This window comes from Lygodium microphyllum, chromosome 6 (assembly GCF_053477565.2).
Source record: "Lygodium microphyllum isolate KBCC chromosome 6, Lygodium_microphyllum_v1.1.10, whole genome shotgun sequence".
Taxonomy (NCBI): Eukaryota; Viridiplantae; Streptophyta; class Polypodiopsida; order Schizaeales; family Lygodiaceae; genus Lygodium; species Lygodium microphyllum.
Genome location: NC_141140.1, coordinates 28658368 through 28730456, shown reverse-complemented (window position 1 = coordinate 28730456; position 72089 = coordinate 28658368). Strand labels below are relative to the sequence as shown.

General features: G+C 41.8%; 1 protein-coding gene across 1 annotated transcript; it reads right to left on the bottom strand.

Moving 5' to 3' along the window:
* Nucleotides 1-26392: 26392 nt before the first annotated feature.
* LOC148034416 (1-deoxy-D-xylulose-5-phosphate synthase 1, chloroplastic-like) lies at nucleotides 26393-32427 on the bottom strand. Its single transcript, XM_087679359.1, has 10 exons — nucleotides 32189-32427; nucleotides 31825-32034; nucleotides 31470-31634; nucleotides 31039-31189; nucleotides 30358-30629; nucleotides 29731-30004; nucleotides 28723-29045; nucleotides 27767-28048; nucleotides 27029-27313; nucleotides 26393-26815 (listed from the first exon to the last, which is right to left on the bottom strand). Exons 1-10 carry the CDS (start codon nucleotides 32312-32314, stop codon nucleotides 26666-26668), a joined length of 2238 nt encoding a protein of 745 aa, XP_087535485.1. The 5' UTR covers nucleotides 32315-32427; the 3' UTR covers nucleotides 26393-26665.
* Nucleotides 32428-72089: the final 39662 nt, after the last annotated feature.

Here is a 72089-nt window from a genome sequence, read left to right as displayed (position 1 = left end):
CTGGCTGTCTATCAGCATTTCAAACTCTATGATTGTGCATATTCAAGATGCAAGTACGCCAAAGGAGGCATGGGACACTTTGTCAAAAATGTATAGCACAAATACGCAAGCCAGGAAAATGCAGCTCAAGCAAGAGTTGCATAATGTGCAAAGAGAAAGTATGAGCATCAATGACTACCACATGAAGGTGAAGAAGATTGCAGATGCACTTGCTTCCATTGGGTCGCCAATGAAAGATGATGATTTAGTTTTTGTGACCTTGAATGGTCTAGGAAAGGATTATGCACAATTTCGGACATCCATTTCAGTTCGTGAAAGATTTCCTGATTTTGAGGAGTTGATTGCTCTTCTAATTTCTAAGGAACAGAGAAATGGTGGTGCATCTTCTTCGGGAGGAACTTCAAAAGAAGTTGTTTTCTACTCAAATGCTGGAAGAGGTAGAGGCAGAGGTAGAGGAGGCCGATTTGGAGGCCATGGCAGAAATCAGAATATGCAGCAAACTCAAGAAAACCAATCCTATGGAGGAGGACGTGGTAACTCTAGAGGCATAGGGAGCCAAAGAGGTCGTGGTGGATGGCAAAGAGGCCAAAATGCAAACAGTAATGTTGAATGCTACTACTGTGGTAAAATGGGTCATATGGCTAAAGACTGCTATAAAAAGCAGAATAACATGATGAATGGAAAACTGCAACAAGGGAATTATGCATCTTCTAGTAGACAGGGTGATGACAGAAATGAGCACTTGTTTATGGTGCAGCACATGAACAATTCTGTGACAAGTGCAGAAGAAAGCAACGATGTATGGTATGTTGACTCAGGTGCATCAAACCACATGACAGGTCATGGAGAATGGATGGAGGATGCAAGAAAAATGGAAAAACCAGGATTTGTGGAGACTGGTGATGATACTGCACATCCTATTGTGCAGATTGGAAAAATTCCTTTGTCTATGCAGGATGGGAAAAAGAAATACCTGTCTGATGTATTTCATGTCCCGAATATCACCAAGAATCTGGATTCTGTTGGTCAAATGGTTGAGCAGGGCTTGCAGGTCAGATTTAATCCTCATGGATGCTTTGTTGAGGATATGAAAAATAAAGGTCGCTTGATAGCAAAAGGAAAGAAGAAGGGCAGAATGTTTACATTGGATGTAGACATGTCTGAATTGAGTGCATCAATGTTTGCACATGGGACCAGTGTAGTTGCAGATATTGATATCTGGCATTAATGCATTGGTCATGTTAATGTACAACGACTTAAATCAATGCAGACCCAAAATATTGTTGCAGGATTGCCCAAATTCAAGGTTGCAAAAATGCATAAGGTATGTGAAGCCTGTCAGTTTGGAAAACAGGCAAGGAAACCATTTCCTAGACATGTTCAAGAGAGTAAGAAGCCATTGGAATTAATCCACTCTGATGTGTGGACTACTAAAGCTGCATCTCTTGGAGGCTGTCATTATTTTGTCACTTTTATTGATGACTATAGCAGGAAAGTTTGGGTGTATTTTATGAAAAAGAAAAGTGAAGTTTTTGGGCATTTCAAAACTCTTAAAGCAATGGTTGAAAAAGAAACAGGCCTGCAGATAAAATGCCTAAGGTCAGATGGAGGGGGAGAGTACCTCTCAAATGAGTTTGCAAGGTTCCTGCAGGAGCATGGCATAAAGAAACAATATTCATGCAGTCATACCCCACAACAAAATGGAATTGTAGAAAGGAAAAACAGGCATATTGGAGAGGTATCTCGTGCCATGCTCAATGAAAAAGACTTGCCAGATTTTTATTGGGCTGAAACAGTTGCTACAGCAATCTACATAATGAACATGACTCCCACTGCAGCAATACATGGAATGACTCCAGAGGAGAGGTATACTGGTAGGAAACTAGATATTTCTCATTTGAAAATTTTTTGTTGCATTGCCTATGTACATGTGCCAGATGAGTTGAGATCCAAGTTGGATCCAAAAGCTAAGAAGTGCACCTTTATTGGTTACTCTCTGCAGCAAAAAGGGTATAGATGCTATAACCCTTCTACTCGTAAGTTTACAGTTTTGTTTTTTATGAGATGAGTAGCTGGTATAAACCAGTAAATGTGATTGATGATGTAGATGCACAAAATGGTAATGCTACACAGAATTCACAGCAGCAGTCACAAAATATTAGTGGACCTGGAGCGTCCTCTAGTAGTGGTTTACATTCTTCGCCATGGACAGGCAGATTGAGATCAGGAGAATCTTCTCAAAGCAATGCAGATAGTGGTATGCAGGTATCACGAAAAGGAAAAGAGAAGGTTGATTAGCCCATGTTTGATGTGAATGCAGGTCACTCTTATGTGGATGGTGAATCCAGTGGCTCAGAACAGAGCATTGATGATGAGTTGGGTATTCCTTCTATTGTTACACCTGGAGTAAGGAAGACCAGGGATGTTTTGAGAGCACCTGGGAGTGAACCTACTTTGTGCAGGTCTACGAGAGCTAGGTATCCTGTGGATAGGCTGAAATATGATGGATTTACAGCCATTCACTATGCATATATGGTCAAAATGATACAGGAACCAGAACCCACTTCTTTTGAGCAAGCCATGGGAAAAGAAAAATGGGAGAAAGCCATGGATGAAGAAATGGATGCCTTGGAAGCAAATGCTACATGGAAATTGGTACCTTTGCCTCAAGGTAAAAATGCAATTGGCTGTAAGTGGGTTTATAAGGTGAAGCACAATGCAGATGGTTCTGTGAACAGATACAAGGAAAGATTAGTAGTCAAGGGGTATGCACAAACATATGGCATTGACTATGAAGAAACATTCAGTTCGGTTGCAAGGATGGCAACCGTAAGAGCAGTCATTGCTATGGCTGCATCAAAGGGATGGTCTTTACATCAGATGGATGTAAAGAATGCCTTCTTGCATGGTGATTTGCAAGAAGAGGTCTATATGGAGCAGCCACCAGGTTATGTGCATGCTGTTCATCCTGAGTTTGTTTGCAGGTTGAAGAAAGCCTTGTATGGCTTGAAGCAAGCACCTAGAGCATGGTCTGACAAGATAGGACAGTATCTTGTCACTATTGGCTTTCAGATTTCCAAGGCAGATTTCTCACTTTATGTGAGAAAAACAGAGAAAGGTATTATGCTACTTGTCATTTATGTTGACGATTTGATTATGACAGATGACAGTGATGAAGATATCCTTCATGTGAAAATGCTATTGAAGCAGAAGTTTGAGATGAAGGATTTGGGAGAGCTGCGTTATTTCTTGGGCATTGAGGTGATTAGATCACCAAGTGGGATATAGCTCTTGCAGAGGTAGTATAGATTGGACATGCTATCCAAATATGGGATGACAGGCTGTAAGCCTATTTCAGTTCCTTTGGAGCAGAATGTGAAGCTGAGCACAGATGCAGGTGAGCTTCTAGAAGACCCTACTATGTGCAGACGCATAGTAGGAAGTTTGATTTATATGACTATTACCAGGCCAGATTTGAGCTATGCTGTTGGATTGGTAAGTCAGTTTATGCAGGCTCCAAGGAAACCACATTTGGATGCGGCTAGACGCATACTCAGGTATGTGAAGTCCACATTGCAGTATGGACTATTTTATGAGACTGGGGTTCAGATACAGTTGAATGGATACACTGATGCTAATTGGGCTGGTAGTATTTCTGATAGACGATCTACTAGTGGATATGTGTTCTCTTTTGGGAGTACTGCAGTTACTTGGAGCAGCAAGAAACAGCCTACAGTTGCCTTGTCGAGCATAGAGACTGAGTACAGGGGTGCAGCAATGGCTGCATGTGAGGTAGCTTGGTTGCATAAGCTACTTTATGATATGCATCAGTCTACAGATGGGCCAGTTGTCATTTATTGTGACAACATGAGTAGTATACACTTGGCAAATAACCCAGTCTATCATGCTAGAACAAAGCACATTGAGGTGCATTACCACTATGTGTGAGAAAGGGTTTTACTAGGTCTTATTGATCTAGTTTATGTCAGCACAGAGGATCAGGTAGCTGACATATTCACGAAGGCATTGGGCGCAGAGAAGCTGCGCAAGTTCAGAGACCTGCTTGGTGTGCAGGAATTGGGATTGAGCTCGAGGGGGAGTGTTGAGATATCGAGCTCCACTCATGATACGCTAGGGTGACCGTTGTGTATTTATGTCACCGACTTGTCAGTTGCAGACGCGGTTGGTACACCACCCATGAATAATAGCTACATGATAGCTATCCTTATCTACTCTAGTTCGTGGCTCAGTTAGTATGCCACCTTAGTTAGTTGAGTTTGGTTTGAGATCCATATATAGGATTCTTCTATTTCTTTGTACTAGAGTTCTTTTGGCTTACACAACTAAGAAGAGGAAAACTGTTTTCAGCCTCCACCCTTGTGTGTATTTCCCCATTGTGCAAGCAAGAAAGCTTCAAGCGAGACTCCTTCCTTCTCTCCCACAATCTTGACATCTCCCTAGGTTAGGTCCTAGGTAGCTCTATCGGTGGCATGGCATGCTTGGGTGGAGCCTTGCTGCCCTTGTTGAAAGCTATCACGATTTGAACATTACCAATGGCAAGGTGAATACATTGTAGATCATAATCTACATTGCATTGTGCCTACTTCTTGAAAGTGCATCCTAATAATGATTCTTGATCTGCATCCTTTGCATTTGGCAATACATAGAAGATGACTGATAGGCTCTTCGACTCGATAGAGACTATGATCTTGCATTTTTCCAAAAGTGTACAAGGTTGACTTCCATAAGGGGTGAGCTTAGCATTAGTTGGCTGCAATTGCAATTTTCCAATTTGGGTCCAATGGTCATGGGTTAAGACATTAAAATCAGCTCCTTCATCGATAAATGCATTGATGGTGCATGTGTGCTTAGCAGCGAGACTGTCACAAACCGTCAATAATACCCTGTATGTTGTAAGAAGCACTGAACGCCCTTATAATCAATTGGGGGTGGAAGATTGACAATGACCTTGATCTTCAAGAATTCTGTCACAATGCCATTCTTCGACACCATGTGTCCTAGGATACATCCATGCTTCACCTAGAACTGGCACTTCAAGGGTTTTAATGAGAGACTGTATAGTTGACATTGTTCAAAGACTACTCGACCGGTGGAGTCTATGTAAGTACTCTCACCAACTAGAGTGAACACACAAGTCATCAACAAAGACCTCTAACTCCTTCCTCAACATGTCTTTGAATATTGTACACATCAGTCATTGGAAAGTGGTTGGCGCGTTAGTCAATCCAAAAGGCATGACTATGTAGGCAAAGACTCCCCATTCAGTGGGCGAATGCAATTTTATAGCTATCGTTAGGATGTATGCACCTGATTGTATCCATAGAATCCATCCAGAAAACTATAGGCCTTTTTTCCAACTACTCTCTCAAGAATGTGATCGATGTATGGCAGCGGGTATTTATTTCTCTTTGTAGTTGCATTTTCCTTCTTGTAACTGACACACACTCTAATCTTTCCATTCTTCTTTAATACATTGACTATGCAGAAGACCCAATCCATGTGTTCAATTTAGTAGATGAATCCTACTCTCATTAGCTTGTTGATTTCTTCCTTGACAATGTGGGCGGGCTTTGGATTCATGGGATATAGTCATTGCTTGACCAGTGTTGCATCAAGTGTCATGGGTATATTGTGAGTCACCATACTTGGGTGTTCCCCTTTGAGCTCTTCCAGGGACCAAGCAAAGACTTCTACATGCAAGAGAGTAATGAGACTTGCTTCATCTTGATCAACCAAGTTATTGGCTATAAAGACAGGTCATGGGGTCTCCCCGTCCCTAGCTAAATTGACCTCCTTGACCTTGACGGGTCCCTCAATTGGTTTGCTTGTTGTCCTTATCGTTTGGCTCCTAGCAAGATCACCACCCTATCTCCCTTTTTGAACTTTGTGACTAATTTTGGTAGGTCTTGCGGTTTTTTCTATTCTTTTGTCCATGTTTCTTTGCTCAACGTTCATCGTTCCTCCCTTAAGTATCAGCATCGTAGGTGGATGGGTAGGTCCCCTTTAATGTGTCTAGTCTTGGGAGACTGAGGTATTTCAGGGTCACTATCTAAGCTAACTTACAATTCAGAATCAAACCCTCTATCTTTGCTAGAAGAGGGTCTCTCTTCTGGTGGTCATAGCTCAAAAGGTGATTCCGTTCGCAGTAGTGATGCATCACTCGGTCGGGATAGGCCTACCTACTCGTAGTTGATTGCACTCATGTGCTCCAACCAAGTTCGATTGTAGTCCTTGTGTCTGACTCCTTTCTCTACTCTAAGTGCACTCTCTTTGTGTGGTCTAGGGTCTACTCATATTTGTTCTATTATATGTCCCCCATTGTTGTACTCTAGGGTATCAATTTCCCTTTTGCTCTCATTAGTGAAGGAACAAGAGTCCTCATATTTGTCATCACAGAGCTATCTTTGTCCAGTTGCTCATCATTTTCTAGGTTTTGACATATGTCTTCTTACTGGTCGAGGATTAAAGCCCAATTATATCTCAAGTTTAAATCATGCACTCTCGACCATCGCCATTCAGGCTTGTTGTCCAAGAGGTCTTAGAGTGGCTTAAGACTTGTTGCTAGATTTCTAGCCAACTTGTTGGTCAAGTACCCTAGGATATCTAGAAGCTCTCGTCTATTGTTCGAGATTTGGAATGCAGTAGGGTTGGGTCTTCCATGTAGGTTCCCAATCATCATGCACACCGGCACTGAAAGTGTGTTCTTGAGCTTGCCAGTTGCCTTGATGGCTTGTTCGTACTCCTTAGTGTCTGAGAACGGTATGTCAATGGTAGCAGGAACATGCATCTAGTTTTGATCGTCCTCAAGGTACGAGATATACTTGGTGAGGGCCCCATAGGATCCCCTAGTTTGCTATTTTTCGCCCTTCAACATGGTGGAGATGGCATCTAGGTCAATTGGCGTAGTCTTCCAAGTGTTCATCTCTACTCTTACAGTCTCTGTTTGATTTCCTGAGAAGACAAGACCGTTGTCCCAGCATTCTATGACTCTCACATTGTGCATCCAGGGTTGGGGGCCTAGCATGATGTCGTAGTCCACTCCCTTCATGACTATGAAGTTAATCGAGAATTGGATTCCTACAATCTTCACTAGCCAATTTTTCAACACTCCGAATGGTTTCACCTTCATTCTGTTAACCAACGTGACATTGAACCTAGCAGTCTCGACTAGTGGGTTACCCTAGGTCTGGAGTACTGCATAGCTTATCACACTCACTCTTGCCTCTATGTCTACAATCCCCTTTCTTATGACATCCCCTAGAGGACTGCATGCATTTCCATTCCTTCCCATGACGTGCAAGGATTTAGGCACGGAGTGCAACGTCAGACTTGGTATTTGAGTTTTCGCATTGTGCTTAGGCAAGTCTATGGTAATTGGCTTGTTTTAGCTCTAGCCATAGCATTGGATGCTACTTAAGTAGGTCACCCAAGCTTAGAGTTACAGGGGTGGTCATCAATGTATTGAGCAGGTTGCTAGTCACTTGTCTCTCTCATAAATTTGTGGTTCTTTGCCAATGGCCATTACTGTTTTTCTAGTTCAAAGCATTTAGCCTTTGTCTAGGTGGTTCTGGTTGTGGTGTCATCGCCTCCCTTGATTTTGGTCGTGGTAGAGAGATTGGCACACTCATGCTTGAGAGATCATCAATCTCATCATCTAGTATGGGCTCATTGTCTTTTAGGTGCTCTTGGGCCTCCTTCACCAATTCTTTCTCCTTCTTGATGGCTTCAAGTTAGCACTTCCGGTTGGGTACTCCCTGACCTTAGCACTTCCCTTTTCAGTCGTCCGTGGAGCCGACGTTTCTTCCTCAGCGTCAATGACTTTCCTCCCCATAGGTAGTGTTGTGGCACTTTCCTTCATCTCTGACTCTTCTTTCCAATTGAGGTTGCATCAAGGTTGTTAGTCCCTAACAATGATATGCCAGCCTACTTCGTTTACGCACGGGTCATGACATGCAACGGGATCGGCGTGGCCTCCCCATCAAGTGTTTCAATGCCAAACAACCCCAATGGAACCAATGGCTTGTTTGCCAAATTAGCGAATGGCATTTTCCTAGGGCAATTGACAAAGAAATGAGTGAGTCCATACTCAGCGCATCTCAGGTCTGCCTTATCTCTATTTGCTTGCTCCCTCTTGGGGTAGCGCGAAGAAATGTGTCCTGGGGGTGACTGCAAGTCCACATGATTGGCTCTTGGGTTGGTGCTCCTAGTCCTCTGCCTGTCCCCCTACCTAATGCCATTACAAGCACTGATCAGTAGTCCATAAGGATTTAGTTACCTTCCTCATCATACACTACAACATATAGACCCAATAGCGACGTTTAAAGCGACCGAATTATTCATGGAAAAAATTATCCCCGTCATCGCTATTCGCGTCGCTATTAGCGACGCGATCGATGCGTCGCTATTAGCGTCACTATTTGCGTCGCTATATGTGTCGCTATTAGCGTCGCTAACCCAATTAGCGACGCAAATAGCGATGCTAATAGCGACACATATAGTGACGGTTGCAGAGTAAATTTGCGACGCAAATAGCGACGGTTACAGAGGGGGGAAAAAATAGGTGGCAGGGCATACAGCCCTGCCACCCTTCTAGCTATATGCACTAAATATTCTTGCATAATGCATTTGCCAATGTCAGCTACATCTAATGTCTAAAAATTGTGTATCAGATTATTTAAAAAAAACTGAATCCTTTGATTGCAAAAGCAAGATATAATTAATTCGAAAAGGTATTTCGCAAGGAGCTTTTTCATCACTTACTTAGGCCCAAGAAAAAAAAGAGATTGTGATTACAAAAGCTAGATATAATCAATTCAAAAAAGTATTAATCAAGGAGCTTTTTTATCACTTGTTAGGCCCAAGAAGAAAAGCTTCACTTCAAGCTTTCATTATAGTCCCATTGATCTTCTGCTTACTCCAGCTTATTCCAACATTGTTCAAGTCTTTTTGGGGGAGCATGGATATCTGTAAGAGTTATACCATGGTGTTGGAGCTAGAAACCCTTATATAGGGAGTGGTAGTGTCTCTAAGCTCTACTTCTTCCTTTTTGTTTTTACCTACGTCTAAGTCATCTTCTATCACTTCTTTCTTGTCTTCACCCTCAATCTCAATGGATGGAGGTGTTTTAAGATCAAAAGAATCAAGCTCATCCTCCCCCTTCTCAAACTCCATTTTTTGAGCTCAGATTAGTTACTGTACTCCAAGTAGATCCATGAAATAAACAAATTTCTCTTTACCAAAGTGATTTGGTAAAGATATCGGCTACCTGGTCTTGTGTCTTCACATGAAGTAGATCAATCTGTCCTACAAGTACCATTTCTCTAGTGAAATCGTAATGAATCTGCATGTGTTTGGATCTAGCATGATAGACGGGGTTGCTAGCTAATATCCATATACACCTCAGGTTGTATACATAACCCTCATGCTACTCCATATATACCTCTTCAAGCAAGTCACCATTCACGAATGCATTTTTGACATCCACTTTTCATAATTTTCAGCCCTTAGAAGCCACTAATGCAATGACTATTCTCACCATTTCCATCTTAGCAACCGAGCTGAAAGTCTCCTCATAATCTAGGCTGTATTGATGTACATATCCCTTTGTAATGAGCCGGGCTTTATACCTTTCCAACAAACCATCTGACTTGCATTTCTCTTTATAAACCCATTTGCTTAAAGACATTGAGTACCTCATCCTTGTACTTCCGAATGTACAGCCATGTGTATCAATTGAAATCATCTATCCAACCGACACTAGATTCTTGCAAAATCGTTCTGCCATCTGTTCAATCGACAATATATTTTTGGTAATAGAAGGTACATGTAGTACATCATGTAGGCTCTTCTTTCTATCGTCATAGCTGTAGCAGTCTACCTTCCTATTGGTGGGCTGTCTCACACTCATGCATGGTTTCCATCTCCTCTTCTTCTCTAGTGGTTGTTGTGCTCTATGGGGAGTAGCTGTTGCTGCACTAGAGGAGGCTCCACCTTGTACTCCAGGTGGCAGACTTTGGCATGAGGCCTCTCCATGGCCGAGAAATGAGGAGATGCTTGCTTGGTGCCTGTCATGCAAGCTCGAGGAGGCAAAGATGGAGAAGAGATAGAGGTTGGCTTCTCCTTTGTAGTTGTCCCCTCTCTTTTAGTGGATGTGGTGGCAATGGTAGTGGCAATGGCAGCTTCTCTCTCTCTCTCTCTCTCCCTCTCTCTCAATCTCCCTTGTGTTGATCTATCTCCCTTCTTCTCTCTATACATCTCTTCATCAACAAAAATAAAAAGAGAAGTAAATAAAAGAGAAAAACAAAGAGAGAAGATATAATACATTTACCTCAAAGCTTGAAGAAGAATCCTTTCGCGCTTCTCTCCTTCTTTTTCTTCTCCTTCACAAGTTCCCTCATTCTTCTTTGCATTTGTCCCCTCTATTTTTGTGGTGGATTGGCGGTGGTAGTGACCTCTCTCTCTCTCTCTCTCTCTCTCTCTCTCTCTCTCTCTCTCTCTCTCTCTCTCTCTCTCTCTCTCTCTCTCTCTCTCTCTCTCTCTCTCTCTCTCTCTCTCTCTCTCAATCTCCCTTGCGCACGTTGATCTCTCTCACTTTTTCTCTCTATACACTCTTCATCAACAAAAAGAAAGAGAGAAAAAAAGAAAAGAGAAAAACAAAGAGAGAATAGATAATGCACTTACCTCAAAGCTTGAAGAAGAATCCCTTCGCGCTACTCTCCTTCTTCTTCTTCTCCGTCACGGGTTCCCTCCTTCTTCTTTGCAGTTGTCCCCTCTCTTTTTGTGGTGGATTGGTGGTGGCAGCGACCTCTCTCTCTCTCTCTCTCTCTCTCTCTCTCTCTCTCTCTCAATCTCCCTTGTGCACGTTAATCTCTCTCACTTCTTCTCTCTATACACTCTTTATCAACATAAAGAAAGAGAGAATTAAAGAAAAGAGAAAAAAAAAGAGAGAATAGATCATGTACTTACCTCAAAGCTTGAAGAAGAATCTCTTCGCGCTACTCTCATTCTTCTTCTTCTCCTTCACGGGTTCCCTCCTTCTTTGTAATTGTCCCCTCTCTTTTTGTGGTGGATTGGCGGTGGCAGTGACCTCTCTCTCTCTCTCTCTCAATCTTCCTTGCGCACATTGATCTCTCTCACTTCTTCTCTCTATACACTCTTCATCAACAAAAAGAAAGAGAGAAGTAAAGAAAAGAGAAAAACAAAGAGAGAAGAGATAATGCACTTACCTCAAAGCTTGAAGAACAAAGAGAAAAACAAAGAGAAAATAGATAATGCACTTACCTCAAAGAGAAAAACAAAGAGAGAATAGATAGTACACTTACCTCAAAGCTTGAAGAAGAATCCCTTCACGCTTCTCTCCTTCTTCTTCTTCTTCTTCACGGGCTCCCTCCTTCTTCTTTGCAGTTGTCCCCTCTCTTTTTGTGGTGGATTAGTGGTGGCAACGACCTCTCTCTCTCTCTCTCTCTCTCTCTCTCTCTCTCTCTCTCAATATCCCTTGTACATGTTGATCTCTCTCACTTCTTCTCTCAATACACTCTTCATCAACAAAAAGAAAGAGAGAAGTAAACAAAAGAGAAAAACAAAGAGAGAATAGATAATGCACTTACCTCAAAGCTTGAAGAAGAATCCCTTCGTACTTTTCTCATTTTTTTCTCATTTGGGAGTTCATTCCTTCTCCTTTACACTCATCTCCTCCCTCTTCATGGATAGTGGCAGTGGCAACGGCCTCTCTCTCTCTCTCTCTTGCTTGTTTACAAACCTGTAAAATGCCATGCTCGGGTTTTGACAAATTTTTATGAAGCCCCTCTCTCTCCTATTTTTTATTTCTCTCCATCTCTCTCTTCCTTCGCCCTTCTTCTCTCTATTTCTCTCCCTCCTTCCCTCCCCACTCTCACTCAACTCATCTCATTGCAAAGGCAATCAAAGATAGAAAATAAAAAGCTTAAGAAACAAAGATATTGAAAGAAATGTCACCCCACCTCTCTTTATCTCTCTCTCCCCCTCTCCCTTTACTTTTCTTTATTAACCTTCTCTCTCATTCTCTCATTGTTTTCCTATTTCTTTCTCCCTCTCTCACGCTCTCTATTTTTTCTCTCTATCTCTCTTTCTCCCTCTCTCTCTCTCTTCTTTTCACTCTCCTTCCTCTCTTTACCTCACCCTTCTTTTCTACGTCCTCCTCCTCTCTTCCTTCCCTCTCCCTCTCTCTATTTCTCCTCCCCTCCCCTCCCGTCTCCCTCTCTCTATTTCTCTCCCCCTCTCTTTATCTCTCTATTTTCCTTTCTTTGTTTCCTCTCTCTTTGTTTTTTCCCCCTCTCTCTCTCGTTGTTTCTCTCACTCATCCTTTCCCCCTCCCTTCATCTCTCATTTCTCTCTTCCTCTTTCTCTTTATTTCCTTTCTCTACCTTTTTCTCTCTTTCTCTCCCTTCATTCTTCTCCCTTCTTTCCTCCCTCCCTCTCTTTCCATGTATCTCTTTGCAAAGAAAAACAAAAATAGAAAACAAGATAACACAAAAATAAAGCAAGAAGAGGCAATGTACCTACCTCAAAGGCCTGAAGATGAAACCCTTGTACCTTCTCTTTGCACCTTCCCTCCCTTCTCCGTTGCACACTTCTCTTTCTTCTTTATATATAGCGGCGGCGGCATGGTGATGAGCTCTCTCTCTCTCTCTCTCTCTCTCTCTCTCTCTCTCTCTCTCTCTCTCTCTCTCTCTCTCTCTCTCTCTCTCTCTCTCTCTCTCTCTCTCTCTCGCAAAGCTTTAAGCTCTCTCGCTCTCTCTTTCATTCTTTCTCGCAAATGTTTTCTCGGCGAATGTTACGCTCGAGTTTTCAAAACTGTTTCCCCAAATCGGCGTCGCTATTTGCGTCGCTATTTACATCGCTATTTGCATCGCTATATGCGTCGCTATTTGAGTCGCTATTTGCGTCGCTATTTACGTCGCTATTTGCGTCGCTATTTGCGTCGCTATTTGCATCGCTAATATTAGCGACACATATAGCGACGCATATAGCAACGTAAATAGCGACGCATATAGCGACGTAAATAGCGACGCAAATAGTGACGCTTTTAGCGACACCGCTTTTTTGCGTCGCAAATGGCCGTCGCTATTGCCCCATTCCCTTGTAGTGATACGACACATATGGGTATACATAAGGCTCATCACTGCTACGCTCGTCCACATAGTGGATTGGAGTATCACTCGGTGGGTGGCTCACATAGGGTTCAGGTGGTCTAGGGATACCTGTAGGATTTATTTCTATCCTAGGGATGGGAGGCCTAGTATCATTAGGTGCCAGGAGAGCCAATGGGGCTCCACTTCCAAGGAAGTTCGGTGGGCTGTTCTCAAGGTAGGGTTGACCGTAAGGCTATGAGTATGAGAGTCTCTGAGGTAGTCTACAATGCATGGTGTCATGGCTAAACCTACCAAAATTAGTGCAAGGTCATGACCTAGGGTCCTGACACTCAACTGCTAAGTGGTTCCTGCCACAATGCATGCATTGGACATGTGGACGTGTTGGTTATCTCATCATGTCTTGGAGTTTGGTTATGTCCATCCTACTCTTTACTAGCTCCTGTGTTGAGTCAATGCCCTTCCCTTTGTCTTGCGCACTTGGGCCTGCTCTCTCACTCAGCATTGAGGCCCTCTTGAAACTCTTGGTACTAGACTCTTCTTGATTTGAGCCTTTGGAGCTTCTTTCCTTGAGCTGGTCATCCAATCTAATAGCTTCCTCAAAGACCCTTGCTAGTGCATCTCACTGCAAGCTCAAGTTGCTTGCCAAGGCTTTGTAGAGCTCTTCACTTTGTAATCCACTAATGAATACCGTGGATACCGCTCTTTCGGTTGGTCTCTCACCCATTGGGATTCTCTTGAAGAGGCTCCTCACCTGGGTCACGTAATCTTGAATATCCTCTTTCTCTCTCTGCTTGACATTCATGAGTCGCACTAGCAAGTTGCTAGAGTACCCAGGTTCCGAGAATCTCTTAATGAAGAGATTTTTCAAGCTATTGACATTGGCATGCTCTGCAGTATCCAAACTCGTGTACCAAGTCCGTCCTTTGTCACCTAAGCATAGTCCAAAATCTTGGGAGCATTGAGCAAGATTGGTAAGGCTGTTGGCCTCGTAGACCTTCTCGAACTATTTCACAAAGCTGTATGGGTCGTCATTTGCTTGGTACTTGTCTAGTTGCTTTGCCATCACATGGATTTTTTATTGGCTCTTAGAGCCTTGGTTAACCCCTAGCCCAGCTAGCAGTGATGTTGCTAACGATATCACATTTTTCTCTGTTGCCATGTTATTTAGCAATCACTTTGTCAGAGACTCACTTTTAGTGTGAGGTCTCCCACTAGTGCTCTCTTGCCATCCGATCAATTTCTGCCTGCTAGGGCTAGCACTCTTTGGATCTCTTGCATTTCCAAACTCTGGCGCAAGCTCCTACTTTGTTGATCTTGGTTGTACACAGCTATTAGGCCTTACATAGCCCTGCGAGCCAGCTTCCTCTCTTCCTCAAGGTTTGCTATGACGTCCTCTATGGGTCTACCGTAGTGTTCTAGCCAGGTTTGAACATCGTATTTGTACACTAACTATTGGATAGCCTCCAAGAAATTACCTAGGTTTACCTCTTCATTGCTTCTACGGCATGAGCTGCCCTCTTCAATGTCCCAAGCTTCTTGCTCTGCCAAGTTGTCGATCAAGTTGATAATATCGAGTAGATCCACTTCCACGATAGTGCCTATCCTTGTTACACCTAACTTTTGGCTATGTTCTTTGCTTGGGTGTACCTTTGGGGATTCGGTCACCCCTCTATGTCTTTGGGTCTTCTCTTACTAGTGGGTTCCTTCAAATTTTTATGTCTGAGTGAGTTCCTTGTTAATTGCAACCAATTCTCAACTTACCCTCACTCTATTAGTATGTGTGGCCTATTGGGGCAGGCGTCTATCTCTGTCATAGGTTTGTAAGTTTTGTATGCATCTTGGATGGTTATGCATTGAGCTTCTTGGTTTATCAGTTGTGCTTGTGCTTGGTCTCTTCTCTTACTCTAAGACCCATTACATGGATGACTTCTAGACCTATGAGATGTATCTTTTCTGATAGGTTATTGGTTTGACACTTATTGGTACCTTCTTGCCCCTTGACACTCACTCTTGGATGTATCTTGCTACCTGGCAGTTGCAGTGACATATGTATCAGTGATTGCTTCACTTTGGGATAGTTTTTACATACTGCTGTAATTTATTCCAGCAAGCTGAAATCTATAGATTTCGAGCACTTGTATGAGGGTAATGCTTATTATTTGATGTTATCTTGGTCATATTTGGTGGACAGGTGGTTCTCTTGGTGATATCCACTCTTTTAGCTAGTTTTAGCAGTGGTTTGTGCATTTTCTGCTAATTACAGCAACCTGCAATTTTGCATTTTTGCTTTCATTTGGGATAGTATGGCTGGTCATCTAAAAAACACAGCTCTCTTTAACATTGCCAAGTTGGATGGTACAAAGTATGGGTATTGGAAGTCTTAGATATTGCAAGTTTTGGTGCAGAAGTTGTAGATTAAACCCCTGTGTTTCAAGGGTGTTAAACCTGAGGATATGGATGATGATGTTTGGATGGAAGTTAATGAGCTTTGCAGAAGAGGTCCATCATAATGTTGTTGAAGATGAGAATTAGAGTGCATGGGACTTATGGGAGAAGATTTAGGAGCTTAATGTGCAGCAGAGTCCTGTGTCATAGATGTATTGGGTGAAGCAATTAATGGACCTTCGCATGAAGGAGGGGACATCCCTATCATCTCATTTCAGCCAATTTCATGCTATCATGAAGAATCTGTTGTCACAGGGTATTGAGTTCAAACACAACTTACACCCGATGTTTCTGCTTGGCACCTTTCCTGAATCATGGGATGTCTTCCGTATTGCCATATGCACGAACAAGCTTGATGGGCTGAAACTCAACAGTAGAAACAATGATGCTTCCCGCTCTTCACATGCATTGACCGTTAGAGGTGGCAAACATGGCATGCATGATAATGATCATAAGGGCAAGGACTCTCAGAAGTCCAAGTCAAAGTCATGTGGCCATAGTAAGTCCTGTGGACGAAAGTCTGATCTCACCTGTCATTATTATGGGAAAGAAAGACACATTAGGCCGCAATGCCATAAGATGCACGATGATAAGTGCAAGGAAAAGGGCAAAGAGAAAGTGAAGGAAAAGTCTTCTGACCTCAGTATTGTGCCTGCAAAGTCCAGTGTGAAGATAGAAGAGGTTAATGTCATGCAGGCCACTAATTCAGATGAGGATTACATACTTGCAGCTTCTTCATGTGATGCCTTACAGGCCTTTGAGACAAATTCTATTTATGCGCAGTGCTTGCTCTTAGATTCGGGTGTGTCATTTCATGTGACACCCTGTAGAGATTGGTTTCATACCTTTCGTACCATCTTTGGTTCTGTGCATCTTGGTGATGACAGGTCTCTTGACATTATGGGCATTGGAGATGTTAGGCTGTAGTTTCCTTCTGGCAATTCTTTTGTTTTACATGATGTACGCCATGTACCTACGTTGACTCGTAGCCTGATGTCAACTGGATAGCTTGATGATGCCGGGTATTTTGTGTCTTTTGGAGACTCTACATGGAAGATTACTCATGGCAAGCTTGTGCTTGCCAGGGGTACCCAGTTTGGCAGCCTCTATCCCTTACTTGTATCTGGAGCTACCTTGAATCGTATTTTGTCTGTGGGTTCTATCCCCCATGTATCCCTTTGTCATGCTCGTTTGGGGCATATGTCCCTTAAAGGAATGAAAATGCTCAGTGCTTTGCAGTATCTTCCACCTTTTGACTCTTCGCATTTTGATTCTTATGATCATTGTTTGTATGGCAGGAAGACTAGGAGTACACATAAAAAGTCTGTTAAGAAATGCATGGGTGAGCCCTTGGATTTTGTGCATGCAAATGTATGTGGACCCATGCCCTGTCAGTCAGTAGGTGGGGCAAAGTATTTTGTTACTTTCATAGATGATTACTCACATAAGGTTTGGGCTTATCCCATAAAGAGAAAAACAGATGTCTTAGACACATTTCAATGTTGGCTTGCATTAGCAGAGAACTAGTTTGGGAATAGGCTGAAATGCCTAAGGTCAGATAATGGGGGTGAGTATGTATCACGTGCTTTTGAGAAGTTTTGTGATGAGCAGGGTATTAAGCGTCAGTTGACCACCCCTTACACCCCTCCCCAGAATGGTATGGCTAAATGCATGAATAGGACCATTCAGGAAAGGGTCCATAGCATGCTTAGCCACGCTGGCTTACCACAGCACTTTTGGGCTAAGGCAGTTACTACTGCAGTGCATCTCATTAACAAGTCACCTAGAAGTGGCATTGACTTTCAGGTTACAGAGGAGGTATGGGCAGGCAAGCCTCCCTCTTATGATCATTTGTGTGTCTTTGGATGTGAGGCATTCTACCATGTGCCCAAGGACAAACGCAATAAGCTAGATCCTAAAGTGTCAAATGCATTTTCATTGGCTATGGAGATGCAGGAGAGATGGGTTACCATCTATGGGATCTACATGCATGAAAAGTGATCTGCAGCCATGATGTCATCTTTCATGAGGAAAAAATGCATATGCAGCTTGAGAAAGTGGTTGAGGTATGCAGAGTCATCTTTCAGGAGGAGCCACCTGCTCCCATACAGCCCACTCCACGGCCAACTAGACAACATGGAGCATCACCTGATGCTCATTGCCCAGATGTTAGACATGCTGATGTTAGACAAGATGTTGATCAGGCAGCAGAGCCTGGGTTGAGGTGTTTTACTAGAGGTAGATGACCTCCTGACCATTTTGCGTCCTCTATAGATTATGTACTGGTTACAGATGTAGGAGAGCCTCTCACTTATGATGAGGCTATGCACATGGGTGATTGTCACTCTTGGGAGAGGGCTATGCAGTCTGAGCTTGACTCATTGCATAAGAATCAAACTTGGGATTTGGTTTCCTTGCCTCAGGGTTGTTGAGATATTTTCAATCACACCTACTTCAATCCCTTTGTGAGGAGCAGTGAGGGCTCAGGACCAGAATCCCATATGCACAGTAGGAGAAAGTACCACCACTCAATTCGTATAAAGCATTGTACTTACACTCTTTTTCTAATGGCAATGATAGTACTCTTTTCTTTCTAGCAAAGTGTCAATGTCACCGTCCATACACAAGATTGTGTTTATGAGTCCAAGACTTAATATTGGAACCTAATTCACTTGTGTGACAATTTGTCTTTGTCAAGGTCAATGTATTCATGAGTTTCTTCTTCCTCTTTCAACCTCCATAGCTTCTACATCTGCAATGCTCTAGATCCCGCACATCTTTACATAGTATCAGAGCCCGATCGGGCATGACATAACTCCCTTTTCAATCCCTCTTAACCTTAGGTCAGCTCAAGTCTAGCTCATGGTTCCATTTCTCACCTCCATCTCTACTTGACCTTCCTTGGCAGCCATAGCTAGCAACACCGTGTCAACTTGAAGCTCCTGGATCTCTCTCCACAGGTCATATTTGAACCTACTCTCTTCTGGACATTTGCTCCTTGACTCCCAAGGTTTCTCGATATCACTTAAGATCTTGACATTGGCCACTCCATAGCTCAACATTGCTCAAATTGTCAGTCTCACTGCCATAGCCTAAATCTGTGACCTACATGACATACCTTGATTGGAGTCCCTGGATCTCCCAACACAAAGCATATCTCCTCTTTCTTCCTTCTAAGGAATCATTCCTTACATCAGGGCACTTCATCCCAGCACCAACATTGATGACATTGATCACCCTCTGCTTCGGCATTGATGAAATCGCAAAAATCTAACTAAACTGCACCTGCTAACATTTGAACTGCTGCCACCATCGCTACGGACTGTGATCTGGACGAGGATCATAGAGCTTTGATAGGCCTTGAAAAGAGCTACATTTTCATTAAAAAAGTTTTGAAAATGATCCACCATAGCTCCTGCAATGTCAGAAAAACCAGGCCCATGTCATGAAACCCTAAAATTCACCATAGCCCATTTTTCACTCAAGCTCAAAAATCTCATTATTTTCTCTCTCCTACCACCTGGAGCAACACACTGCCACTTTGATCTATTGTCCCAGCATCAAATCAAGGAGGGGAAGGACCTAGAAAGATTGAAGAAGGATGGACGATCCCGAACAAGAAGATTCAAGCTCAACATCAACACAGACATAGTCTCCGCATAGTGTGTTTTCACACTGTCATTACTTGTGTCTCTTGACACATTGTAATCTGCTCTTCCACTGATAAATCTCAAATTGATTTGCTACTGTTCCCATAAGTGTAACATGGGAAAAGACTCTCCAACTGCTCGCTTCAAAGGAGTTGGGTTTCACACCTGGCAGACCCACATCAAACTCATCCTAATGAAGAAGGGCCTCTAGGCCATTACCACTGGAAAAGAAAAGAAGCCTTGTGATGCGAATCTTGCTGTAACTTGGCAAAAGAACAATGATAAGACCTAGGCCATTATCAAACTGGAGCTAGACGATAGCTATATCCACCATGTGAATAACTGTGAGACCTCAAAGGATACATGGAAGAGACTTGACACCTTGTTTGGTGCACAGTCTAAATCATCAAAGTATGGTCTCCTGATTGAGTTTTTCAGGCTTGAAATGAAGTCCAGCACATCACTTGCCACACATCTAAATTACATGGAAGGACTTCTAACCCAACTTGCAGGAATCAACATTAAAATGGAAGAAGATGTTTGCATCGGTGTTCTACTTAAGAGTCTGCCTCCTGAATATAATAATGTATCAACAACTTTAATCAACATGCCAAATCCTGAACTTGTTGATATCCAGGCATCACTGTTAGAGGAGGAAAAGAAGCTAAAAACTAAGGAAAGCATGCATTATATGTTGGCCAACAAGTACAAATGCAAGAAGGATCAGCTCTTCTGTGACTTCTGCAAAAGGTTCGGACACATCGAGAAGTTCTGCCACACAAGAAAGAGGTCCCAAAAATCCTATCTAGTTGTAGTCAAAGAAGAAGAAGAAAATGGAGCAAAGGAAGAAGAAGAAGAAGAAGACCACTAGGATAAGGACAAACCTTATCACTCCTTCTATTCAGATAGACTTTTTTAGTTTTGTATTTCCTAGCCCTAATGCCTCAGACATAAACTTGTAAACTCCTCGGTTATCCTTGTACTACAGCCTCTATACACTTTGTGAGGCACCTGCTACAGTCTCTGGATGTCCATCATGTTTGTGGTACCCACACTTAGCCTTTTCTGCGATAGTCTCTGGTGTTTTTGTCATGTACATGGTGTGCCCACACTTTGCAGGTGTTGCTTTCACTAAAGCCTCTACACACTTTGTACTTTTGGTTGTGATTGAGGAGGGGTGTTGAGATACTTGCAATCACACCTACTTCAGTCCCTTTGTGAGGAGCAGTGAGGGCTCAGGATCAGAATCCCATATGCACAGTAGGAGAAAGTATCACCACGTAATTCCTATAAAGCATTGTACTTACACTCTTTTTCTAATGGCAATGATAGTACTCTTTTCTTTCTAGCAAAGTGTCAATGTCACTGTCCATACACAAGATTGTGTTTATAAGTCCAAGTCTCAATCTTGGAACCTAATTCACTTGTGTGAAAATTTGTCTTTGTCAAGGTCAATGTATTCATGAGTTTCTTCTTCCTCTTTCAACCTCCATAGCTTCCACATCTACCATGCTCTAGATCCTGCACATCTTTACAAGGGTAAGAAGGCTTTTCTATGCAAGTGAGTGTACAAGCTGAAAAGTACCCCTGGATATCCCAAGCTTCCATACAAGGCTCGATTGGTTGCTATTGGTTGCACAACTTGACCTAGACTTTTACCAGATGGATGTCAAGACAACATTTTTGCATTGGGACTTGAATGATGAGATTTACATGGAGCAGCCTAAGGGCTTTCCAGACTCTGGCAGGGAACCCCTAGTGTGAAAGCTAAAGAAGAGTCTATATGGCTTGAAGCAGGCACCTAGGGAATGGTACCATAAGTTTGATGCATTCATGCAGTCATCACAGGGCTACAGCCACAGTGCTCTAGGTCCATGCTTGTACACAAAGAAAGCTTGTGACGGTTCTTTACTAATTTTGATACTCTATGTGGATGACATGCTTTTAGCAGCATGGACATCTCATGAGGAGCTAGATGCTCTTAAGGCTCAGCTAAAGAAGAGCTTTGAGATGAAAGATCTAGGATAGGCTTCTCATATACTTGGTATGTGCATTACGCGCAATAAATCTCAGCGACCACTCTATCTGTCATAGAGGGAGTACATTCATAAAGTCCTTGAGCACTTCCGTATGTAGGATGTTAGGCCTATTGGCTGTCCATTACCTTCTCATGTGAAGGTTTCACAGGCCGATTGTCTCCACAGAAAAATGAGCAGAGGGTCGAGATGGCCAAGATTCCCTATGCATCAGCTGTGGGCAGCCTTATGTATGCCATGATAGCCACCCATCTAGATATTGCTTTTACAGTTGGGGTTGTGGCACGTTATATGGCTATACCTACCAAGAAACGTTGGGATGCCGTGAAGGGTATCATGAGGTACCTCAAGGGCATATCAGATATGTGTATTTGCTATGGTAGCTAGGATATAGGAGTCCTGGGGTACACTAATTCTGATTATGCAGGACATGTAGATAGTAGAAAGTCCACTTCTGGCTATGTGTTCACTTATGGTAGAGGGGCTATATCTTGGATGTCCAGGGCACAGAAATGTACGGCTCTTTCTACTACTACAGAGGCTTGCAAGGAGGCTATTTGGTTAGGCCATTTGATTGCATACCTTGGTATAACAGATGCATGCCTACATTGCATTCGGATTCTATGAGTGCCATTTAGTTGGCCAAGAATCCGGTCTTCCATGTGAAGACAAAACATATTGAGCTGAGGTATCACTTCATTCGCAAGGTCGTTGAGGACAGGTCTATTGACCTTGTCAAGATTTCGACTGAGTAGAATCTTGTAGACATGCTCACAAAGAGCCTCACTACAGAGCACTTTGCCTTTCTCAGGAGATTGATGGGCATTGGGATGAGATGACATCTTTTTCCTCATTCTATTGTACATGTGTACATGTTGTACTGTCTTTTTTTTTCTTTTCTCTCTCACTTGGGCAGATTCGCCTTTAAGTGGGAGGTTGTTGGGGGTAAAGGCGCCTCTGCCTAGCTGCCTGTGTATTACTACACTTTACTACACTAATAGTACCCGCCACTGCATACTGCAGGTAGCAAGCGCCCGTCACAGTCACTTATTCTTTATTCTTTTAGTGACAGTTTGAATAAAGGAAGGCTCGGCCACACATTGTGGTTGTTGGAAATCCCGCTTTGAGTTTCTCTCTCTCTCTTGCTCTTGCTCTTGCTCTCCATCCGCCATAGCTCTCATCGCCAAGCTTCTTCCTCTTGGGTTCTACTTCCCTTTCAAGATATTAAAAGCATTTGGCATGACCGAGTGTAAGGAAACAGTTACATGTATAGAGATCAATGTGAAGTTATTCATTAAGGATGCATCAACACTAGTAGACATTGGGAGGTATAGGAGATTGGTTGGTAGTCTCATCTACTTGTGTAACACCAAGCTAGATATCAATTTTGTTGTTGGTATTTTGAGTAGATTCTCAAACAAACCACGAGAAAGTGATTGGAAATCTAGGATGCAAGTGCTCATATACTTGAAGGGAACTCTTGACTATGGTATCACATACAATTCAGGAAGTACTCTTATGGGGAACTGTGACTCAAATTGGGCAAATGTCAAGGATTCTAGAAAATTAGTTTTTGGATACTGTTTCTCTTTAGGTTCAGGAATTTTCTCTTAGATCAGTAAGAAGCAACCAACTATGGCATTATCTTCTACCGAAGCAAAGTATAAGGCAGCTTGCTTTGCTACATGTGAAGCAGTATGGTTAAGGATGATCCTATGGCATATGGGAGTACATGATAAAGATACAAGAGTGCTAAGATGTGATTATTAGAGTTGCATCACCATTGCCAAAAATCCAATTTTTCATACATGCACCAAACATATTGAGATTCAGTATCAATATTTGTGTGATTTGATCAAGGATCAGATAGTAGACTCGTCTATTGTTTGGTCTACTTTCCAACAGAGAAGAATGGAGCAGATATCTTTACCAAAGCTCTTACAAAGGATATCCTTCAAATTCATCTTTTGAAACTTGGCATTGGGTTGAGAATGTAGTTCACATGTGGGTGGACCTTGAGGGGGGGTGTTAGGTATGCTCAATGCCCCACCCTTGTAAGATGCCACCAATGATCCATCATGATTCATTGATAGCCCTTTATTGGTGGAATTATACTAAACATATGTAAATAATGGCTTCTTGAATGAAATTCTGATAAAGAAATGTACATGAAGCAACAATAGGGTTGTGCACATCCAAACTAGCCACATTATTTATGCAAGTTGAAGAAACTTTTATATGGAGTAAAGCAAACGCCAAGAGCATAGTGAAAAAGGATTAATAGGTATTAAATAAACATGGAATTTATGTAGAGTAAAGTTGATTACTCAATCTATGTTGAGCACACATTTTAAAAAAAACCGAATGGTTATGGTGGTAGTATATGTGGATGTTCTCATAATAACAAGAAGTACTGATGATAAGATATTAGAGTCATGAAGGATAGATTATATGAAGATTTTGACTTTAAACATTGGGGACAACTAAGATATTTCTTTTGTGTTGAAGTAATTGATGCTCTCAGATAGTATATTGCTTTTGTAACAACAATATGCACTAGAGATGCTTGAAAACTATAAAACGATAGGTTACAAACTAGTTGATACTCCATTGAATCAAAATATTGAGTTCATAGATGATGGAAAGCACCTTAAACATGGAATCATGTATTAGAATATGGTTGGAAGTTTGGTCTATTTGATAATACTAAAAACTTGAGCTATGATATTGGAATAGCAAGAAACAATCTACAGTAACTAATACCATATTAGAGAATTTGGGAATATCCCAAGTTTCACTTTCAAATAAGGAGTAAAGATTTGACCAAGTGGCTAGATATTAACCCCATATGTGAGAGTGGGACTTGGGGGGATTGCTTATATAGTATCTAGGGAAATTTTCACCTTCAAGTAAGGAGATAAGATTTGACCATGGGTCCAAATATTAATCACATTAGGAATTTTCAAACTTTATGAAAATTTCTAAATTCATGAATATCTGGTGTGACTAGAGTATTTTTAAGAATAGAGATGCACTATTGTGGGATAGCAATAGTAGCATGTGAGTAAACATGGTTGTGATAACAAGGCGTATTTATAAATATCCTTATCTATGAATTTTTCCTAAATAAAACGTAACCCTTTTCTATTTAATCTATAAATAATACATTTATATTACATCCTTTTGTATGTAAAAATTATATTTTTTAAAATACCTTATTTTGAATCCACATGATGCACACATATTCATGAGTAACTTACTCGAGAGAAATAGACTTGGTCCACATCAAAACAATAGCCAAGTCGTAGACATATTTACCAAGGCATTGGATAAAGATATTACTTCAGAAGTTCTTTGTGAATTCTTTATGTGGAAGGTCATACTCCACTTGAGAAAGAGTATTGACATATTTGCATAAGTATATTAGACTGCTACCATATGTATGCGGAGTAATAAAAGAGAAGAAGGTAGCATGATGTTATTTGGAAAAAGTCAACAAAAAGATACCTATCTACTACTTCTCAACAGTGTGTGTATATATGAGGAAGAGAATGAAGAATGAAGAAGAAGACAAAGATTATTGAGCCCTCAATCTTGCGCATCTAAGGTCTTTCCATTCCTCTTCCAATCTTTCATGAGGGTGATAACAATGATGTATATATGCATGGAAAAAGCACAAATAGGCTTGAGAGCACATATAATATTTTTACTACATCCATTACACATGGTAGAGGTATGAACTATACTTTACCTAAGAAATGATAAATTTGTATCATGATTGTGGATATGCATATGCAATCCATCATGCTAAGTAATAATGATCCAATTTCCTTCTTCATCCTTTCTATTGTTAACTTTCATTGATATATATTTGTTTTTCTCTCTAGTATTATGACTACTACAAAGTAAGAGACCAAAAAGTAGAAAATTATGAAACATTATATTTTCTCTTCTATCTAATATTATAATGTACATCACTATAAAGCTAAATAGTACATGAGATCGTTTGTAATAGGTAGGTGGGGAGTTGTGAGAGTGTGAAAATAAATTAATCCCTATTTTAGTGTGTATTTATAGTAACATAATTGATAAATTATGACGAAAGTACTTTTCAAGGAGGTAGAAGCTTCAATATGTGCTTATCTTCTACTTTCATTTAACAATAATAAAAAATTTCAATACAAACTTAACAAGAAACTTAAACCCTAAACCCAAAATGATTATGGAGAGCTAATAAGGAGACTACAATATGATTCGGAGTGGGGAAGCAAGGAACTATGAGAGTGTAGAAATCAAAACCCTAATTTCTTTACACACCCATGACCATAGAAAGATGAAAATTTACCATAGCAAAGTAACTCTCTAAGAGAGAGATATGCTCCAATATAGCTTATATCATACCTAAACATCATATAAATCAAGAAACTTAATACAAATCAAGAAAGCAAGGATTAATCTCAACCCCTTAAGCATAACATAATAAAGACGACTTATATGTGAGAAGTGAGAAGATAAGATGGGGTTTAGGTTTTGCACATGATGTGCTACTACAAGTAGAATAGATTATATACATAATTTTAACACCCAAATTGCTCATTGCTTTGAGAATAGAGGTCGAAACTTGATGAAATTTTAGCAATAAAGAGAGAGAAGGGGAAGATTGTATTGCTAAATTGTTATATCAATATAAGTTTGGATGAGAGAGAAAACTTAAAATTGAAGATCTAAAAAATTCAGGGGTGGGGACAATGGAGGATGGAGTCTAAAAAATCCTTGCAAGATCTCATTCACCCAAATTTTTAATCAAAATCTTCTCCTTGATCTCTTTATTGATAAGAACCCAAGCCTTGGAGAGAGAATATCTACTTGACAAAGATGTCAATATCTAAGCCTTCTTATTCAACAATCCAAAGGGCCCACCTCTTAAATTGTACTATTTACAAGGACCCAAAAGGGAGTTCTTTTTTCCTAATGACACATTTAACCTTTACAGCATTTAACCCCTAAATATATTATACTCTCTAAACCTAAGGTATGTCATATGAAAACAACATGAAAAGTCCAAATGCCTCCAAAATCTATTAAAAAGAGTCAAATATCATATTTGAACAACACCAATTTAGAAATGTTGTGATTGTTGAAAATATATGTTGGGAAACAAATTAGAAAAAGAGATTATTTGTGCCCATAGGCCTAATTTCTCATTTTGAAATGATTTGTCCAAATAAGAAAGATATCTCTTCTCATTTTGACCATTTCTTTCAAATTTAGAATTGATCATATGAGATTAGTGACTTAGAATACATCTTGCACTATACTTTCCATTGTGTTGACTAGAATTGTGTATTATGTACAAACATGAATGAGAGCCTTTTGCCTCATACTAGGTTTTGAGTTCTAGAGCTTCTCTGGATTTTCCAAGAAGGGACATTACAGTCGCAGCAATGTGGGATGCAGACAAACCAGCCTCTTCAATTTGGTCTTTGGGTGCACCATGGTCAATGTATCTATCTGGAAGAACCATGGGCCTCCACTGAAATATGAAGGAATAAAAGTAAACAAAGGTTAGAATGAAGGACCTAGATATGGGCAAGAAGATAATCCTTCATTTTGTTGAAGAATGCATTTTTTATTTTATTTTTATAATTCATTCATTCAACTTTTCGCCATAAAATGTCAATACTTATTTACACTTTTTAGGATCTAGTGAACCATGCATGCTCCTTTTATATGTGCAACAACTCACCTTAAGGTTTCCATCTAAAAGTCCATCAATTGCAAGAAAGTGGCAAACATGTGATGCAAATCCACCAATGGATCCCTCTTCAACTGTTATTAGATACTCATGGTTCTTTGCTAAAGATCTTAGCATGCCTTTATCCAAGGGTTTGCAAAAACGAGCATCCGCTATAGTCACAGGGACACCATGGTTAAGTAGGATATTGTGTGCACTCAAACAATTTTGCACAACTGTTCCATAACCTACTATTGCCACTCTTGTTCCCTCGACCAAAATTCTCCCTTTCCCAATCTGTAAAACAAGCATTTAGAATTGAAAATCATGATTATGTACAATAATGCTAGTGAAAATGATTTTAATTACTCATTGTGTGATCTAAGCAGCAAAAAGAGATTAAGTTTTTATTTTCATTCTTTACATACATGACAACTTTGACTTATTCCCTACAATAGAGCCTCTTTTCAAATATATCCTTCCTCTATTGCATGGGCAACCTTACGTCAGTTTATCAAGAAAAGGGAATGTTTGCAACATTGAAAGTCACATGCTGTAAAAATAATAGATTAATCATGTGCTTATAAGTAAAGTCTTTATGATGCATGCACTTTTTTGTGAATATGGAATACACCTAATTAGTTGTCTTGTCTTGTAATGTAGTTTTGTGTGTGCATATATTCCTCAATATATCAATGCATATGTAGGTGTACACCCATGGAAATCTATTCATACTCTTTATACACATACCTCTAAAGGAATTCCCTTATTATTAGGTGGTAGGGGAACACCCACGCCATTTCCTCGCGGATAGCGAATGCAACTTGGCCGATCATCTATTTGATTAGAAGTGGCAACCATGTGAATGAGCTCAGCCTCATTTGAGGGTGCCATGACAACCATATTTGGGAGGCAAGCCATGTAGGTGACATCAAAAGCACCACAATGGGTGGCGCCATCAGCACCCACTAATCCAGCACGGTCCATGGCAAAGCGAACTGGTAGCTTTTGGAGGTCAACATCATGGACAACCTGGGGACATGTTAAAGACATATAATAATGTTATAAAACAAATTTGAGAGAAACTTGAAAAAGAAAGTTACAGGTGTTAAAGACTTGGATCTAGCTTGTCTTTCCTCATTGCTATAGTCTCTCTAAATAGTAGAGCACATTACGATATGTCAATTGGAGCCCTAGGAGTAAGACATAAAAGGTAATTGGGTGTTCCTATGGAAAGTTGGCAAGTGGACGGATGTATGTGTACCACCTCTGTAATTTGATACTGAGCAGTTTAGCCTCAAAATGATTTGCCAATTTTACTCTCGATGTGGGTTGCCATCATAATCTATATAAATAGTTGAAGAGTTTTATAACAAAGTGGTACCAAGAGCATCTTTGAAATTTTAGAATTATTTATTTGTGTATTTCACTCGAACACTGTAGTCGTATATTGCAAGAAGTGTTGTATTTTGCACTATGGGAAACTCTATGGTATGTCCATTAAACAATGTTAGGGGTGGTCTTGGTCCCCCTGTTGGAGCAAGACGCTAGGTATGGGGTGGGTTCCTCAATGGGATCTCACGATACGGTAAATGTTTGAGAAATGGGAGAATGTCTAGGAGTTCGTGTGCATGCATACATACACATAGACAGACGTAGATATATACATATATATAATCCCATGCAGCGAAGTATATTGGTACAACCTGGTCGTAGCCACGCTGGAGGAAGGAGGAGTAGATGGCGCAGAAGGGGCGGAGGCCTTCGGTGGCGAGGCCGGCGGCGAAGGTGACGGCGTGCTGCTCGGCGATGCCCACGTCGAAGCAGCGCTCGGGGAAGCGCTTGTGGAAGAGGTTGAGGCCCGTGCCCCCGCCCATCGCCGCGTGGATTGCCACCACCTTAGCGTCCGCCTCCGCCTCCGCGATCAGCGCCTCCGCGAAGTACTGCGTGTACGACAGCGTCCGCGGGCCCGCCCCCTTCGCCTCTTCCTTCAGCTGCTTCCCCGTCGACGGCTCAAACTTCACCACCCCTGCACGGCCGCATTTTAGTATAACATTCAGCATAACCATTGCACGCGCTTATACATACATACATTATATATACATATATGTGTATATAACCATCAAGAGGATGTGTTGTGTTTGTACACATGCATATCTACACATTTATGTATATATATGTATGTGTGTCTGGGTGCAAAGTTATGTACATATATATATCATATATGCACATGCAAGTGATGCTTCCAACCGACATGTGTGCATCCCTCTAGGTGTACCTACACCATGAGCTCCTTCAAGGGAGTTACCACATAGCTAGCTCAAAATGATGAAGCATCAAAACTAGTATGAGGGACTGCTTAGAGACCCCTATCCCAATTGCACACTAGGCCTAGGGTCCCCTATCCTAATTGAAGAAGGGATCCTAGGCATAAGGTAACCATCATAGCCTTCCATAAATACCCAAATACAATTCAATATGTGAGCATATGTGATTGTGTGGATTTTTGTGTGTGTCTATGTGCATATATGTGTTTGTGTGTGTGTGCACGTGCACACGTGTGTGCGTGTGTGTGTGTGCACGACATCTTATTCTCACTTCATCAACCTCATCTTTGCCACATGTGAATAGTCCCCTTCCATACCCCCATCCCTCTCATAACCATAATATTCAAGTTCATCTCGCCACGTAATTAATATTTTGTATGCTCTTACCATGGTACTTGTCTGCTGCCCTTTCTGCAAATGGGTATCCTTTCCCTTTCTCTGTTACCACATGAATTAGTACTGGTCCTGATGCAGGTGTAGACTTTACTTTTGTAAGGATTGTCACAAGGTCATCTATGTTGTGGCCATCTACAGGTCCAATGTAATAGAGCTTTAACTCTTCAAACAAAGTGGATCCTGAACCACTAATCATCCCTCTTGCATACTCATCAACCTTGGAGGCAATCTCATGAGTGGTACCTCCAATTTGCTTTGTGAGACCCTGTAGAAGGAAATGTTTTTTGGGTGAGTGAATGCAATTGCATTCTCATGCCAAAGAATCTAGATATTAAGTTAGTAAATGAGATGGATATCTATCCATAACAATCCCATTTAAATGTGTGTCCATTCCAAGTAACTATGCATGTTTCTTCTTACTATATCAATACATGATGTATACTTCATGCATGTGACATCCATCTTTAGGAAGATTGGTAATTAGACATAGACCCCATCACATGTAAGCATAGAAATGTACTTTCTAAATAGGGATACTTAGCCCATATGAGTATCTAGTTTTGCAAGGTGTTCTCAAGTTTTCATTAGGATATGATAATCAAGTAATAGTAGGTATACCTTGGCAGCCTCTCTAAGCATGCGAAATTTACGACTAGATTGGAGCTTAGCAAGGGCACTACTAAGGGCCCCAACAGGGGGAGCAGGGCCATCTACAGTGGCAGTGGGGAGTGAGACTTGCTTATTGTCATTGAGAATGATGATGAGGTTAGAGTCGAGGTAGCCTGCATTGTTCATAGCTTCATAGGCTTGGCCTGCTGTCATGGCACCATCCCCAATCACTGCCACCACATGGTTTGCTTTGCCTAGCAAATCTCGCCCAACTGCCATGCCTGTTGACAAAAAAAAGCCTTATTTTAATATGCTAGTGATTCACATTTACTCTCATCTTGCATAGACCTACCACTATTTTACACATCCTTGTGCATACATACAAGTTTTTAGCTACCTAAACTAAATGTGAGTAATTGAGCTTAATAGTGTTGTTATAGTTTTTGAAACCACCATATTCAAATGTGGCCTCTTAAAGTTTTGGCTTACAATACGATTCCAGAGGACTTGAGTCTCCAAAATAAAAAAGATTGAGTTTGTGTTTTGAACTTGTTACTTAAGTGAAGGCTTTAAGTTTCTAGCTTTTCCCAATGATTGTATTTACTTAGGAACTATCATCAAGCTACCTCACAATACATTGAGTGCTGACAACTTCTTCATTTTACTAAATTAGAATAAAACCTTAATTACCAAGGCCTGCCGATATACTAGTGGAGCTATGCCCTGCACCAAAAGGATCGTACTCGCTCTCACTCCGTTTCGTAAAACCGGATAGACCAGAGGTTTGCCTCATGGTGTGCATCCTATTTCGTCTACCAGTAAGGATCTTGTGGGGATAAGTCTGCAATGTCAAAGCACACATATATTGAATGTACTTGACTAAACTATTGTATCTCAAAATATAGGACTTAGACATGCAAGTTAACCCAACAATATTATCTGTACTTTCCATAAGGGCTACTTGTCCAAACAAGTAGTGATGGGCTTACCCAATCTCCATGTTTCAAAGGAACTACTTGTGCAAGTTACTAAGCGTGATGTTTAGTGTTTTGATCAACACTTAAAGTAGGCTCTCCTAGCATCTCGATTAATTCCTAGATAGAAGTAGAATCTAGTGTGACCTGATGGCCAACGTCCCAAAGAATCCTGTCGTGGGGAGCGTCGAACACATGATGAAGGGCAACTGTGAGCTCCACCACTCCCAGCCCCGCCCCCAAATGCCCTCCTGTCTTTGCCACTGAAAATATCATCTCGGTCCGGACCTCCTCCGCCAGCTCCTTCAATTCCTGCAGCCCATATTAACATTTGGAAATTCAGTCAGTCACTGAAACAGATATCATGATCAGTGCATCATTAATCTCACAATCTAATAAGTGGATGTATTAATCATCATTAACCTCACAATTGATAACTTATTTCAATCAATCTTGTTGCTGCGGCAGCTTGTCAAGATTTGCTTCGCAATTAGTGTCTTACTTCTGAGGAAAGGTTCTTCATATGAACCGGGTAATTGATGGTGTCCAATATGGGAGTTGGCGGCTTCTCTTTGTAATACTCAGGCACACTAGAATAACTGCTATTGGCAGTACTGAGTTTATACTGGTTAGCGCCATTAGCGTCCTTCGGAGAGCTGGCATTGGCTCTGACAATCCGATTAAGGGAGTTATAGTCATTGGCCGCCGGCAGCTGGCAGAATGCGTCGACATCCGAAGTTAAGACAGAAATTTTGATGTTAGGAGAGATTAAGAAAGAGTGATTAAATTGGCAGGGTGTGATTAATTATTCTGTCTGATTAACTATGCTAGAGAAAGGAGATTAAATTAAGAGGGCACACAATCACCTGATGGGATGGCGTGTTAAAGCACGGCTTAGTGCAAAAGGAGCTTCTGATATGCTTGCTGCGGGCATCGACACGATTCTGTCGATGCAGGTGTGTGATATAAGAGCTGGCGATGGTGGTCGCCATTCCGATTGTACAGTCTGCTACTATGACTGACCTACTTAATTATGAATGGTCTGAACATTAGCTTTCTCAGTATCGTGATGTGCTCACATACAAGCGCATGCACTTAAAATATGCGCGAGGCGGGGGCTCATTGCCTCTCTCTTGCAACAGCACATAAGAGCAGCATATGGGCACCCGCATAATGACAAACCCCTCCCTTGTCTCAACGCTCGCCTGCGATACCCTCCCCTTATTAGTCACCATTCTTAATCCCTTAGCGGCAGGTGCCGGCCGTCTCTCTCGTCCATTTCCTCGTTCTTTTTCCCACTCTATCGATCTACTCTCTCCCTTGCTTGTGGGACTTGTAAGTGAACAATTATTTTATTTAGTCCATATATTCCTTCGCCTAATAATATCTTTCTTGCCGGGTTTCAAAATCCTTGATTCTTCATTTAAACACATTTCTTTAAACCGAAAAATATTTGCGCTTGATTCTGTAATCTATTGTTGATTACCTCAATGATTTAGTTTCTTAAATCGAAGACTAACCAAAGCTACCAATAAGATTAAGCAGCGCATTTCCTTTGTCTTAGTGTCAATTAAACTCTAACAAACAAAAAACCAAGTCAATAAATTTAAGATTAAGCATAAACACTTCATATATCTTACCATAAACTAAATATGTGCTAGACAACTTTCTTGCTCCAATGTCTCTTAGGGTTCTTCTCCTTAAAAAAATTTCAGTACTACATATAGTTCATTGTAAGATGAGTCTCCTCAAGTTGCATTATTGAGGCACTTTGGAAATGCTTAAAGTTATCAATTCTTTAACCTTTATCTCTTTTAACTAGGTCTTTAAAGAATTCTCAAATCGGGTTTCTATATATACAACAACAATCCAAAGCTAGGTCCCTTTCCATTGGTCCATATTTGAACTTTTAATAATTGATTAGAGTCACATCTTTGTGATTACATTGTCTATATATGCTAGCAAATTCAAAAAAAGATAATAACTAATGAACCATTACGTACAATAAAAATCCAAAATGTCAAATAAAATATCCTAAAATCTAAGGAGTGTTAGAAGTGGTATAGTAATGGGAGCATACACAAGAGCTAAAATAAACTATTGAACACAAGAGGAAAGAGAAAGAAAGAGAGAACACTACTAAGATAACTCAAAGATGTGCTCGAGAAATGGAATCCATATAGTCATGTACAATAGTGAGTCATTGGATGTGTGGACAGTGGCACTAGCACTGGCTTCTCTCTCCAACAGGAAGTCCACCTCATGAATGATGATGATGATGATGACCGAGGAGGAGGAGCCCCAATATATAGGCATAAAATAGATCCCAAATAATGCTAGTTGACTAGCATTAATGATGGCCAACTTGCATCATAAATGCCAAAATGACATGAAATGACTGGCACAAAAATGCCTAAAATAGCTATAGTATGCCTAGCCCTAAATGGCATGCACAGACTCACACATGAGCTAGCAATCTTGCTAACAAGTAGTACTACCATTGTACCATCTATTTATACTATTCACTTCCATTATATCATTGAAGTGATGAGCTACTTCTCAAACTAGTCTGAAGCTCGAGCAACAATGAAGGATAATGCTAAGGAGATGGCCAGCTTTATTATGGAGTAAATTGTTTGCGGTTTTGGTCCACCAAAGGAGTTAGTATCTGATCAAGAGACACACTTTCTGAATAAGATTATAGCACCCTTAACAGAAGCTTTGAAGATTAAACATAATAAAATCGCCCCATATAATCTGCAAGTAAATGGTCGAAGCCGAGGGTACGAATAAGCAGTTTCTAGGTATCTTATCCAAGATAGTGTCTAAAAGTAAGCGAGATTGGGATAATAAATTGTATATGGCGGTTTGGCCTTACAACATGGCGTTTAAGAGAGCTACATGCCGGTTTAAGCTAGTATATGGGGAAGAGTGTGTCTTACCATTGGAAATAAAGCTGCCCATTATGCAATTCACTCTCAATCATTCATTGGGTGAGACAGAAGCATTGCAAGAAAGATTTATTTCTCTTGTGAAAGATGAGAATGATCTAAGCTTACTTGGAGGAGCTATGGCGGGAGAGCAAAGAGAGAGACCAAATGGGAACTCCAACAGTCACAATGTGTGATCGGGCCTTCCTTTATTCAAACTGTCACTAAACGAATAAAGAATAAAGTGACGGTGACGGGCGCCTACCACCTACAGTGTGCAATGGCGGGTACTGTCAGTATAGTAATACACGGGCGGCTAGGTAGAGGCGCCTTTACCCCCAACAACCTCCCACTTAAAGGCGAATATGCCCCAGTGAGGAGTGAAAAGAAAAAAGAAAAGATAGTACAATGTACACATGTACAACAGGATGAGAAAAAACGTCACCTCATCTAATGCCCATCAATCTCGTCAGGAAGGTAAAGCACTCAGTAATAAGGCTTTTCGTTAAACCAAAAGGCCATACGTGCGCATTAATTTGGTGAGTAGAAACAAAAAGAAATAGTTCTTGGTAGGGAAGGTGAGGTTGCAAGAGTTTTTTTTTTGAAATTGGAGACGGGGGGGGGTAGGGTAGTTGCTGGGTGGGGAGGAAAGGAAGCCTGATGGAAAGAAAAGGCGCCGAGAAAAGAGGGGAAAGAAGAGCCTCAATGCCAACTTGCAACCAACTGCCGTCCCGCATCGCACAAACAAGAAGAAAACAAGAAATGCCAATAATTTATTATCTTTAACAATCAACCATTGAAGAAATAATAGTAATTTATCGCACTCCCTGGGAACGTCATTGGTGCTCAGAAAGCGGCAAATAACGATCGTCGATGGGAAGGAAGATAGGCGAGGGTGGCGAAACCCACACTCGAGGAGCACATTCAAAGAAAAGAGAAGCAACGTTTTTAGGATAGCGAGGGGAACGTGACAGCAGCAATTTCCGAAGATGACCCCGACGGCAGCTGACGGGAGGGAAATGGAATCCATATATAGTCATGTACAATAGTGAGTCATTGGATGTGTGGACAGTGGCACTAGCACTAGCTTCTCTCTCCAACAGGAAGTCCACCTCATGAATGATGATGATGATGATGACCGAGGAGGAGGAGCCCCAATATATAGGCATAAATTAGATCCCAGATAATGCTAGTTGACTAGCATTAATGATGGCCAACTTGCATCATAAATGCCAAAATGACATGAAATGACTGGCACAAAAATGCCTAAAATAGCTATAGTATGCCTAGCCCTAAATGGCATGCACAGACTCACACATGAGCTAGCAATCTTGCTAACAAGTAGTACTACCATTGTACCATCTATTTATACTATTCACTTCCATTATATCATTGAAGCGACCAACTACTTCTCAAACAGGTCTGAAGCTTGAGCAACAATGAAGGATAATGCTAAGGAGATGTCCAGCTTTATTATGGAGTAAATTGTTTGCCATTTTGGTCCACCAAAGAAGTTAGTATCTGATCGAGAGTCACACTTTCTAAATAAGGTTATAGTACCCTTAACAGAAGCTTTGAAGATTAAACATAATAAAATCACCCCATAATGATGGAACCTAGAACGGGCCGGCATTGGCACATACATTGCCTTCCTAGACATCTTGCGTTTGTATTACGTCGTTTGTAGTCCACTCTTCTCTCACCCACTACTCCTCAGAGGGAGTCCCTTACACATTGCCTAATGGCACGAAGCACAGACATAGGGGGTCCTCCAACGGCTGAATGCCGCCACCCCTCTGTGACTCTCCTACACCTTGAGGATTGGCTCCTCGATGCGTCGCTCAACATATAAACATTTCACACAAAATCCACTCAAGGTACCATTTAATCGTATACAGGAATGTACCATGGTCCTTACTTCTCTTTCCCCTAGACCCCACAACTAGCCTATGGCTTAGGGTGTCCTGTCTCTCACTCAACGTGGGTCAAGGTCCTAATGAAAGAAATTACTGTGCATCCAGGATTTCGGATACCTTTAAATATTTCCATGATTTATGCATAGTGTGGATGCTAAGTGCTCAAGCAATTATAAAATCAATATTGTGCACATGTGAAAAACATCCTTTCAATGATTTTCAACTACCGTTCTTATGCGGCGTTGCACGAACCTAGCACCAAGGAAACCCTCGTGCTACTAGGCCCTTATTTTATAATTATTCACCGACCTATATGGCATGCAAACAAAAACCAGCAATCTTTTCATCATTTTACTCCACATCTAGATACATTTTAACTACTTTTCCCTCCCATCGATCAAATGTTGCATTGCTGTATAGATTTATAAGGCATTTTGCCATCATTTTATGTGTAAAAAGCGGGAAAAACACACTAGAACAAGAAGGTGGGGTTGAACTGAGGCAAATCCTCATGCTTCAATCCCCACAAACATTCACAAACATTGTCCGTAATTTTCATTAATTTTCCGCACCCAAAATGCATTTTTCCCCTATTTTTAGTGATTTTTCTCTATTTTCCTTGTATTTTTCCTTATTTTTTGCATTATTTAATTACTGAAAATTCAAAATAGGTTATGGGATGTGGCCCTTAGTTCCGTCTTGTAGCAAAAATGAAAATTTAGTTGGTGTTCCTATTCATTCTTCCATTTCATGCCCAAAAACATCATTTTCCCTTGATTTTTCATATTTTACGTGTTTTAGTGTATTATTTTGGGCCACAAGATGCATGTTTTTCTGATTTTCTGATTATGATCAACAAGTACTCATGGAAAACAGCAACATAAACAATTTTTAGCCCACATGAACAACATTTTATCAATCAAAAGCCATGAAATCTCAAATTTCCTTTGAAAAAATTGAATTACCGCTTATTTGCGTGTTTCGGGTTTCATGTCCATGGCTGCAAATCTGAAAATCAGCAACACTTCATGCTCATGACGATCACAAATCACCATTTCCAGCCCGTGGAGCAATCCGATCGATGCCGGACAAGCCTCCACCATTCTTTCTTCTTCCTTCCTCTTCCCACATGAACTTGCCTTTAGAAGAGAGAGAGGAAGGAGAGAGAAATACTAGATTTCCATCTCAGCATTCAGGACATCAATTGAGGAGCGAAGGACGGCGATAGAGTCAGCATTCAGGAGGGAAGCAAGGGCCAATGTCTGTTGGGTAGGTTGTTTGCAGGCTGCATGAGGCATCTCCATCCATATGGCGCTTTTTTCGGCGTGATGTAGGCGCCATCTTCTCCTCCTCTCTCTCTCCACGATTTTCTTCTAACTTTTCATGTGGCATTTTCAAATTGGGCTCCCAAAGGTCATGCCCACTTTGGCCACTTTAATGTCCACCTCTTCGCATCTTGACCGTTTCCTTGGCCATTTTCCCGTCCGGACTTGGAATTAAACTCTGAAAAATCTTGGGCGTCCGGCTTGACTTCACGCATTGGCTAGTAGCTCATGTCAACCCGCATGACTGTCTGAAAAATTATGAAAAATCAACAAGTGTCGCTCGAGCGCCTTTAAAACACTTTGGTGCTTAAAATCGTCCTAGATCGAGCCGCCGCCTTTGACGTTGAATATTTTTCCCTTGATATTCATAAATTTTTAGCTATTTTTAAGCACTTTCCGGCACCAAAATTCCGCTCTCATTGGCTGATGCCAGGAGGCATATTCCACGGTGGATTCCGTGAGTTTTTATGGTGGATTCCGTAAACTTAGATGACCGGGGCTCTTACACAAAGTGGATTCTTTGTGCGAGAAGTTGATGGGGACGCCTGTCCTTTTCGGGCGTTTCATTAATTTAGTGTGTACATGGGTGATTCCATAGCGGGTGATTCCGCAAAATGCATATTAAATTAATAAACGTTAATGAGTTTAGAGTGCGCACTCGTAATAAATTAAGGTTAGGATTTATTTCTAACCAGTTGATTTATTTATGTAGCTGAAGACTGCTAGGTATTCACTTTTGTCGGTTTAATTGTATTATTTTACTAACGATTGTGAATGCTTCAGTTGATGTGTAGAGATAGCAGCAGTGGCGGAGGAAAGCATTGGAGTCTAGCGAGTATTCGACCTATGGATTATATTTTGATAGGCGCCACGCCTATATTTTGTTATGTGTATTGAGGCATCGATTATTTATTATTATTTTGTATGCGCCTATGCGCACGGATATGTTATTTCTATTTGGGACATTGTGTTGGGCGTGCCAGACTCTTTCTTTATTTCCTATTTTTGTAAAAGCAAACTCAAAAGCTAAAAGCTTGTCATATTTTTGTAAATTGGGCTATTATTGAGCATGAAGATGGAAATATACATAAAATATATGCCTTGTGAAGTGCTCACACAAGGCATGGGGGGAGATTGAACCCAATTGGTCTCTTGCTCTTGTCGTTCATGCTTTTTACATTGTTTTTTGTGCAAAAAGGCAGAGTTCATTGTTCTTGGGGACCTTCCGGGATTCACTACGTGAGCATACTGCGACCGATCTGCGCACCAGTGGTATCAGAGCAGAGCTGAGATCAAGAGCTTCCAATCGCTACCCATCTCATGCGAAGGCGGAGCTCCTGGAACGATCGGGCTCTACAGTCAATCTCGTCGCGAACCGTCGATACAAGCAGACTTCTGGCGATCAAGAACCCCTGTTTCTACTCTCAGATCGCGAAGGACCAGGCTGTACAGGCGGAGGACCACGCATTCATCTCCTTCATCAAGTCGTCAAAAACCAGAGCTAAGTTTCATCACTACAAGCCTAAAAGCTTAAGAATCAAAAGTATTAAAGCTTAGTATTAAGCTTTAATAAGCTTAACCTCATAAATTCCATCTCGGGCGGCATCAGTATCTTCTCGTCGAGTTCAAACGCGACGTCAACGTGCCGCGATACCAGAAAATCACATTTGGCTTAGTAAGCCATAAGTCCCATAACTAAGCTAAGTCAGACAAGACAAATCTCCAGCAAGTCAGCAACTCCAAGTCCTACACTCCAGAAATCAAGTTTTGCAAGTCAATCGTGATCAAGTCCTGCAAGTTCACTAAGCCGGCTAAGTTTGCAACTCTGCAAGTCACCTAAGTCTGCAACTCTGCAAGTCAGACTAGTCAACTGGAGTCAGAACTGACTAGTGCTCAAAACTCCTAGAAGGGTTGTTCCTGCGCAGAAACTCCGAACTACAAAGTTGTTCGTGGCAAGGTATTCTACCCATACGCAGGCTCGTTGAAGTATTTTCGGCATACAAAGAAGGAAAAATCGCAGATTTTCTAAAAATTGAGAAAGAAATACCCAAAAACACATAGCCTTGTAACCCCGAATTTGAGCTACGCTCATCCCGCTAACCTGATTTTGAGTGAGAAATGTCTTTTGAGTTTTACAGGATGACGGAACCACATATGGATGATCCTATGGTTGAAGACGACCTACCTGAGCCTACCATGGAACAAAAGCTGGATCTAATCATGATGCAATTGGAAGAAGAACGAAGGGCTAGGCAAGCATTGCAAGTACAATTGACAAAATTACAAAGAGCGTCTACCGACAAAGAAGAACCTCAAGCAGAAGATTTGATTCAACGTACTATCAACGCTACTCTTGAAGCTCAAACCATTCGCAAGGAATCAAAGATAAGTAAACGAAGTTTCAAATTTCACACTTTCAATGGCATACGAGAAGGAAAGACTGTTTTATCATTCATTAGCCAGTTTGATGACTATTTCCATGAGGAAACTTATCTAGAAAAAGATAAAATCAAGTGTGTTACTAATCATTTGGTAGACAGAGCATCACTTTGGTGGACTGTAGTACGCAAGAGCATAGAATGTCCTGCTACTTGGGAAGATTTCAAGAAGAAGTTCATGCAGAATTTCCTACCACCGCAATTTCATGAGAAGGCTATCAAGCAATATGATCTACTTCAACAACGGGATCGTGAGCCTATACCTCACTATACAGAGCGTTTTTGGAATGCACTCCTACAGCTACGCATGCTTGAAGACGTACCAGAGACGACACATAAGCGGAAGTATATGTCTGGACTTCTTGGACATTACTACGCTGAAGTGAACATGTTCAAGCCTGCTACCCTTGAAGACGCCATCTCACTAGCTCACGACACTGAAGATAAGTTACGCGGTAGAGACAGACGACCACAGCAATTCCAAGTCAATGGTAATTATGGATCTAAACAATTCAATTCCAATTTTAGACGATTTAATCTAGGTCGTTTCTCTTCACCATCTTTCCGCAAGAATTGGGCTAAACCACCTGCATTACCATCCAATGTCAATCCAAATCCTAAGCCTATTCCACAAGCAAATCCAAATGTACCCAGACTTCCAGCCATTGCAAATAATGTAACCAAAGCCAAGCCAATAGTATGCTATAAATGTCACCAGCCTGGACATCTCGCAGCAAATTGTCATTCAAAGAAGCGACCAGCTCATATCAATTATCTTGGAGCCCTGGACGAAGACGAACATGAGGATATGCCTGATTTCACTGAAGATGAGGACGGCACTACTACTACTTCCGATACTTTACCAGGTATGCCTACTCCACAATCGAGGTTGCTTGGACCTGGCAACGATATGCCGGCTTGCTTCATCTGTGCTCGGGTCATGACATGCAATGGGATAGGTGTGGCCTCCGCATCGAGATTCTTGATGCCAAACAGCCACAATGGGATAGATGGCATGTTGGTTGAACTTGAGGATGGTTTTTGCTTAGGACAATCAATGAAGAGGTGAGCGATTCCACACTCTGGGCACCTTAGGTCTGCCTTGTCTCTATTTGGTTGCTCCTTTTCATGACAATGTGATGAGATGTGCCCTGGATGAATGTATGATTGGATCCTGCGTCTGCCCTTCTAGGCCTCTACCTCAGCCTCTTTCTAACACCATTACTGGCATTGGTTGATAGTCCATAAGGATTGCATTGCCCTCATCGTCGTGCGAGACATATGGGTATACATAAGTCTCTTCCTCATTTGGCTCCTCCACATAGTGAACTGGCACATTAGTTGGTGGATGAGTCACGTAGAGACCAGGCGATCTTGGTATATCTGTAAGGTTTATGTCCATTCTAGGAACAGCCAGTTTAACATCGTTAGGTGTAGGAAGGGTCAATGGGGCCCCCCTTCCGAAGAATTGTTGGGGTCTGCTTGCTAGGTATGGTTGGCCGTAGGGTTGTGAGTACGAGAGTCTTCTTGGTTATCTACAATGCGCAACGTCGTAACCAAATCTACCGCAATTAGCGCAAGGTCGTGACCTAGGGTCTTGACACTCGGCCAACAAGTGGTTTCTGCCACAATACATGCATTGTATGTGCGGGCACGTTGGTCATCTCAACATATCCTACAGTTTGGCTATCTCCATTTTTACCTCAGTCAAGACTTGGTTTTGTCTCAGAGGCCTTCCCCTTGTCCTGGGCTATTGGACCTAATCATTCACTAGAGGCTGACGCTCTCTTCGAACTTTGCAAGTTGGTTTCTTCCGAATTTGAGCTCCTAGAGCTCCGCTCTTTCAGCTGGTCATCCACTCAAATGGCCCCTTCATACACCCTAGCTTTGAGTCTCTCTACAAGCTTGAGTTACCTGCCAAGGCCTTATATAGCTCCTCACTTTGTATTCCACTAATAAATACGGTGGACACCGCTCTCTCAGCAGGTCGTTTGCCCATGGGGATTCTCTTGAAGAGGCTCCTCACATGGGTGACATAATCGTGAATATCCTCTTTCTCTTTTTGCTTGACATTCATCAGTCTCACTAGCAGATTGTCAGAGTATTCGGGCTTGGAGAATCTCTTGATGAAGAGGTTTTTGAGGCCCTTAAAATCTGGTCGTTCTTCGGTATCTAGACTCGTGTACCAAGTCCTACCCTCGTCACCTAAGCAAATCCCGAATGCTTGGGAGTGTTGAGTCAAGTCGGTGAGGTCGTTGGCCTCACAGGCTTGCTCCAATTGCTCTACAAAGCTGTGTGGGTCGTCGTGGGGTTGGTATTTGTTGAGTTGCTTTGCAACAATTTGGATTCTAAAATGGCCCTTAGAGCCTTGGTTTGTTCCTAATCTTGTTAGTAATGATGTCGCTAGTGCTATAGCACTTTGCTCCGCTGCGATGTTATTGAGCAATCACTTCACGAGAAGGTCACTCAATGTCAAGTCTCCTTCTAGGGCTCTCTTGTGATCGGTTTGATTCCCACCTGCCAGGTTCAGCGTCCGTTGTACCTCACGTAATTCTGCATTTTTCCTTAAGCTCCTAGCATGCTGGTCTTGGTTGTATTTCACTATGCCTTGCAGTGCCTTGTGGGTTGGCTTCCGTTCCTCCTCCAAGTCTGTTATGATGGCTTCTACTGTTCTACCGCGGTGCTCATACCGAGCATGCATATCTTAGCTACCTACCAACTACTGAATTGCCTCTTGAAAAAATCCTAAGTCAAGTTCCTCGTTCGGCTTGGTCTAAGCTTTCCTCTCACATAATCATATTCTTGTGCTCCACCAAGCTATCGATCAGGTTGCACAAGCTGGTGAGATCCACTTCTCTAGTGTTGCTTGCTTGGTCCTACTCTGTACCTTGGTTGTTCGTCTATGTCTTGGAATCTTCTCCTACTGGTGGGTTCCTTGAGGTGTTTATTTGAGTGAGTTCCTTAACTTATTGCATCCAATCCTCAATTTACCTCTGCTCAATATATGTGTGTTCTTTCCCATGCACTTGTGCTCAATCAGGATTTCCGTTGTCCTTAAGTGTACTTTAGGTGCGAAAATTCAGGGTGAGTGTGAAAAACAAGTGTCTAAGTGGCTTATGCATCCTCTCGCTTCGTTTTAGGCCTAGTAGGCTTGTTGACCCGCGTTTGGACGTCTTGTCCGTCTTTGGGTTATTTGTCCAAGTTGCAGGGGCCAAGTGTGTCACTCAGACGGGCTGAGGGCCAAATGGGATTGTAGGCCGAGTGGGTTCACTCGGGCGAGCTGAGGGCTAGGCTGAGGGCTAAGTGGTCCGAGGCTAATGGGCCGAGGGCCGAGTGGCCGAGTGGTCTGAGTCAAGTGGGCCGAGGGCTGAGTGGTCCGAGTTGAGTGGGCCGAGCCTAATGGACTGAGGCTAATGGGCCGAGTGCCGAATGGTGAATTCGGTCGGGCTGAGTGTCGACTTGTCCGAGTGGTGCTGGGCCGAGTCGGCAAGGCTGAGGGCCGAGTTTTAAGGCTGGTCCAAATGCTTCACCTGGACAGGCCAAGTGAAAGGCATCCAAGTAGAGTTGGTTGAGGGCCGAATGGTTAAGTGGGCTGAAGGGTCAAGTGGGCCGAATGGTTTGAGGGTCGAATGGTCAAGTGGGCCGAATGGTCAAGTAGACTGAATGGTCCGAGGGCTGAATGGTCAAGTGGACCGAATGTCCCAGGGCCGATTCTGGGTCTCAGCCCAGAATCACCGACACTCGAATGGGCCAAGCTATGCACGACAACGGCTGCATTGGGAATGATTTCATCGAATCTAACGATCCACACAACCACTGAGCACGCCGCCTTCCAGATCAAAAACCCAAACTTTCTACCTACCTCAAGCTCCGGTTTGGGGATAAATCCATTACTTCGATGCTCGATATGCGGACGAGGGCTCAAGCTTGAATCCGTTAGTCCCGTCAACGGAACCAAAATGTGGGAGCTCTCGCTCAACCTCCAAGACCCACGGACCACTTATTGCTTCAAGCGTTCCAAGCCAAGCACTAATGGATACCTCTCACATAGCTGATGCACCATCCATATCTACGGGTGTAGTGAGCTTACCTCCATGCCGATCAAGTTATCTCCTCTCCCGCACACTCTGGTAGCTCCACGATCCAAGTGCAAGCTTCAAGAAAGCTCTATCCTCAAGCTCCATGCTCCAAGTTCCATTACCGCGAGCAAGAGAAGAGAAGAGAAGAAGAGAGGAGAAGATGGAGAGCTTCTCCTCCCTGGTCCCTCACCCTCATACACTCACTCCCTCACACTCTCACACTCCCTATCTCAAGCACAAGCTCAAGCAAGCAAGAAGATGAAGAAGAAGAAGAAGAAGAGGAGAGCCACTTTTTTCCACACACAAGAATGAGCTTTCGTTCAATTTTTGAACTTTATATATACAAACCCTAAAACCCCCATGGGCACCCATCCCTTGTTACATGACTGGCCATTGTGGCAAGGTCCCTCTTCTTGCTTCATGCCCTAAGCCTATACCCATCTATTCTTTTACAAGTGCCAAATTCAACATAAACCATTGACAGTATCTCTCATGGTGAATGAAGCATTGAACTCCCTTGTAGTTGGTTGCTAGTGGTAAATTGACAATCACTCTAACTTTAGAAAAGTTGGTAGCAATCTCATTTTTTGAGATCACATGTCCTAGGATACATCCATACTTTACTCATCAAAACTAGAATTTTAAGGGATTCAATGAGGTATTGTCTACACCATTCAAAGAGTAGGTAGAGTTTGTGTAGGTGCTCCTTCCAATTGGAATGAACACACAAATCATCAAAACAACAAATACTTCTAGCCACTTTCTAAACACGTCCTTTAAAATAGCACATATAAGATGCTAAAAGGTATTAGGTGCATTAGTCAGCCCAAATGGCATGACTATGTAGGCAAACACATTCCATTCTATTGTAAATGCCATTTTATGCTGTCATCTGGGTATATTTGTACTTGGTTATAGTTGGAGGAGCCATCCTGGAAACTGTATGCTTCCTTTCTTGCCCCTCTCTCAAGCATGTGCTTGGTATACAATAATGGATAATTCTCTCTCTTTGTCGTTGCATTGATCTTTTTGTAATTCACGCACACTCGAATCTTACCATTCTTCTTGAGGACAATTACTTTGGGTGATACCTAGTTCGTGTGCTCAATCTCGTAAATGAATCCAGCATTCAATAGCTTGTATATTTCCTCCTTCATAGCATAAGCATGCTTTGGATTCATTGCATATGGTCTTCGTTTTACTGGTGTTGTGTAAGGGGTCATAGGAATTTTGTGAGTCACAATACTCGTATTGATTCCTTTCAGCTCTTCTAAGGACCAAGCAAATACATCTACCTACTCTCATAAGAGATTAATGAGATTGTGTTTCTCGTGCTTAATTAAGTTGTCAACTATATACATGGGTCAAGGTTTGTCCTCTTCCCTTGCCAAGTTGACTTTCTTAACTTTGGTGGATCCTTCAATGGGTTCACTAACCTGTCTTGCTCATTTGGCACCTATCAACACGACTACATTGTTGCCTTTATTATACTTAGTGAAGCATTTGGGTAAGTCATGTGGTTTCTTTTGTCATTTGGCTTCTCAGGATTTGGGTTGTTTTTGTCTCTCTTCCTTGAGCCTCTTGCACCCTCAGATGGACCAAGCAGTTCTTTTTTGTCTATTTTTAAGCACTTCTTGGCATAAAAAATCATCTGTCATTGGCAACCACGGGATAGGGTAACTCAGCCCGTCAAATCCCACGAATAGATCTGCACATAAACAACAAAAAGGAGCATCAAGCTGATACAAAAAATACACAACACAACACATCACAACTCATACCCTACCCCCTAACAAAACCAAGGCATGAAATCCACGAGGAGTAGGCCCAAGATAATCTGATAGAAGGCCCGAAGCTAGTCATTAACCGACTGCTCCAACATGACCAGACTAAAAAAAACTATCAAAGAGGTTGCCCTAAGTGATGGTATGACTTACCTTCCTAACTAAGGATAACTCAACCAGGAGCTCCTACTAGGCGAGGACTCCTATAGCTTGATCAGGAAATATTTTCTTTTAGCACATTTCTTCTTGTAGGCTTTTATTTTTCCATACTTGGGCATGTAAAAAGGAGAGAGTTGAGTGTAGTGACCCAAGGAGAACATGGCATTGGCCTCAGGTCCTGTCTCGGTACCCAAGAACCTACCAAGCCCTCGCAAGGCGGCACTAAATCCTTTTCTTACGCTCACTTTTATCTTCGCTCCAACCTTCTTATATTCTTTATTTGTCTGCTAAATGCCACCCCTAGGAAGACAAGGCATCGGCTCTGGATCTTGTCTCATCCCCAGGAACCTACAAGGCCTTTGCAAGAAGATAAACAATAGCTCAAGGATTTTTCTTTCTTTCATTTTCTATTTTTATAGGGGTAAAACCCCTTTTTACACACCTCCGTATATATATACTTTCTTTGAGATATTCAGGATTTTTCTTCTTTTTATCATCATCATTTTAGTAGGCTTCTCTAACTGCCTCACAACTAGCAAGAACTCCCAGAATGGCTACCTAGTAGGTCAGTAGAACAGGGTCACTAGAACTCCCCTCTAAAATAGGTTTTTCAATGCCTGATAATGCCCTTGCAGGAGGCAAGGACTACTCAGACCTCCCCTAGACATACATAACCTAAACCTGGGACTTCATGCCTCAAGTGCCAGTCCCCAACAAACAAAAGAAAGTAACCCTCACCTGAACATATATCATTAATTGCTTAAGGTAAAAAACTCAAAAAGGGGACAAAACCACCTGGAATGGCTATAAGAAGCTCCTTTGCAGCAAAGCCTCCCTCCAGCAACTTCGTCAACTTGTATGGCGCAATCACTAAAACAACAAAGCATTAAATGTACCTGTACCAAACAGAGATAGGGCCCTCTTGGCCTAAAGAAATAGCACTTTTCATTGCAAACTAACGGGCCCTCTTGGCCTAAAGAGATAGATTATTAAAACTTGAAAAAAAAGGACCCTCTTGGCCTAAAGAAATCATACATTAACTACTTAAAGCTACTAGCCCTCTTAGCCTAACGGAATCAAACAAAATAGCTCATAGAGATCCCTCCTTGGAAGAAGGCAGATATACGCAAATACGCTCCATTCCAAGGGGACAAATAGGGCTCTTAGCCCTAAACTAAATGCATCAAATTATGGCCCTTACCTCCTGCATATGTAGCAAGAGGTGTATGCATAATATGCCTTCTAATCAACCTATGGGTCCAAGATAATAGTGGTAGATGGGTCTTGGCTACTCTTTGCATTACCCATATCAACCATGGCTTGCCATATAACGAGTGGTCTGATAACATCCCCCACAAGCGACCAGGTCCTATCTCAGTATCAATAGCAACATCCGAACTAGGACCACAGTTGAAAAAGAGGTCCACTTCATAAGCAAAATTAGCTAAGGAATCCGCAAACTGATTCCAATAACGTGGAATGAGCTGAAGAGATATGCTCTCAAATTCATCAAGTAGGGTCATAGCAGTTCAATGATACATACGAAGGAGAGGATTCCGGACTGTATATGTCCCATTGAGTTGATTTAAGATCACATGGGAATCCCCTTTTATTAACAACCGCCTAATGCCACCTTTCTTGGCAATATTCAGTCCCATAATCAAGGCTTATACTCCGCCATGTTGTTAGTAAATCCTACCCCGAGGTAAGCAGTTAATTTCATTGTAACTCTACGTCGGGGATCTCGGATAACTACTCCAATACTTTCTTTTCTATTAGGACCCCTGGACGCTCCATTGAAGTATAATGTATACGTCCATAATGGGTTTACACAGCCAGCCATCAAGAACTCCCCTATTCGTAATTATGATAGTCAAAGTTCAACATATTTAGAGGATGAACTGACGGCTCCATCGCACCTTCTTCATTGAACTCAATAGGGATGCTTGTCAAGATTTGTAAGCAGTGATGGCAGAAAACTTTAATTTCCCACACAAAGGTATCATCTTCTTGCTCAATCACTTTATATCCTTTGCTCCACCAGATAAGCCTCCCCTGATGATATCTTTGCTCGAGATATGGGTGCTCCAAATAAGGAATTAACTGCCCCATCAACCAATTTAAGCTCTCCTGCTGCTGTAGGTCTCCAATCTCAGCCCCAGCATGGACTTGCAATGCATTTTTCCGCATTAGCATACTTAGAAATAATAAGGTTTAATCTTATTAAGATTAATCTTATTCTTAAATTCCACTCCTTGTAGATCAACTAATAGAACTGTGGACTTATTTTTACCTATCCGAACTATCTTGTAAGGGCCATCCCGTCAAGGTTCCAACTTTCCTAGAAATAGCTCCTACGTGCATCGTAATATAGAACTAAGTGCCCCTTTTTAAAGGTATATTTCTTTGTTTTCAGATCATGCAACCATTTCATCCGCTATTTAGCTACCTCCTGGTGCAACAAACTCTGCAATTTGAGCTCGTCCAAGTGGGCTATAGTCATAAACCGCTCAAATAGGGTATCTTCATCACCCAGAGAATGATTGATTATGAATCTAATGGTCGGCAACTCAATTTCTAAGGGCAATACACACTCCTCCCCCTATAAACTAATTTGAATGGGGTGTGGCCAATGGCTCGTTTAAACGCCGTATTATACGCCCAAACCGTCACATATAATTTTGTATCCAAGTCCCACTTCTTTTCAGAGACTATCTTGGATAGGATATCCATAAGTTGCTTGTTGGTACTTTCAACTTGTCAATTTGCTTGCGGATTATAGGGGTTCGTCTTTTTATGCTTGATTTTCCAAGCTTCAGTCAGACTTTTAATCACTTTATTTAAAAAGTGCTTTCCACGGTCCGATACTATTTCTTTTGGTAGATCAAAATGGCATATGATTTGCTCAAGTAGGAAAGTGGCAATCTCTTTTGCATTGTCCTACCTCATCACCCGTGCTTCTGACCACTTTGTAAAGTAATCAGTTGCTACTATAATATATCTCTTCTGAGTAGTAGATGACGGGGTAATAGGACCCACAAAGTCAATGCCCCACTTCTCAAATGGAAAGATAGCCATGATAGGCGTAAGTGGATGCTTCCTATTCTCTCGACTATCATGTCTTTGACACGTATCACATCTCTTGACATAGTCAAATGAATCTTGGAAGATGGACGGCCACCAATAACCAACTCTTAAAGCTTTATGTGCCGTTAATCGCTCAGCAAAGTTCCCTCCACAAGCGGAGTCATGGCACTCTTCCAAAATAAAAGGAACCTTGTCAGGCATCACACATCGGTGATAGATATCATCAACACCGTGCCGATATAATGTGCTTGCGATTAAGGAAAATTTCAATGCATATTGTTTAATTTCCTCTTCTCCGATTTTGATAAAGTAGCTCCAGTCTCTCCCGTAGAAAGATAGTGTGTTATAGTAGCATACCAAGAGGGAATAGATGCTGTATCAATCTTGAACAAAGTCTCCATGTCACTTCCTTAGCCATGACCTCTTTTGGTTCTCTGAAATCCACAAGACACTCTACAATGCCCTGAAGCTTTGGCAGCTTGCTCTTAATCTCATAATCAAACTCTTGCAAAGTGATTAACCACTTTGCTCAACGATCAGGCTGTTGTAACTTATTCAACAACAATCGAAGCCCTTTCGCCTTCGTATAAAAAACCACCCTCTCATAAAGAATGTAGTGCCTAAAATTTTTGGTCACAAATACCATCGCAAGGCACGACTTCTCTATATAGGTGTAGTTAATTTCCGATATGCCCAACGTCTGACTGGAAAAAGCTATCGGATGGTACCACTTTTCCTCCCAAATTTGGACCAAACAGCAGCTGATACTATACATGGTTGCTGCTGAAAATATATAGAACATTTTGCCCATTTTTTGTACTTTTAAAACAGGCGCTTTGGCAAGCTCCTGCTTCACATCATCGAAAGACACTTTGCAAGCATCACTCCATGTAAACTGACAGAGTAGGTTTGTCAACGGCAACGTTCTTTCTGTCAAGGCATTGATAAACCTCCGAAAATACCCTATTGATGATAGAAAGCTATGCACTTCCTTTGGAGTACATGGCAAACTCATGGCAACTATGACCTTGATCTTTTCAAGATTAGTCGCAATCCCTACGGAACTGACCACATATCCTAACAAGAGCCCATAAGGGACTCCGAAGACACACTTCCGTGGGTTAAGAGCTATGAAAAATTGTCTGCAACGCTCAAAACACTTGCGCAAAATGATCAATTGTCTATCCCTTACGGCGGCTGCTCTCAAATCCTCAATGAATACTTTCAACTCCTCTAGGGAGATGTCACCAAAGGTCTTGTCGGCTGTTATTTGCCACGAACCAGGTGTATTACACAACCCAAATGCCATCACATGGTACGCAAAGGTACCAAAGACTATAATAAATGTCGTTTTTAGCTTGTCTTGCTCAGCGATCGCCATTTGGTTATACCCTGCAAAGTAGTCCATAAATGAATAGATTTCCCTACCTACTAGTTGATCCAAAATTTGGTCAATAAACGGCAACGAGTAGTAATCTTTAAAAGTCTGCTTATTCACCTCTCTAAAATCTACACAAAGATGGATTTGATTATTATTCTTCTTCCTAATCACAACTGGTGAGCATCATTCGGTATGCTCAATAGGGAAGATCAAACATGCTTTCCGCAACTTCTGTAGTTCCTCGTACAACTTGTCCCTTAATTAAAAAGTCATACGCCTTACTTTTTGATGTACATGGCGGGTACCTTCCTTTACAGGAATAGTGTGCACAGCTAGACTGGGAGGAATACCCCGAAGTTCATCATAGCTCCAAGCAAAGATATCGCGAAACTCTCGAATTAAGGACACATAATCCTCTCTTTCTTCCGCACTGAGCAAGGACCCTAATTTAATTGGCGACGAATCATTTAGCGTACCAAGATCTAGCTCAATAACGTCCGCGTCTCTTATTCGATCATGAGGCTCTATCGGCTCATTCAAGGTTATCTGATAAATATCCTTTGTAGTGGACCCTTCCTTAGATCCATCGCTCAATGACATCTCACTACCAGATGGATCATCTACTGTTTCTAGTTTAGTTGAGAATAGTGGAGCTCTCTCACTCTGAGGAGACTCAAGGTAAGCATCCACTATTAATAGCATTTCCACGCTCGCAACTGTAACGTGGACCTTAGTAATGCAACCTTATGGTTGTCTTAGACTATCATCAGCCATCCTAAGAAGTGTGGAGCCATCTTTTTGGATCTCTAGACCTAACCTCTCCATCAAGTCTGAACTTATGATATTGATGGAGGATCCAGTGTCCACGATTGCGTGCTCCACTAATATTCCATCCACATATGCTAGAACCCTAGGGCAATGCTTTTCAGCATGATCGAACCAATCTTCCCCCACTCTAGCTATGCCCAAAGGTTCTACTATATACCCTATATGCAGGATTTTCTTGAATTCCTTGCATACTCTTGGAAAATGTTTAATCAATTGTAGGAGATTCACGTCTAGTTTAACTTCGCAAAGGAAACTTGCTAGATCAAAGTCGTGGTAATTAGCCAAAGTTCTCTTCTCGCGCCAAACCATTCTCTCCTTTGGTCTTTCCATCAGCTTTGGTGCCTCTTTTTTAGCCTTTACCTTCTTTCTTGGCAATCCTTTCTCCTCCTCGGGATCGACTTTACTACTAACATGTCTTAATGGTCCACCTTCCATATCAGGATTCAAGACTCGCTTTTCCCTAGCATCTTGCTTAGGGCTTTCCTCAACAGGTTTTACAATTCCTTTGTCACCCTCTTTAATCTTTTGACCTCTTGTTACGGCTCATAGATTAGAAGTTTCAGCATCATTGACACGTACAGCCTCAATGAGGCTGACTCCACTGCCATGAGGTAACTCCTCTACAATAGTCTTTCCTCTTTGCAGTATTTGCCTTGGTCCATTCTCTTGCTGGAGATTATTCCCTTGTGCGCGATGGTTAACTGGACTTGGTTGTTTACTCTCTTGTTGAAGAGAACTAATCTTACTCCAACTGGTAGCAGCTAAGTGGTCAGAATTCCCGCAAATATCACATTTTAAATTCGGGTAATTCCTAGGGAAATATTGGCCCTGACACCACTTACAGTTGAATCTTGAGGGGCCACCCTCTTTAGGGTGTCGGCTCCCTATTAAATTCTGTTGCTTCTTAAGGAAATTGACATCCACAGCTATTTGTCGATACTGTTTAGAGATCATATCGGTGTAGTGCTTCATCATATCCTTAACTTCACCAAGGACATTAGAAGCACTCAACTCATAGCCGCGATCGTCAGTCTGTTGCCCCATGGGCCTAACCACTTGATTAGGAATTATCCGCTAACCAACTGGGACAACATTAGGATTCATTGTTTGGTTTCCACCACTATTTAGTGAGACCGCCTGACTAGCCATAGGCATAGTCATGCTAGGAGGAGCTGGTAACATAGGCAGATTCGACATAATACTCCCTCTGCCACTCGTGTTTAACATGGCGTCCCCTTAGCTCCCATTGGTCAAGGCCAAATTATTACCATTCCAATTCATCCTTGCTGCATAAGCCGCTTGCAAGCACGACTCTACTCCTTCTGCTTGGGTAATGGCATTGTCAATATCAGCCAGAGTAACACTACTCAGCTACACATGGATATTAAAATCCAATCCATGTAGGAAATATTGCAACTGTGCAGCCACTCAAATAGAAATATAAGCGTTAAGTTTGCGAAGAACTTGCTTTGGTTTCTTGGCATATGCCTGGACATTCTCATTTGGCTCTTGGCGTGTTACATTCAGAACACGCAACTAATATTGCCTGCCCTTCTCAGGGGAAAACTCTCTACGGAAAGCTGTAAAGAATTGGGCACTGCTAGTTATGGTTCCGACATCTAGACCATGATACCACATTGTCGCTCTTCCTTTTAATGTCATGTTGAAGAACATCATTAGGTGTCCTTCATGTTGGATTCGATATTTGAACATGAGCATTTGAAACTCCTTAATGTGGAGTTCTCCATCTTCTTCTGCTAACCCATGGAAAATGGGCAATGGTACTCCTAATGCCGGTAAATAAGGTGTACCTGCTAGAATTGCGATAGGTTATGCCATGGCTATAACCAGATTGAAAACAGGAGTTTGTGTAGGCAACACTAAATCCCCACTTGTTGTGGGTTGATTAACTGAAAATAGGGAAGTACCAAGACTTCCACTTGCACTCGAAGAGCTACTCGTAACACCTAGGTTACTAGAACCGCTACCACTTATGCGTAACGGGCTGATCCTTTGAGGAGAATAGCATCTTACAATCTCCATCTGCTGTCTAGCCTTCTCAGCACGTTCTGCTTTTTGTATTTCGACTTGACGGTCCTTGTCAGAGGACATAAACCAACTATTTGGTCCCTAAAAACCCTCGATTCGAGAACCACCACTTGTTGGCGGCTCTCAGCAAAACGCACTAGTGATGGGACCTAAAATGGGCTGGCACTGGCTATGGCACTAGCCAGACCTCATGCATACGACAAACAATCCCACCATATGGCCTCGCGGGCTAGGAGCATCTAAAACTCACTTTGCACTAAATGCTTATGGCGATTTTGTGTTTATATCCAATATGTAGTCCAACGTTCACCTTCCATTCTCCTTAGAGGGAGATCCCATAACATATAGGCATAATGCCTCGTAATACACACATAGGGAAGCACCTCTCAACTGATTGCCATGGCTCCATTGTGACTGTGGATTGGCCCCAAGATGCATCGCTAACACATATAACATTCGCACAAACTCCACTCTTTCATAATTCAACGTTCCAGGAGATTTTGATTTGCCTCACAAAACTCTCCCCTACGGAAGCGCCCGTCTAACCGACGACTTAGGTTTCTTGTCTTCTCAGTGTTGGTCAAAGTTTATCAATCAATTGCAATGCATTCCAGGAGATACCACATGACATGCTTGATGCAAGGTGTATGACAATTGTGCACAACCATTTTATGATTTAAAAAAACCAGCCATGTGAGGTGCAGAAAACAGTCCTTCCATGAATTTTAACTAAGCGTTACTTGCTGCGCTGCTTTAGGGACTAGCATCGGAACTTTCGTGCTACTAGTCGCCTATATTTAATTATGGAACGATCCCTAAATTCTATACACAAAGAGGGAAATCAGAATTTGTATCTTTTCAGCAATTAGATCGTCGCACAAACTTCTTCCCCCCCTCACCGTTTAGGTGTTGCTGCGTTGCATAGGTATAAATGGTTGTCGTGTGTCATTTTTGTATGAAAAAACCAATGAACATGTACTATAACACAAAGGACGAGGCCAAACTGAGGCTTGACCTCATGCTTTAACCTCACTAAACATTCACACACATAAATCTTATTTTTAAATATTTTTTTAGCGCGAAAATCTCAATTTTCTCTATTTTTCACTATTTTTTCTATTTATTATTCATGAAAAATAGGCATTTTTTAATTTATTTGTGTTGGCTTATTATTTTGACTAAAACTTAACATTTTCTCTGAGTTTATTCCATTTCCACTCCTTTTTCCCAACTCAAAAGCGAAAAAACTACTCATTTCCATTGAAAAATGACATTTAACGAGTTTTAGCAAATTAATAACGGCTCTAAATCATTATGGGTTCTGCATTTTCGTAGTTGCAGCCCTCAAACATGATGCAAACAAGATTCAAACAAACATTCATCGCATATGAACAACATTTGGACCATGAAACAACAAAAACAAAGCCTATTTCTTCATAAAATTGGAGCATACCGCGTGTCTTGCGTGTTGCGGGTTTTTTAGTAATTATTCCAGGCAGCCCACCGACCGACCGGCAACCATTTTTCAGTGCTGAACCTCTTTCCTCAGCCTCCTCTGATAGGACCTAAAATGGGTCAGCACTGGCTATGGCACTAGCCGGACCTCATGCATACGACTGACAACCCCACCACACGGCCTCGCGGGCCAGGAGTATCTAAGACTCACTTTGCACTAAATGCTTATGATGATTTTGCGTTCATATTCCCTTCTCCTCAGAGGGAGATCCCATAACATATAGAGATAATGCCTCATAATACACACATAGGGAAGCACCTCTCGGCTGATTGCCGCGGCTCCACTGCGACTCTCCTACACCTCAGGGATTGGTTCCAAGATGCATCGCTAACACATATAACATTCGCATAAACTCCACTCTTTCATAATTCAGCGTTCCAGGAGATTTTGATTTGCCTTAGAAAACTCTCCCCAATGGAAGCGGCCATCTAACCAATGACTTAAATTTCCTATTTTCTTAGCATTGGTCAAAGTTTATCAATCAATTGCAATGCATTCCAAGAGATACCACGTGACATGCTTGATGCAAGGTGTATGACGATTGTGTACAACCATTTTATGATTTAAAAAAATCAGCCATGTGAGGTGCGAAAAACAGTCCTTTCATGAATTTTAACCAAGCATTACATGCTGCGCTGCTTTAGGGACTAGCATCGGAACTTCCGTGCTACTAATCACCTATATTTAATTATGGAATGATCCCTAAATGCTATGCACAAAGAGTAAAATCAGAATTTGTATATTTTCAGCAATTATATCATCGCACAAACTTTCTCCCCCTCTCACCGTTTAGGTGTTACTGTATTGCATAGGTGTAAATGTTTGTCTTGTGTCATTTTTGTATGAAAAAACCAATAAACACATACTATAACACAAAGGACAAGGCCAAACTAAGGCTTAACCTCATGCTTTAACCTCGCCAAACATTCACGCACATAAATCTTATTTTTTCGTATTTTTTGAGCGTGAAAACTCTAATTTTCTCTATTTTTTACCATTTTTTCTATTTATTATTAATAGAAAATAGGTATTTTCTTATTTATTTGTGTTGGCTTATTATTTTGACTAAAATTTAACATTTTCTCTGAGTTTATTCCATTTCCACTCCTTTTCCCCAACTCAAAAGCGAAAAAACCACTCATTTCCATTGAAAAATGACATTTAACGAGTTTTAGCAAATTAATAATGGCTCTAAATCATTACGGGTTCTACATTTTTGTAGTTGCAGCTCTCAAACATGATGCAAACAAGATTAAACAAACATTCATCCCATATGAACAACATTTGGACCATGAAACAACAAAAACAACATGAAACATTTGGACCATGAAACAACAAAAACAAGCCTATTTCTTCATAAAATTGGAGCATACTGCGTGTCTTGCGTGTTGCGGGTTTTTTAGTAATTATTCCAGATAGCCCACTGACCGACCGGAAACCATTCTTCAGTGCTGAACCTCTTTCTTCAGCCTCCCCTGATAGGACCTAAAATGGGTCGGCACTAGCTATGGCACTAGCCGGACCTCATGCATACGACTGACAACCCCACCACACGGCCTCGCGGGCCAGGAGTATCTAAGACTCACTTTGCACTAAATGCTTATGAGGATTTTGCATTTGTACCCAATATATAGTCCAACGTTCACCTTCCCTTCTCCTTAGAGAGAGATCCCATAACATATAGGCATAATGCCTCGTAATACACACATAGGGAAGCACCTCTCGGATGATTGCGACGGCTCCTCTGCGACTCTCTTACACCTCGAGGATTGGTCCCAAGATGCATCGCCAACACATATAACATTCGCACAAACTCCACTCTTTCATAATTCAGTGTTCCAGGAGATTTTGATTTGCCTCACAAAGCTCTCCCCAATGGAAGCACCCGTCTAACCAATGACTTAGGTTTCCTGTCTCCTCAGCGTTGGTCAAAGTTTATCAATCAATTGCAATGCATTCTAGGAGATACCACGTGACATGCTTGATGCAATGTGTATGACGATTGTGCACAACCATTTTATGATTTAAAAAACCATTCATGTGAGGTGCGGAAAACAGCCCTTTCATGAATTTTAACTAAGCATTACATGCTACGCTGCTTTAGGGACTAGCATCGAAACTTCCATACTACTAGTCGCCTATATTTAATTATGGAACGATCCCTAAATTCTATGCACAAAGAGGAAAATCAGAATTTGTATCTTTTCAGCAATTAGATCGTCGCATAGACTTCCTCTCCCCCTCACCATTTAGGTATTGCTGCGTTGCATAGGTGTAAATGGTTATCTTGTGTCATTTTTGTATGAAAAAACTAATGAACACGTACTATAACACAAAGGACGAGTCCAAACTAAGGCTTGACCTCATGCTTTAACCTCGCCAAACATTCACGCATATAAATCTTATTTTTCCATATTTTTTTAGTGTGAAAATCCCAATTTCCTCTATTTTTGAATTTGTTATTCATGAAAAATAGATATTTTATGATTTATTTGTATTGGCTTATTATTTTGACTGAAAATTAACATTTTCTCTAAGTTTATTCCATTTTCACTCCTTTTTCCCAACTCAAAATCGAAAAAACCACTCATTTCCATTGAAAAATGACCTTTTGAGGGTTTTAGCAAATTAATAACGGCTCTAAATCATTACAGGTTCTACATTTTTGTAGTTGCAGCCCTCAAACATGATGCAAACAATATTCAAACAAACATTCATTGCATATGAACAACATTTGGACCATGAAACAACAAAAACAAGCCTATTTCTTCATAAAATTGGAGCATACGGCGTGTCTTGCGTGTTGCGGGTTTTTTAGTAATTATTTCGGGCAGCCCACGGACCGATCAACAACCATTCTTCAGTGCTAAACCTCTTTCCTCAACCTCCTCTTCCTCTTGAAGCAATGACAAGCATCCTTCAGTCCCTCTTCTTCTTGATTTCTTGCATGCAAACCACCACTTGGAGGAGAGAGATAGAGGAGAGAGAAAGACTAGATCTGCATCTCCACAACCGCATAGCCATTGGAGGAGCGGATTGGAGTGATGGAGAGCAAAGATAGGAAGAAGAAAAGGCCCAAGATTAGTTGGAGGGTTGTTCTCTGGCCCCATAACCCATCTCTCCTCCATTTCTCTCCATGGCGACTCCATTCTTGCATGCATGAAAAAAAACAAGCCCCCCCTCCCCCACATTTTTTGATTTTTGGGGGAGCCCCAAAGGGTCACACCCTTTGGGCTCTCCTAAAGTCCTAACCCACTTGGCATTTTGGCCTTTCGCCTTTCGGGCACTCCCTCTTCCAAGTTCAGTACCCAAATCGTGGTCTGAAAAATCCTGATAGTCCATCTTGAAGTCCTCCACTGCCGGGCATCTCCTAGGGTCTTGTATGTCATGGAAAAAATTATGAAAATTCCCCAACTTCCATTCAGTGGCTCTTTTAAGCACTTTCCAGGTATTGCCGCTTAAATCGTACTGATTGCCATCGTCGCCTTCGACGAAGTCTATTTTTCCCCTGAAATTTGTAATTTTTGGCTATTTTTAAGCACTTCTCGGCATCAAAAATCATCTGTCAACCAGCAAAAGACAACTATCCTTAGGTTAAGGCTTTAATCAAAAGAGACTGAAAGATCTACTCAACTACTAGTTTCTTTAACAAGCATGATTACACATGGACATGGAGAAGGTATATATGGACATTTCTCACTCGATCTATGGCCTCACGATCCTAACTTCATAATTGCCTCATTGTTGTTGTGCTTTAGGAACTTGGAGCAACTACACATGCATGCAAATGGTGATCTACAAGTAGATGGAATGCCGAGATCAACCTATGTGCTACTAAATGTCCTCAACTCAAAAAAAGTACTAGATCACCATCAAGGTGTTGCACAAAATAAATCATGCATGGAAGATAATACACCACAGGATGGCCATCATCATTTCAAATGATTGCTAGATAACTTACTACTTCAACTTGATAATTGTGGATCAAAAAAAATAAATCACTATCTCTTTGCATATCTATCATTGCTTGTTGCATGAGGAACATTCAAGATGATCCAGCTTGGGTTTCTCATGGTGGGTGTCATACACATGAAGACATTGATGCAATGTTTAGAAAATTTTCAAAGAAGCTAAGAACGAGCATGACCTTCACTTTTCCTCATCTTATGCAACATTTTCAATCATGCAAGATGACAAGTCCTACACCTTTCTTATTGACACATGTGTCTGACTTTAAGAGATACATTGAGGGATACTTGTGTGATTCCAAAGATACACTTGTTGGTCACTCAAGACCTCTTCAATTTCAGTTTTATATGCAAGGAGATACACATGTCATGCAATACAAGATACATCCAAAGTCCCCAGACTCGTTACCAAGAGAAGGTGGCATTGAATTATGGAAGAGAGACCTTGTAGGAAAGCCTACTCTTCCAAAGGGTGTTCCAATGTTGCTGCCCATGTTTGAATACGTTAAGGATCATCAAGAAGTAGTAAGTGGAGTTAAAGATTATTTGAAGTATTGGGAAAGGTGGTCGAATGTACAAGGACCTAAAGAAGAGTTCACAAAGTTTATAATACCAGTGATTGATTATTGGAAACATACGATCTACGCTCTTCAAACTCCAAATGTCCAAGAAGATTTATTTTTCATAGATTTTTGGCCAAGAACACACAGTGATGTAACCAATATAGATGTAGATAATGCAGATGACTTTATTGGATTGGAAGAGTTGAATGATCACTATTGTGGTCCTCTGAGTAAACAACCCAAACATGCATTTGAACCAATGCTTAATGTTAAGAAAGATGACTTTATGCTTGTTAAACCTTCAGATCCAATATATCCAATATGGCTTGGTGTTGCACAAAGTGAGGTCAATACAAATAGAAATTTCAAAAACTTCAACAAGGTACGTATATAATATTGGGCACCAGTTTGTAGTCGTCAAAATGCTACAGATGCACAGGTGTATTTTAATTGTTGGGATAAATATTGGATGTGCAACAAAAAAGATCCTGAACAATGGGAAACAATAGATAGCATTGTCTTCTCTTGGATTTGGAGAAAGGTACAAAATCTCCCAAAAAGTTTAAAATTCTTCCAAAGGTTGTATTGAAGGCCAAAGAAAGTCTACAAGAATCCAACTGAAGATTTTCCTTGAATATTTTCAAGGATATTAAAACTAAGGTGTTTATTAACACTACATTTTTGAGTTTTTTTCAATCTCTTGGAAACAACCATAAGCAGTAATAATCTCCATTGCACCAAGTTCCAAATTAATAAAATTCACGAAATCCATTTTGATTTGGTTTTCCCATATTGATGGGAAATTCCCAAAATCTCGAATATGGAGTTAGTTGGTGTTGTGGCATGCTATATGGCTACACTTGGCAAGAAGCATTGAGATACAGTGAAGGGTATCATGAGATACCTAAAGGACACATCAGATATGCGTATTTGCTATGGTAGCCAGGATATAGGAGTTGTGGGGTACATAGACTCCGATTATGCAGGACATGCAAATAGTAATAAGTCCACTTCTAGCTATGTATTCACCTATGCTAGAGGTGTTGTCTTGGTTGGATGTCTAGGGTTTAGAAGTGTACGACTCTCTCTACCACTGAGGCTGAGTATGTTGCAGCCACAAAGGCTTGCAAGGAAGCCATATGGTTGGGCTGTTTGGTTCATGACCTTGGGATTGATGCTATACCTACGCTACATTTGGATTCTATGAGTGCTATTCAGCTAGCCAAGAATCTGGTCTTCCATGCGAAGACTAAACACATTGAGGTGAGGTATCACTTCATACGTGGGGTTGTCGAGGACAAGTCTGTTGACCTTGTCAAGATCTTCACTGATGAAAATCCTATAGATCTGCTCACGAAAAGCCTCACTACTGAGCGCTTTGCCTTCCTGACAAGATTGATGGGCATTGGATGAGATGACGTTTTTTCTCATCCTGTTGTACATGTGTACATTGTACTATCTTTTCTTTTTTCTTTTCACTCCTCACTAGGGCATATTTGCCTTTAAGTGGGAGGTTGTTGGCGGTAAAGGCGCCTCTACCTAGCCACCCGTGTATTACTACATTGACAGTACCTGCCACTGTACACTGCAGGTGGTAGGCGCCTGTCACTGTCACTTTATTCTTTATTCTTTTAGTGACAGTTTGAATAAAGGAAGGCCCAATCACACATTGTGACTGTTGGAGTTCCCATTTGGCCTCTCTCTCTGCTCTCTCGCCATAGCTCCTCCAAGTAAGCTTAGATCCTTCTCATCTTTCACAAGAGAAATAAATATTTCTTGCAATGCTTCTGCCTCACCCAATGAATGATTGAGAGTGAATCGCATAGTGGGCAACTTTATTTCCAATGGTAAGACACACTCTTCCCCATATACTAGCTTAAACCGGCATGTAGCTCTCTTAAACATCATGTTGTAAGCCCAAACCGCCATATACAATTTATTATCCCAATCTCGCTTACTTTTAGACACTATCTTGGATAAGATCCCTAGAAGTTGTTATTCGTACTCTCGGCTTTGACCATTTACTTGTAGATTATGTGAGAGCGGAATTTTGGTGCCGGAAAGTACTTAAAAATAGCTAAAAATTATGAATATCAAGGGAAAAATATTCAACGTCAAAGGCGGCGGCTCAATCTAGGACGATTTTAAGCACCAAAGTGCTTTAAAGGCGCTCGAGCGACACTTGTTGATTTTTCATAATTTTTCAGACAGTCGTGCGGGTTGATACGAGCTACTGGCCAATGCGTGAAGTCAAGTCGGACGCCCAGGATTTTTCAGAGTTCAATTCCGAGTCCGGACGGAAAAATGGCCAAGGAAACGGTCAAGATGCGAAGAGGTGGACATTAGAGTGGCCAAAGTGGGCATGACCTTTGGGAGCCCAATTTAAAAATGCCACATGAAAAGTTAGAAGAAAATCGTGGAGAGAGAGAGGAGGAGAAGATGGCGCCTGCATCACGCCGAAAAAAGCGCCATATGGATGGAGATGCCTCATGCAGCCTGCAAACAACCTACCCAACAGACATTGGCCCTTGCTTCCCTCCTGAATGCTGACTCTATCGCCATCCTTTGCTCTTCAATTGATGGCCTGAATGCTGAGATGGAAATCTAGTCTTTCTCTCTCCTCCCTCTCTCTCTTCTAAAGGCAAGTTCATGTGGGAAGAGGAAGGAAGAAGAAAGAATGGTGGAGATCGGATTGCTCCACAGGCTGGAAATGGTGATTTGTGATCGTCATGAGCATGAAGTGCTGCTAATTTTCAGATTTGCAGCCATGGACATGAAACCCGAAACACGCAAATAAGCGGTAATTCAATTTTTTCAAAGGAAATTTGAGATTTCATGGCTTTTGATTGATAAAATGTTGTTCATGTGGGCTAAAAATTGTTTATGTTGCTATTTTCCATGAGTACTTATTGATCATAATCAGAAAATCAGAAAAACATGCATCTTGTGGCCCAAAATAATACACTAAAACACGTAAAATATGGAAAATCAAGGGAAAATGATATTTTTGGGCATGAAATGGAAGAATGAATAGGAACACTAACTAAATTTTCATTTTTGCTGCAAGACGGAACTAAGGGCCACAGCCCATAACCTATTTTGAATTTTCAGTAATTAAATAATGCAGAAAATAAGGAAAAATACAAGGAAAATAGAGGAAAATCACTAAAAATAGGGGAAAAATACATTTTGGGTGCGAAAAATTAATGAAAATTAAGAACAATGTTTGTGAATGTTTGTGGGGACTGAAGCATGAGGATTTGCCTTAGTTCAACCCCACCTTCTTGTTCTAGTGTGTTTTTCTCGCTTTTTACACATAAAATGATGGCAAAATGCCTTATAAATCTATACAACAATGCAACATTTGATCGATGGGAGGGCAGAGTAGTTAAAATGTGTCTAGATGTGGAGTCAAATGATGAAAAGATTGCTGGTTTTTGTTTCCATGCCATATAGGTCGGTGAATAATTATAAAATAAGGGCCTAGTAGCACGAGGGTTTCCTTAGTGTTAGGTTCGTGCAACGCCGCATAAGAACGGTAGTTGAAAATCATTGAAAGGATGTTTTTCACATGTGCACAATATTGATTTTATAATTGCTTGAGCACTTAGCATCCACACTATGCATAAATCATGGAAATATTTAAAGGTATCCGAAATCCTGGATGCACAGCAATTGCTTTCATTAGGACATTAACCCACATTGAAAGAGAGACAGGACACCCTAAGCCATAGGCTAGTCGTGGGGTCTAGGGGAAAGAGAAGTAAGGATCATGGTACATTCCTGTATACGATTAAATGGTACCTTGAGTGGATTTTGTGCGAAATATTTATATGTTGAGCGACGCATCGAGGAGCCAATCCCCAAGGTGTAGGAGAGTCACAGAGGGGTGGCGGCATTCAGCCATTGGAGGACCCCCTATGTCTGTGCTTCGTGCCATTAGGCAATGTGTAAGGGACTCCCTCTGAGGAGTAGTGGGTGAGAGAAGAGTGGTCTACAAACGACGTAATACAAACGCAAGATGTCTAGGAAGGCAATGTATGTGTCATCAACGCTCCTGGCTGCGAGACCGTGGGGTTGTTGAGCGCATGTGATAGAGGTCCGGCTAGTGCACGAGCCAGTGCCGGCCCATTCTAGGTTCCATCAGTGGTGCGTCTGCCGGGAGCCGCTTAAAAGTGGCGGTCCTCGAATCCTGGTTGTCTAGGGACCAACTAGCAGTTTATGCCAAAGGACACTGTGATTGATCCGTTATTTAGCGATAAGCATTGTCTAACAGAAATCCAAAAGCAAGAAAGAGAGGAAAGAGCTAGGCGACGTGCTGAAATTTTTAGGAGATATTTCCCTAAGCGTAGCGGTGCTGAACCCTTACGAGGGAGTGGATCTAGTGGTCTTGGGGCCACAAGCAGTAAGTTAGGAGAAGGTGGAAGCTCTAGTGCTCCCCTTTCTTCCATAAGCCAGTCTACATCAAGTGTGGGAGGTGTAACCCCACTGCCCCCTATTCCTAGTGCAAATCCAATCCTCGTCATGGCGCAGCCTATTGCAATCCCAGCAGGAACGACGGATTTGCCGGCTCTAGGTTACCCGCTACCCATTTTTAATGGGTTGGTTGAGGAAGATGCGGAACTCCACATTAGGGAGTTTCAAAAGCTGATGTTTAACTGTCACATCCAAGAAGAAGGACATTTAATGATGTTCTTCAACATGACTCTCAAAGGAAGAGCCGCTATATGGTATCATGGTTTAGAAGTCAGAACCATATTGAATGTTGATTCTTTTTATGGAGCTTTTCGAAGGGAGTTTGCCCCTGAAAGGGGTGGGCAATATTGGTTGCGTGTACTCAACGTGACCCACCAAGAACCACACGAGGATATTCGTGCTTATGCGAACAAAATAAAAGAGGTTTTCTGTAAGTTGGACACCTCTATTCCTATCCCCGCAGCTGCCCAATTGCAATATTTCCTACATGGTTTGGACTTTAATATCCAACTGGAGTTGAGTAGTGTCCCCTTGGGGATATAGATACTGGCATTACACGAGCACAAGAGGTGGAATCCCGACTACAAGCAGCCTATGCTTCTCGAGGCAATTCGAATATGGGTATAGTATTGGGAAACAATATGGCGATGACCAATGGCAGTAGTGGCCAAGGGATAGCGATGATTAACCCTAATGGGAGAGGGAACATGATGCAGAATGTCCCTTTATTACCAGCTCCCCCTAGCATATCGATGCCTATGGGCAGTCAAATGACTCCAAATGGTGGAGGCTAGGCGGTCAATTCTAATACCATGCCTGTGGCTCAACAACCAGTGCCTAATCGAATAGTTAGGCCGATGGAACGACATGGTAATGACCAAGGATATGAGTCGAGCGCTTCCAATGTTCTTGGCAAGGTTAAGGACATGATGAAGCATTATACCGACATGATTACGGAGCAGTATCGGCAAATAGCCGTTGATGTCAACTTCCTTAAAAAACAACAAAATTTGATAGGAAGTAGATACCCAGATGAGGGTGCACCTTCGAGGTTTAGTTGCAAATGGTGTGGTGGGCAACACTATCCAAGAAATTGCCTAAATGTTAAGTGCGACATCTGTGGAAAATTCGGCCATTTAGCAGCTACTTGCTGGAGTAAGATCAGTTCCCTCCAGCGAGGTAGTCAGTAACCAGGGCCTATTAATCATCGTGCCCAAGGAAATGATTCCCAGCGAGAAGACGGGCCTAAACAAATACTTCAACGACCAAAGACTACAGTGGAGCTACCCAGTGGTAGTGGGGTTAGTTTGATTGAGGCTGTACGCGTTAATGATGCTGAAACCTCTAATCTGCGAGCTGTTCTTACAAGAGGTCAAAAGGGTAGAGAAGCCGACAAGGATAAGCCTGTCGACGGAAACCCTAAACAAGGCGACAAAGGAACGCAAGTTTTGGATCCTGCCATGGAAGGGGGACCTTTGAGGCCTGTGGAAAGTAAAGCCGATAAGGAACCACCAAAGAAGAAGGTGAAAGTTAAGAAAGAGGCAATAAAGCCAGTTCAGCGACCTAAAGAGCGGATGGTTTGGCGTGAAAAGCGAGCTCTATCGAACTATCATGAATTCGATTTGGCGAGCTCTCTTTGTGAAGTCAAGCCGGATGTGAATCTTCTACAGCTTATTAAGCTTTCCCCAGGAGTACGCAAGGAATTTAGAAAGATCCTCCGTACCAGGTATATCGTAGAACCTTTGGGTATTGCGCGAGTTGGTGATGACTGGTTCGAGCATGCTGAGAAGCATTGCCCAAGGGTTACAGCCTATGTCGATGGGATATTAGTAGATTATGCCATTGTCGACACGGGATCATCTGTTAACATTATGAGTTCGAAACTGATGGAAAGGTTGGGTCTTGCGATCCAGAAAGATACCTCCACAATCCTCAGAATGGCAGATGATAGTTTGAGGCAGCCAGAAGGTTGCATTACTAAGGTCCATGTTACTGTTGCAAATGTAGAATGCCTGTTGGACTTTAGGGTGATTCATTTTGCAGGCTGTCCAAGTTACCAAGTATTACTCGGACGACCTTGGATCTTGCAAGCAGACTACCAGGTAGATATACCCGCCGGTCGACTAATATTCGGCAGAGGTGCCCAGCGTGTGGTGGTTGATGCTTATCCTGAGTCCCCGCAGAGTGAGAGAGCTCCTCTATCTTCTACAGAATTGGAGACATTAGAAGATTTATCTGCCAGTGAGACATCATCGAGTGATGAGTCCAAAGAGGGATCCACCACGGAAGACATCTATCAGATCACTTTGAACGAGCCGATAGAGGGCCAAGATCGTATAAGAGATGCAGATATTATTGAGCTAGACCTTGGTACGCTTGATGATTCACGGCCAATCAAATTAGGTTCTATGCTCAGCACAACAGAAAGGGAGGACTATGTGGCCTTGATCCAGGAATTCCGTGATATCTTTGCCTAGAGTTATGATGAGCTGAGAGGCATTCCTCCTAGTCTTGCTGTTCATACAATTCCATTGAAAGAGGGCAGTCATCCTGTACAACAGAAAGTAAGGCGTATGCCTTTTGAACTGAGGGACGGGCTGTTTGAAGAGTTACAGAAGCTTCGAAAAGCGGGTTTGATTTTTCCTGTGCAACACACAGAATGGTGTTCGCCAGTTGTAATCAGAAAGAAGAATAATAATCAAATTCGATTATGTGTAGACTTTAGGGAGTTGAATAAGCAGACAGTCAAGGACTACTACCCGTTGCCATTTATTGACCAGATTTTGGATCAATTAGCGGGTAGGGAAATATATTCGTTTATTGATTGCTTTGCAGGATACAACCAGATGGCAATTGCAGAAGAGGACAAGTTGAAAACAACTTTTATTACTGTATTTGGTACTTTTGCATACCATGTGATGGCCTTTGGTTTATGCGATGCACCTAGTTCGTGGCAACGAACAGCAGATAAGACATTCGGTGACATATCCCCTGAAGAGTTGAAGGTGTTTATTGATGACTTAGGGGCCGCCACCGTGAGAGGAAGGCAGTTGATCATTTTAAGAAAATGCTTTGAGCGCTGTAGACAATTTTGTATCGCTCTAAACCCACGGAAGTGTGTTTTTGGAGTACCTTATGGGCTATTACTGGGTCATGTGGTCAGTTCGGTAGGAATTGCAACAGACCCCGAGAAGGTCAAAGTTATAGTTGCCATGGGTCCACCACGCACTCCGAAGGAAGTTCATAGCTTTCTGTCTTCGGTTGGTTATTACCGTAGATTCATCAACGCCTTGGCAGAAAGAACGTTGCCGCTTACAAATTTATTGTCCTTTAGCTGTTTGTTTGAATGGGGTGACCCTTGTAAGGTAGCATTCAAGGATGTGAAACAAGAGCTAGCAAGAGCTCCCATTTTAAAAGCACCTAAAAGAGGTGAGGTGTTCTATATATTCTCAGCAGCCACCATGTATAGTATCAGCTGTTGTTTAGCCCAAATTTGGGAAGAGAAGTGGTACCACCCGATTGCTTTTGCTAGCTGGAAGCTGGGGGTATCCGAAATCAATTATACCTACATGGAGAAGTTGTGTCTAGCGATGGTCTTTGGGACCAAGAAATTCAGGCATTATATTCTCTATGAGAAAGTCGTGCTTTATACGAAGGTGGAGAGACTTCGATTATTGATGAATAAGCTATAGCTGCCTGATCATCTAACGAAGTGGTTAATCACTTTGCAGGAATTTGATTATGAAATCCATAGTAAGCCACCAAGGTTGCAAGGCATCGTGGAATGTCTTGTGGACTTTGGGGAGCCGAAAGAATCTGTGGGGCTGAAGGTAGTGACATGGAGTTGTTATTTAAAATAGATACGGCATCTATTCCCTCCTGGTATGCTGCAATAATGCATTATTTATCGACGGGAGAGGTGGGATCCGAATTATCTAAAGCTGAGAGAAGGAAAATTAAGCAGCAAGCGTTAAAGTTTGCCTTGATCGCAGGCACATTATATCAGCAAGGGGTTGATGACATCTATCGCCGATGTGTGATGCCTGACGAGGTGTCGTTCATTTTGGAAGAGTGCCATGATTCTGCTTGCGGCAGCCATTTTGCTGGATGGCTTACAGCACAAAAGGCTTTAAGAGCAGGTTATTGGTGGCCTGCCATCTTCCAGGATGCGTTTGCGTATGTTAAGAGATGCGATATGTGTCAACGCCATGATAGTCGAGAGAATAGAAAATGACCACTTACCCCTATTATGGCGATACTTCCATTCGAGAAGTGGGGAATAGACTTTGTGGGTCCTATTATTCCGTCGTCGACTGCGCAAAAGAGGTACATCATTGTAGCAACTGACTACTTTACAAAGTGGTCAGAAGCACGTGCAACAAGGAAAGATGATGCTAAAGAAACTTCTAGTTTCCTTTTAGAGCAGATAATATGCCGTTTTGGTCCGCCAAAAGAATTAGTGTCGGACCGCAGAACCCATTTCCTGAATAAGGTGATCAAAAGCTTGACAGAGACTTGGCAAATCAAGCATAACAAGACAACCCCATATAACCCGCAAGCCAATGGGCAAGTTGAAAGCACCAACAAGCAACTTGTGGGCATCCTGTCCAAAATTGTGTCGGAAAAGAAACGGGATTGGGATAAAAAGTTATACGTGGCAGTGTGGGCCTATAATACGACCTTCAAATGAGCCACTGGCCATACCCCGTTCAAGTTAGTATATGGGGAGGAGTGTGTCTTGCCTTTAGAGATTGAGCTGCCGACTATTCGGTTTGCCATCAATCATTCTTTGAGTGATGAAGACGCACTTTTTGAGCACTTGACGACACTGGCACATTTAGATGAGCTTAAGCCACAAAGCTTATTGCACCAAGAAGTGGTGAAGCGCCAAATGAAGCAGCTATGCGACCTTAAAGCCAAGAAATACACCTTCAAGAAAGGACAGCTTGTTCTGTATTATGACGCACGACGTGAATTATTTCCAGGCAAGCTAGAGCCCAAATGGGACGGGCCCTATAGGATCGTTAGAATAGGAAAGAATAAATCCACAGTCTTGTTAGCTGACCTTGAGGGGATAGAATTTAAAAATAAGGTTAATCTTAATAAGATTAAACCTTATTATTTTTTATTGCACTAATACTATGATTGCCTTGCAGGTCTAGGAGAGATCGATCAAATATCTGCAAGGAAATCGTGATAGAGGTTGATGGGTCGTCTGATCCCTTATTTAGAACACCCATATTTAGAACAGAGGTATCATCAGGGGAAGCTCATTTGGTGGAGCAAAGGATATAAGGTGACTGAGCAAGAAGGCGGGACATTTATTTGGGAGATCAAGGTCTTCTGCCATCACTGCCTACAAATTTTGACGAGCATCCCTGTTGAATTCAATGATGATGGAGGGATGGAGCCTACAGTCCACCCGTTGAATATGCTGAATTTCGATTACCATACTTACGAGTAGAGTTCCGGATGGTGGGAAATGTAAACCCTTTATGGACGTACACCTTGTACTTTGATGGGGCGTCCAGGAGTGCGTGCAAAAAAGGAAGTGTAGGAGTTGTCATCCGAGACCCCCGACGATGCATTGTCATGAAGTTAGCTGCTTATCTCGGGGTGAATTTTACCAATAATATGGCAGAATACAAAGCCTTGATTATGGGTTTGAATATTGCAAAGAAGGGTGGTATCCGCCAGTTATTGGTGAAAGGGGACTCTCAGTTGGTTTTAAATCAACTCAATGGGACGTACATGGTACGAAACCCCATCCTTTGCATGTACCATCATACTGCCATAGCCCTGCTAGACGAATTTGATAGAGTGTCTTTTCAGCTGATTCCACGAAATTGGAATCAGTTTGCCGATTCATTGGCTAACCTTGCGTATGAAGAAGACCTCTTCTTTAATTGTGGCCCTTGTCCCGATATATCTGCCTCTCTTTCCTGTTATATGTGTATTTGTACTTGTCGAGGGGATACATTTTTGTTGGGGACCGGCAACCAAGGCATGAAGTCCCAGGTTTAGGCTAAGTATGTTTGAGGGAGGTCGGAGTAGTCATTGCCTCCTGTAAAGACATTGTCAGGCATCGAAAGACCTATTTTAGAAGGAAGTCTTAGTGGCCCTGTTCTGCTAGCCTGCTAGGCAACCGTTCTAGGAGTTATTGTTAGTAGTGAGGCAGTTAGAGAAGCCTGCCAGAAGATAATAATGATGATGCCAAGCAACCCTGAATATCCTACAAGATGAATATAAATACGAAGGTGTGTAAAAAGGGGTTCTAACCCCTATCAAAGAAAAGAAAAGGAATGAAAATGTATAGGCAGTTGATCATCGCCTTGCGAAGGCCTGGTAGGTTCCTGGGGATGAGTCAGACCCAGGGCCGATACCTTGTCTTCCTAGGGGTGACTTCTTGCTGGAAAATAAAAAAAATGAATAACAAAACAAGGAAGGTTGGAGCGAAAATAAAAGTGAGCGTTAGAAAAGGATTCAGTGTCGCCTTGCGAGGGATTGGTAGGTTCTTGGGTGCCGAGACAGGTCCTGAGACCGATGCCCTGTTCTCCTTGGGTCACTACGCTCAGCTCCCTCCTTTTTACATGCCCAAGTATGTTGATAAAATAAAAACCCTAAAAGAAGACATGTACTGAAAGAGAATACTCCTTGATCAGGCTATAGGAGTCCTCGCCTTGTAGGAGCTCCTAGTTGTGTTGTCCTTAGTTGGTAGGTAGTTCAGACCACCACTTAGGGCAACCTCTTTGATAGGTTTTTTAGTTTGGCTGTGTTGGCGCAGTTGGTCAGTGACTCACTTCGCATCTTCTATTAGATGATGCTAGGCCTACTCCTTGTGGATGTCATGCCTTGGTTCTGTCCAGGGGTAGGGGGAGCATTGTGCTGAGTTCTATTATATATTTGTTTTGTATCAGTTTGATGCTTCTTTGGTTGTTTATGTGCAGATATGTTCGTGGATTTGACGGGTTGAGTCGCCCTATCCCGTGGTCGCCAATGGTGCGCAGATCGGTCGCAGTATGCTCACGTAGTGAATCCCGGAAGGTCTCCAAGAACAATGAACTCTACCTTTTTGCACAAAAAACAATGTAAAAAGCATGAACGACAAGAGCAAGAGACCAATTGGGTTCAATCTCCCCCCATGCCTTGTGTGAGCGCTTCACAAGGCATGTATTTTATGTATATTTCCATCTTAGCCCAATTTACAAAAATATGACAAGCTTTTAGCTTTTGAGTTTGCTTTTACAAAAATAGGAATAAAGCTAATGGAAGGTGCCCAAAGAGTCTGGCATGCCCAACACAATGTCCCAAATAGAAATAACATATCCGTGCGCATAGGCACATACAAAATAATAATAAATAATCGATGCCTCAATAGACATAACAAAATATAGGCGTGGCGCCTATCAAAATATAATCCATAGGTCGAATACTCGCTAGACTCCAATGTTTTCCTCTGCCACTGCTGCTATCTCTACACATCAACTGAAGCATTCACAATCGTTAGTAAAATAATACAATTAAACCGACAAAAGTGAATACCTAGCAGTCTTCAGCTACATAAATAAATCAACTGGTTAGAAATAAATCCTAACCTTAATTTATTACGAGTGCGCACTCTAAACTCATAAACGTTTATTAATTTAATATGCATTTTGCGGAATCACCCGCTATGGAATCACCCATGTACACACTAAATTAATGAAACGCCCGAAAAGGACAGGCGTCCCCATCAACTTCTCGCACAAAGAATCCACTTTGTGTATGAGCCCTGGTCATCTAAGTTTACGGAATCCACCGTAAAACCTCACGGAATCCACCGTGGAATATGCCTCCTGGCATCATACCCTCGGGGTGGGATAGCAATTGACCTCAATTGCTATTAGCTCAATGTGGAGCTAACAGAGTGGGGAAAGCATTTAAGTCTCTAGCGTGCATCCATTGTGCTTCCTCTACAGGATGGTTCTTAAATTTTACTAGATATCTAGAATACCTTCGGCCAGTTCTTGTGGTCATAAAGTCTGTGTCTATGATAGCTTCTGGTTCAAGTATTTCAGTCTCTTCCTCTAATAAAGGTGGGTTTTCATAAACAGGGTGGATAGGTAATTGGCCTCTAAATGGTCTCAATAAACTAATGTGAAATGTATTGTGAATTTTCCAATGAGATGGTAATTCTAATTTGAATGCATTATCATTAATTTTATGAATGATTCTAAATGGTCCATAGAATCTAGGAGCTAGTTTGACAACTGGATGTCTATCTACACT

Excerpts from the sequence above, each read along its gene's own strand:
- LOC148034416 (XM_087679359.1), bottom strand. The coding sequence starts at position 32,314 with ATGGCGACCACCATCGCCAGCTCTTATATCACACACCTGCATCGACAG. Across the intron at positions 30,630-31,038 it reads TAGTATATCGGCAGGCCTTG|GCATGGCAGTTGGGCGAGAT; the intron begins GTAATTAAGGTT and ends TTTTGTCAACAG. Across the intron at positions 26,816-27,028 it reads TTTTAGATGGAAACCTTAAG|TGGAGGCCCATGGTTCTTCC; the intron begins GTGAGTTGTTGC and ends TTCATATTTCAG.